Source organism: Antechinus flavipes, chromosome 2 (genome assembly GCF_016432865.1).
Source record: "Antechinus flavipes isolate AdamAnt ecotype Samford, QLD, Australia chromosome 2, AdamAnt_v2, whole genome shotgun sequence".
Lineage (NCBI taxonomy): Eukaryota > Metazoa > Chordata > Mammalia > Dasyuromorphia > Dasyuridae > Antechinus > Antechinus flavipes.
The window spans coordinates 90,090,854-90,162,942 of record NC_067399.1 but is presented as its reverse complement, the minus strand read 5'-3'; the positions used below and the strand labels follow the sequence as shown (position 1 = coordinate 90,162,942).

The following is a 72,089-nucleotide window of genomic DNA, read 5'->3' as shown; positions in this document are numbered from 1 at the left end:
CCTCTGGGGAGGTCATCCAATCAGAAATCCAAGTTATATCAAATCCCTGAGTTCCACCTTCTGTAGGAGTCTTGGTCAACCTCCCCTTGCTATGTCCTATCAGAAACCCCAGTCATGTCCCTGAGGTTAAATTATCTCATTCCATGGTAACTGCCCTCCTTTGGGAGAGTCAGCCATTGTCACTCTGCCTCATAGTGTCTTTCTCCTTACTCCTTTCCCATGCCATGTGGTCTCCTAACTCTACTATGCTTCTCAACCCCACTTCTCCTTAAAGCTAACTAACTCATTTAGGGATTTAGCCTGCCAGCTAAGGATATGCCCCAACTTCATGGGGTGCTGCCTTTCCACTGAGTCAGTGTGAGTTCCTCTGAGAAACTTGTCTTTCATATGCTCTCCCAACTCTATTTCATATTTATCTTTTCTAGTGTCTATAGTATCCCTCCATTTTTGTCTGTAACATATTTCATTAAATAAATCTACCTTCTGCCAAAGAGAATAGCCATTGTGAATTCTTCACATGACTGAATCCCAACTTTTGGATGCCGACCATCATCTGGTGTCTACATCAGCCACATCATTTTGGTGCTTGAAATCCATAGCCTTCTTCTTGACAAAAGGTAAGCAATATATAATACCCCAAATTTTTTCCTGCTTTTCAATTCCTACACTTCAACCTAAGGTGGGAAGTTACCAGAAGTTTTTTGCTCAGCAAACATCTGGTGCTTTAAAACCCACTAGCCTTCTCCTTCACCTAAATGTGAAGCCCCCCCTAATTTTAAGTCCCATTTTGGGGGGAATACCCAGTGTTTTTTTTTTCTCTAAAGCTCATTGATCACTTATTAAACTGGCGGCTAATGATTAGGCTTATTCGGGGGATGTCCTGAATCAAGTTGTTTTGCCATTTCTGGTGTGGACCCCAAACACTGAAAAGGGGAACTCTGGCCATCAGTGTCTCTCTAGGTTTTTTTGTCTTCTCTATCAGCTACAATTATTATAATTTAGAAAGGCAGTTTTCAGCCATCTTAAAATTTGGGGACTAAACCTAAAACTGATATAACTACTGTGTATAGACAGTGAAACACTTTATCTGGATTACAGTTAGCTCTTCTTCCTTACCCCCACCCCTCACAATGGTTGGGGAAGTGGAAACAAAAAACTCACAAATCCATTCTTGCTACTTTCATTCAGGCCTTAAGAAATGACCTTGATATGGAATATGAAATTCCCCTACAAGAAAGAAAAAAACAGGTGACAATTTAGCTATCATTTAAAAAAATTTCTTAAGGATTTTTGGTTGTAATTTGAAATTTAGGATTGAAAACTGTATAGTCCACTCTTCTCTCACGGAGTGTAACTGCTCCTTAGCCTGATCCCCATTTCACTGATTATTAGGGGAGGTGAAAAGAATCTACTCATGTTCAGCCCTTCTCTGGGCCCCTCTGCTGATTAAATGAAATTTCTTCAACTTTAGACATTTCCCCAACAGGACAAGTGTTCATTCCTCCATCCATTTTGTGGAAATTAGTACTAGCCTTTCATCAAGCTACCCAGCTGGGAAAAAGAGCCCTTGGCACACTGTTAAAACCCCTTCTTTAGCCTATGTTTACAAGGAATTAATAACCTTTTTAAAAAAAATTTTCAACTCTGTGGTGGTTGTTTTAAAAGCAAAATCATTTCTGTAATGCTAAAGATTGCTGAGATAAGATGCTGTATTAAGGTTCTACTGCTCAGTAATGCAAGGAACTTCTAAGAGAAGTTTGTTAGATATCTGATTAACTGTAAATTCTCTGAAAGTGGTTATTTCAAAACTTATTCAGGAAATTATTTTAGCATTTATTTAGTGTATCTTAGTCTTGTTGTTTAAACAATATGATCCACAGCTTTCTTAAAATACGTAAAGCAGGATTTTCAAAACCTGTAATTTTCCTGCACTTAATTGTAGTTGAGTCCTGCAGCTCTGCCTCTGTATAAATCCATCTGCATGTGAAAGAGAAGCATAGTATGAGAGTATCTACCCCCATCTTATCTCACCTCCAGTATCAGCCCTGAGATAGTTTTAGGCACAGTGATTTGTAAGCTTTTTTTCTTTTTGGATTTAAAGCTTCCATAAGTGATTTAGTTACTTGAGAGAAAATTGGTGGGAGGAGAGGTAGGAGCGGGGAAGGCATAACTAATGCTATTTCTCGAGTTTGAATCCAGGTATGGATGAGGAGCAATAAATCAGAAAATCCAGCATCCCAGAGAAATGCCACAGAACCTCAGAAAGTGGAGGTTTGTTCATCTGGTCAAAAAGAAGTTTGAGAGCGCTCTTCTTGAGGTCAGCCCCTGCTAACTTGATAGCCAAAATCATGTTCCCTTTCTATAGGAACAATTCCCATCTATTCCTGAATCTGGCGAGGTAGTAGAATTCATTCATGATTTTCATATCTGAAATCAAACAGCTAAGGTGCTTTGTCTTGTCCCTGCTTTTTTCCCCCTTCTATAGCAAATCTCTATATTCAAAAGCTATAAGCAAAATGCAAGTATAAAATCTTCCTGTTTTTTATCTGAAAATGTGTGGTCACTAGGTAAATGATTGTTTTCCATCATTGGGTAGATGAATATTTGACCTAGTCATCTGCCTTTTACTAGAGATATATCCTATTAGAAATATGTTTGTATAAGGTCTTTAAATCTTTCAAAATGTAAGAACATTTAGCAACTGATGCAACTGTTTATGAGACCCAGCTACTATTTAGAGAATTTTAGTGCAAATATTTTTTTAAAGAAATGTAACTTAGAGGTTTTTGTTTCATTCAAAAAATCAATTTTCTTTAAGCTAATTAGAAACAACATCTGTTTATCTTGTGTGTCTGTGGCACAAGCGTGTTTTCCTATAAATAACTTATTTGATATACACAGACCAAGCCATAGGAAATGGCTTGCTGATACAGCCACAAAAGAGGCTGCTATTACATTGGCTTTCTTACTCCCCCAGTTCTCCAAGTAGTGGATTTTTTTTAAATTAAAATTCCATCCTATACTGCAACATATCTAACATATATAGGACTGCTTGCCATCTAGGGGAGGGGGTGGAGGGAGGGAGGGGAAAAATCAGAACAGAAGCGAGTGCAAGGGATAATGTTGTAAAAAAATTTACCCTGGCATGGATTCTGTCAATATAAAGTTATTATTAAATTAAAAAAAAATAAATGAGAACACTTAAAAAAAATCTCACCAAAAAAAAAGCTATTATGACAACAGAGATGCTCAAGAAATAAATATAGAAGAAGAAAATGTCTCCAAAATAATAGAAGGAAAGTTTCAAAGAACACCACTTGGACTCAAGTTCAACTAGAATTACTAGAATAGAATTATAAAAATGCTAGCTATTATTATTTTTATCATATTAACATGATCATCCTAGTCTAAAAAACCTAATATAATCTATGTTATCAATAAGCCTGAAACAAACAAACAATAATAATAAAAATCTTGACTCTACCACTTATTATCCATGTGTCTGTGGGCAAGTCATACAACCTCTCTAAAACTATGAGGTCACATTTAGATTATTAGCTTACCAGGAAAGATGATGGTGGTATAACTGACTTTATCCTGAGGCCCTTCCACTGCCATCTACAGATCAGATTTGAATCCAAGTTTGCAATAATATTAATAATGAAGACTCTTGTCATCAGAATGACAAAGTGCCTGGATTAAGACATTAGTCAGCCTAGATCATACACCTCTCTACTTTCTGATTGGCAGTGGAGTAGGTCAAGAGGAGAAGGGAAACCTTCCCAGTGTTTGTGAAATTATAATACACAGGTTGTCAGGAACTCTACTTATGAATAAAGGCAGAGTGACTTGATGGCAAGGCAGATTCAAGTTCCCTGGAATATATGCACCACATATGAATGCAGAAGACAAATTGGAGGAAACTGAGGCTAGACTAGAGAAAAGCTTGTCTGTATCACTGGCGAGGAGGCAGCCAGGGAGGAGGTATTCCATTACCAAGGCTGAGCTTGTACCATTTCAGCCTGCACAGATGGAAATATAGTTCAATGTTTCAACATCATTTGACTTTCACATGCTAAAATATTGATAAGTGCTGTGCAGGCTAATGCCCCCATGGTTCGGAGAAGTAACTAGAGCGTGCTGTGTATTGAAGTGAGACGCAGTAAAGCCTTTAACGAGTGTTTAAAATTCTGGGAATAATGTTCAACACAAGCATAGCTCATTCCTCTCCTGAAAACCCTTCCTGACTGCCTTGCAGTCCACAAGAGAAGTGCTAACGTACCTCCCACTGCTGTCAATGAGTGCAGTGTCTTGGGGAGGAGGAGACAGATAATGCAGGAAATATTTGCAGCCCAACTGGCAAAGTGGCAGACTCAGTGCTGGAAAGGAGATGAGCACATTCAGGAGAAGAGGGGGAAAGAAGTCCCTAAATATACAAGAACCTTTTATAGTAAATGTGCTAGCCAAGACAGCTTGAAGAGGGTTGATGGGCTGGCTTATTGTAGAAAAGCAACTATAGAAAGAAGATTAATAATGACTTACATTTACACAGTGTTATCTTTGAGTCTCACCTCAACTTTGGGAGGGAGCTACTACAGGTATTATTATACCTAGTTTACATATGCAGATACTGAGGCATGGATAAGGGAAGTGATTTGCCTTGAGTCATTGCTTTTGAATATCAAGGATCTTTCAGACTAGAAAATAAAAAGGAGGAAGAGGATGTGATGAGGACCTAGAATAGAAGGAGAAGCAGAAGGTGGGGAATGAAGAAGAAAAGAAGGAAAAGGAGGAGAAAGAGAAAGAGAGGTGAAAGGAGAGGGGGGGGGGAAGAAGAAAGCTTATTCTGATTCCCAAATACTACTCTTAGAAACTATACAAAACTATGCAGAAGAATGCTCTGAAAGAAATAGGACCACAAAACATCTACACTTATTTTTGAAAGTAATCAAAATATCCATGGGGGGGAAAAAAAAAAACAGGAAATGGTTTAGAAAGCTTTAAGAGTGCACATGAGTTTTTAAAATTAGGATTCCCCAGACATCACAAGCTAATCATTTAAAATTTTTAATAGGTAGGATAGTATAGTGGATAGAACATTTAATTTGCCAGAGTTCAGATTTTACTTCAGATACTCGCTGACTATGAAGTCCTGGGAAAGTGACTTCACCTACAATATCTTTTTTTATGAAATGAAAGAATTGGATCTGACGGTCAGTCACATCATTTCAGTATTTCAATCTATGACCCCATAGATGGAATGAGTTAAAAAGGCAAGACCTTGCAATTCCTCAATTCCCCCTCTCCCACTGAGGAAGAAGTATGAGTTCTTTGGAGAAATAGAGAGCACATGGGAGATGATCAATTTTTTTTTAGTCATTATTCATACAGGAGGAAGTCAAGAGGGTGAAAGGGCTGAAGAAATGCTGGAGTGTCCAGAAAAATTAGCCTTGTTACCTCAAAATCATGTATAAGAGAGACCCAGTTGTCCTAGGGCTTTAGAAAGGAAGAAATTAGATTTTCTTTCTTTTGCCCTCCCTTGTTCCAGGGATTTTTCTTTGCCCGTATCATATTTTCATCTCTTCACTCAACCTATTGACCCCTTATCCCTTGGTCCAGTCTTACCCCCAGTTACTTTTAAATTCACACAGTTCACCATAGCTGGAACAAGCCTAGTCACACTACACCAAATCTCTGTGTGATCCTCTATGAAATTCATTTGTGAAGTTAATTTTTGTTTAAGCCTGACAATGACCTATTGAATATCATTGTATTTAGATTGGAAACCTCTACATAGAATGTTTACTAGACTTTTGGGGCTAGAGTCAGGAAGATTAAAGTTCAAATCTGGCCATAGACACTTATTAGCTGGATGTCCCCGAGTAAGTCATTTTGCCTCTATCTGTCTGTTTCCTGATCTGTAAAATGGAAATAATAATAGAACCTTCCTCTCAAATGAGGTAATATTTGTAAAGTACTTAGCACAACACCTGGCACATAGTAAACATCCTACTCCCAATTCCCAAAAATTAGACTTTGTGTGCCATTATGTACTACTTGTATGCAAACAGTTCTCTCCACCTTCCTTTTTGGTAAAGGACAACAAACACCTGGTATCACTAATTGGGAATAGAAGAAAGAAGCTGGAGGGGAAATGGGCACAATAATAATCAGCCAATTGATGACCATTTTCTTTTTTAATTTATATAAAAGAAATCTGTATCAAGAGTGGGTTGTTAATTCCTATGAAGAGAGTCGTGGGATGGAGTAGAAGAAATTTAAGCCAAGTAAGAATTTAAAACTAATAATAATAGCAACCTATATTTGTATGTCACCACCAATGGTTGCTATGGGTATTGACTAAACTAACTTCTCTTAGTTAATGTGCTAAGGGCAGCTGGTTGTTATTCAATGATATCATCTGTTCAATTAAGTTAGATATTCACATATCAAATATCATAGGTTTACTTTCACAGCACTTAATCAAATATTCTTACACTAGCATCCTTACCATAAACAGTTTAATTAAATTAGATAAGATACAACAAAAGCAAAAGCATTATTTGCATACAGCAGCAATACATTCCTTTTCAACCCAGGAACAATCCTCCAAGCAAGCAAAACACTTCATATTGGTATTTATTTCCATCCCTCTCTCACCTCCCACCTCTAAGCCCCTAAGCCACAACTTCCCATTCCAAAATTGAGTATTTGTAATAAACATCCTGGCTCCCAGTAAAGCTGAACCTGAACACAGAAAGTTAATTCATGACCCATTGTCCTGTGATTTGGGAATGCTGTGGCAATTTTTGTTGGTTCCTATGGTTGCTGCTATGTAAGCAAATGGGATGGTAGGGTATCAACACTCATGCTTGCACATAAGATGATTAAATAGAAATACTCTCATTCAGGATGACCAAAATTGTTCAGGATTCATCTCAAATCCAGAATTTTACTAAACACAGCAAGAGACTAGATATAGCACTGGAGGACCTTAAAAGAACTTTCCTATTATCTTTATAGCATTCCTTTCAGAGACCAGATCAGAGGTCTGGAAGCTAGAGCTGTTTTCTCTATTCTTATTGTTTTGGGAAAAATTATTCAATCCTCCCCATCTTCCCCAATCCCACAACCAAAGAAAAAGGGGAGATTTCGACATTGAGGACAATATACAGTGAGGGAATATACCTGGAGTTCTCTGTTGAACTTTCTCAGTATAAATTGAGTTTAGGTTCGGGAATGAATGGAGCAAAAGAACACTAGTATTTGGTTACAACAGAGAAACAGCTGGCCCTCTGCTAGCATTCCAGACAAACAGGAATGGATATGTCTATTGGTGAGATATTTATAATGCCTGAGGCTCCCCAGAGAAGATCCAAAGATTCCTTTTAGTTACCTTCATTGACTTCCTGCTTCTTTTAAAAGTGAGATGAGGACAAAGGGGAAGCCAGGAAAAAAAGTTGGTTGGCTGGTAGTTTTCCTCCACTCTGGCTGCTGATAGAACTGCTGTCCCTTAAAGAATTGTTATGTAAGTGGTATTTTTAAGATTTTCTTATTATGTGTATGTAGCATTCCCTGTCAGCCATGCTCCTCACTTGGATTCAAAATCTTTCATGTCATCCCTACAGAGTTCACTAATTCCACAAATCTAGAGATAACCCTGTGGGAGTATAACTTCTGACACTATCGCTCATTAACCCTTCTTTCTATCACCACCCATTAACAGCCATGACAGTAGGTACAGGCTTTTAGCAAAGACATTTATTAAGATGATACAGTATGAATAGATATTATAAATCTTTTGTCTTATAAACGTGAGTATACTCCCCTACAAATCTATATGTCATCCATGAGGAGAAAAAATTTAAACTTAGGATACAATGTTAGTGAGGCACACATAGCTTATTTGTATGACAAAGATTATTGACAACTTAAAGACCTGGAGGTTCTAACTCTCTTTTTAATCTCTATGCAGGTTTCCTTGGCTCCAGATGGGCAGAGTGTCTAGGATTTGCTCCTATCACTGACTAGAGGAAAACATCCTCCCTTGATATACACATTGTCTCTGTCTGTCTCTGTCTCTCTGTTTCTCTCTGTTTCTGTCTCTCTGTCTCTGTCTCTTTCTGTCTCTCTTCCTGTCTCTCTGTCTGTCTCTCTCTGTCTCTTTCTACTCTTTGTCTGTCTCTTTCTGGATCTGTCTGTCTGTCTCTGTCTTCCTCTGTCTGTCTGTCTTTTTTTGTCTCTGTCTCTCTCTGTCTCTCTGTCTCTGTCTCTTTCTGTCTCTATGTCTCTGTCTCTGTCTCTGTCTTTCTGTCTCTCTCTTTCATCTTGTGCATTCTGAAGTCTTTTTCTATCTGTGTGTTGTCTCATTTGTTCCCAGCTGATTTCTTAGTTCTCCCTGAGCAATGGGTTAAATTCCTTCCCCTTTCAGTAATATGTGCCAGTAGCTCCTGGCTTACTATCTCTATTACTCTCAAACTAGAACTCTAAATAACGAAATTCATTCAGGACTTAGCTATTTAAAGCCCACAGAAGCTTGGCTAGTTTGTTTGCTCTCTCAATTATGCTGTTATTTCCTTGACTCAATCCAAAAAACATTTGTACCTCATAAAGGTTCCAAGATATAAATGGATTCTTAAAGGGAGTTTAACATCCCATTAATAACTTGTGATTTCATTTTAGGCCTTCTGTGATTATATCAAATTAGTTGTTGAGGGGAAACGCCTTCCCTATACATGTAACCCTTTTTTAAAGTCAGATGTTACAAAGCTCCTTTTTTAAATACAAAAGGAGAAATTAAGAAGGAAGCAAAATTAAGAAGAAAAAAAGGAGGACACAGAATTAAAAGGAGTTTTAAAAAATACTCTCTGTCTCTCTCCATTTTTGGTTTCTCTCTTTTAACTTTATTTTTATTCAGGATTTTTTATTAGGGTTGGAGATCTATGTTTTCTTTCACAACAAGACTTTTATGGAAATATTTTGCATTTAAAAAAACAGATCAGACCAGCCAGGAACAACTGGCTAGGGGTTCAAGAACTATACATTTAATAGAAATGAAAATTTATTTGTATGAGGGAGGGGAGAAGAGAGACAGAGACAAAGGGACATATAGAAAGGATAGTCTTCAAGACCACATACTACTCCTAAGCAAGAGCTGGTTGTCCCAGAGGTAAAAAGAGAATCGCATAGCAATCATTCACATTTTTCTTTTGCTCTAAGTGACAGTTTAGAAGACTGGTGGGGGGGTGGGGTGAAGAAAGTCTTGCTTCTAGGAAGAGAAAGTGAGTAAATTCCTAGGAAAGAAAAGTCAGGATTCTCTTCAGGGAGGAGAGAATGAGTTTCCTGAAGCCTTAGTGTCAAAGAAACCCCTCAGATTTGGGGGTATTTTTTTAAAGTTTGTCCTCTTGAACTCACTCTCACTACTTTGTGGATTAGACTATAACAGACCTCTGTGTTCTAATAGTTCTATTTTTATGGGACATATAGAGAAATTGTAGGAATCTGTGTTGTTCAGGTCTGTCATGAAAAAATTCAATGCATGAAAAAGGGGGAAAAGAATGAAAAAGGGAGGAAGAAAAGAAGGGAGGAAGACAGGAAGGGAAGGAGGGAGAGAGAAAAGAAAGAAAGAAGGAAGGGAGGGAAGGAAGAAGGGAAGGAGAGAGTGAAGGAGAAAGGAAGGGAAGGAAGGAAGGAGGGAAAGAAGAAAGAGAAAGAAAAAAGGAGGGAAGGAAAAGACAAAGAGAAAGAAAGAAAGAAGAGGAGGGAGGAAAGAAGGAAGGAAGGAAAGAAGGAAAGAAGGAAGAAAGGAAGGTAGAACATATAAAGAAAGAAAGATATAATATACCACATCTGGGCTTTTCAGTATTTTTGTTTGTTGGTTTCTTTAAATAGAACCAAATGAGGGGCAGCTAGGTGATACAGTGGATAGAGCACCAGACCTGAAGTCAAGAGGACCTGAATTTAAATCTGGCCTCAGACACTTAACACTTCCTAGCTGTGTGACCCTGAGCAAGTCACTTAACCACAAATGCTTTAGCAAAAAAATAAAAGCACACACACACACACACACACACACACACACACACACACACACACTAGAACCAGATGACTGAAACAGGTAAGGCCTAATTCTAAAATGGTTAACGAAGTGAAGCCAGGACCAAGTCTGCCTGTTGTCTATAAACAACTGTCTAAAATGCTACAGATGTTTCAGCTCAATATTCCCTTTGATCCTTCTATCTGTATAGGGGAAAGGAAGCTAAAATACTTGAGGAGGTTGTTGGGAAGGGAGCACAGACAGAAAAGGAAAGGATTGACAGCAAATAAGGGGGGGGGGGCTGTAATAGGTTAAGTCTAAGAAGTAAATAAGCCCAAGCCTAGGAGTAAAACAAAATATCAGGGGGAGAAATGGGCCACAGTTTACAACTTACACCTTACAGCTTACAGCCAGACTCCATTTCTCCATTTTTCCTTGACCAGATCTCTCTAATATCTGAGCTAAATCACATCATACCTGGCTCCTGAGGCCCTGCCCCTTGATACTCCAAAGTGACTGGCTTATTGTTTTGACATACCCCAAAAGGGTTGGATTATGTAAAAGGACAAGTGAGGACATTAAGAAATTAAAGTAAATAAAATAAAGTAGTAAGGGAAAGGATTCTTAATTGATTATATTCGGGCTACATTAAAATTCACTAACTCCTAATCTGTGATAAATGAAGGTTTATTGCTTTCAGAACTTTTAGAAACCTTTGTTCCTTCCAGAAACTGTTTCTGCATTGTCTCTGTATCTGAAGGCCCAAAGACTGTTTACCCTTTCATTCCAAGATACACTTCCTTCCCTGGTCTCAACCCTAGAGGATGCAGGGATTTTTATGTCCCCACAATTTCTTCATTTAGTTTTGAATATTTTGGAATGATTAACTATCAACTTGGTAGATTATTTTCCTATTCCTCTGCTCAAAGTTTCTGCATTAACTATCCTAGAAAATTCTGCCCCTATTGCTACTCATTTTCTGTATTTCCTTTTCTTTCTCTGAAACATTCACTGAATCTTTCCTGAAATGGGATCAGAAACCTAGAAATAAAGGGGACTTTAGAGACTATGTGATAGATTGTCCACAAGCTAGACCCAAAGACTAAATCCTGTCTGTTTTTATATTGTCAGTGAGCTTAAAAAATTTTTTTTAACATTTTTATTTCATCATATTTCAAAATGAACTATTAGTCCAACTTCATCATTTGATAGTTGCAAAAACTGCAGCCAGAGTATATAAGTGACCCCTGGTCACATAAGTAGTAAATGGAAACACCAAGATTCAAATCTAGATCTCATGATTCCACCTTTCAATGAAGATCAGGTTCCTTGCTGCCTAACACATTTGATGAGTATATACCATAGACATACACAAGAGTGTGCCAGGAATTCCCGGGGAACACCTTAATGTCCCGACTTTTTTTTTTTTAATATATTTTGCTTCTGCTTATAAAATTTGTATTTTGTACAACAAAGTTTAGTTATTAATTTTTGAAAATAAAATTATACATGCTAGCTTCTTAGTTGAATTAAATGATGCTTTTAATTCAATAAATGCTAATCTTTAATATATATATATATTCCTCTAAATGAACAAAAACATGCTATGCACACTGATGATGTGTACAATGTTCTAGACATTATAGGAGACACAAATGGGACAACTCAGGAGAAATGGAAAAAAATTGGGATAACAAAGTTCTGTCCATGTGGGCTTTCATGTAAATGTTAATGATATGGACAGATTCAGAATACACATTGAGACCCTTTTTTGATGGAGGGGGTACTAACAATATGGGGTCTTGTTACAAGTTTGTCACAGAGGTTTTGCTTTTCTTGCTTTCTCAATTGGGACTTCAAGAGAAAAAGAAAAGACCAATCTTCATAACAATAAAATTCAATTTAATTTTTTAAAAATTAGCATTTAGCAATATCACTACTATAGTCTATATTCTCAAGAGATCACAAAAAATGGGAAAAGGACACATAAATTTAAAAAAATACAACAGCTCTTTTTGTGCTGGCAAAGAATTGGTAATTGAGAGGATACCCATCAATTAGAGAATTGACTAAATATCTTGTGGTATATGAATGAAATGGAATACTGCTATTCTGTAAAAAATGATGAGCAAATTCATTTCAGAAAAACCTGTACATGAAAGGATGTTAAGTGAAATTAGCAGAACCAAGACAATGGTCCATAGTAACACCAACATTGTGCAATGATCAACTACGATAGACTTAGTTCTTCTCAGCAAAGGTAATTCCAAGCAACTCGTAATGGAGAACATTGACTTCATCCAAAGAAAGAATTATGAAGAGTGAATGCAAGCATACTATTTTTACTTTTTTCCCTTTCTTTTCTTTCATGTGTTTCCCCCCTTTTGTTCTGAGTCTTCTTTTATAACATGACTAATGTAGAGACATATTTAACATGATTATACATGTGTAACCCAAAAAAAATCACTTTGCAAACTTTTTTTTTAAGTTAGTGGTCCCACTGGCTTGTACTCCCAACTTTCCAGGCCTCAGTGGAGGACCAAGTCTTCAGAGGACAATGGACCAATTCTCTCTTTAGTGCTCTATCATTGGATAACCCTGAGGATCTAGGGTTTCTAATTCACTCAAGGGATTTTATCTGGTGTGGCCCTCCTCCACACTGATTAATCAGTTGACCTCAGGGAGCTTTTACAAAGAGATATTTATTAAGAAAGTATAGTAGGGGCAGCTAGTTAATGTAGTAGATAGAGCACCAATCCTGAAGTCAGGAAGACCTGAGCTCAAATCTGGCTTCAGACACTTAACACTTCCTGGCTGTGGGACCCTAGGCAAGTCACTTAGCCTCAATTGCCTCAGAAGGGGAAAAAAAAGTTACAGCAAGGACAGATTTTTTTTTAAGCATTTATAAATCCAGGGGGTACTCCCTTTCAATTCCTTGAGTGAATAAACTTAAACTTAAAGAATAAAATGACTAAGGCATATATGTAGGAAATACATACAGCCAAAGAAAATCTCTTCACTCCTTTGTGGAGTCCATCAATCAATAAGCCTCAATTAAATGCTCATATATGTCAGACACTATGCTGAGTATTAGGAATACAAATAGAAGCAAAAAGAAAGGTAGTTCTTGACCTTAATGAGCTTACCATATAAAAAGAATCTGAAGTAAGGTAACCGTACATCTATAGGAATATGATGGGGGGAAAAGATCCACAAGGGCAAGAGAGAACCCCAGAGAGCAATGAAGGAGGGATCATGTCTGGCCTTTGCCCTTTCCTTCAAATGAAGGTTACATGGATGGGGTCTTACAGTTAGGGTGAAAAGACTGCTATAGCTTGATGAAGAATATCTTGAGAATCAGAAACAGAGCCTGGAGAGGAATGAAGAAGTGAAACCCACAAAGTTCAGCTCTCAGAAGGACATTGGTCATGAGACTATCACTTTCCTTGTTCTTTCTTTTTGGTTCTTTATGAGCTAAGATGCCTAAAACCAACCTCTCAAGACTGGCTCCTCACTGGACTTTTCTCAATGTCACTGGCTCCTGTAGCCAAGGAGCCTTCTCATGCATCTTCTGACCCTTTAAAATTCTCTAAGCGGAAACCTGCACTTATTCATTCACCTATAATCAGGAAAGAACAAGAAACAAAAGGAACAGGGGTGCCATGAAGCCATGGGTATACTTTGACTGAATGAAGAATACCTGCTGCCTCATGGCAATCTTCCAAATTACCAAGAGAGAGATCAAGAAATTGTTAGCTTGGACTTTTTGATGTGTATTCATTTACTATGGATATCATGGATATCCATGTCATGGATATCACTATCCTTCTGCCTCTAAAGCTAATCAGAAAACTCATTACCTCATAGCATCAATCCACTCATAGCTAGAAGAATGATCACTAACCCTTCCCATCTTGGCAGCAGTCAAAAAACACTACCCATGGGTCTCAGGATTAAAACCTCACAAGCCAGTTACATTAAAGGGGTACAGTATATATCTAGTGTCTTTAACCCCACCCACTTTCTAAGGTTGACACTTTCACATCATTTGGCTTTAAAGAAGAGTAATGGATGTTAAGGAGATGAGATCTGTGAAGATCTGGCCACATTCTAGCTGACCTAGGAAATTATTTTCATAATACCATTATTCTCTTGGAGAATCCCGTTTTCACTATTCCCTTTACCCACCCATATACACCTTTTATTAAGGTATATATCAGAATTCAGGTGATCCAAGTTAACAGGAGGGCAGATTTCATTTCAGAAATAGTTCCTGCCTTCAAGGGGCTTACCATATAAAAAGAATCTGAAAAATGGGGATAAGGTGATAGTACCTCTAAGAGGACTTGAAGTAAAACATTCTTGAAACTATGTTTTAGTAAAGCAAATTATGGTAACTGGCCTTGTCATGGGAAACTGTTAAGATCAAATCTAACAGCCAAAATCAAGAAGCCAAATGGAGCTATATTATTTTCCCTAACTATTCCTTACCCTGGAAAGGAATCAAAGTGGTCATTGCATGTCATTTTTGCTTCCAACACTCTAATGTATAAAAAATTCTTCACTAAGGCCCCCATCTAGGGGTCTCCTCAGGAATTGGGGATTGCTCTGGTATGTGAAAGCTTATGCTATCAAAGCTGGCCTCTCATTATGGATTATATCAGAGAATAACAGCATTGGAGAGGACCTCCATGAACTTATATAGCTCATCCCTAGTGCTGCACCATCTCTGACAAGTTGTCATCCAGTTTGCATATGAAAAGTTCCACAGTTGGCAAATTGATCATTTATGAGGATAATCTACTTTGGGACAACTAAAATGAGTAGAAATATGTCCAAATATCAAGTGAAAGATCTGTCTTTTTGCACCTTCTATCCATAATATTCCTAGTACTATCTCCTACAAGCAAAATAAATCAATTCATCATAATAAGACAGTCCTTCAGGTACTTGAATGTTACTATCATGCCCACCTCCACATCTCCACACACCCATAAATCGTCTGATATCTTCAGAGTAAAATCATCAGTTGCTTCAAACAGTCGCTATATAGAATGATTTCAGTTCCTTCTCCATTCTGGTTGATACCCTCAGAATCATTTCCAACTGGATCATGGAATTGCTTAACTATAGTGCTCAGAATTGAACACAATACTGCTTTATGCATCTAACCAGGGCTGAATAACCATCACCTCTCTGATTCTGGGCATTATGCTTCTATCAATGCAAGCTAATATTAAATTAGTTGGGTGGCTTCCATGTCACAGAGTTTATTTGTATTGAACTTGAAGTCACCTTTAAATACCCTCATTTTTCATTGGAACTCTTATATACTCAACCCATGTCTGTTCAGTAGATTTATTGAGCCCAAGGGGCACTTTTCTGAAAAGAGAAATGTATAGAAAATTTGGGTTCAAATTCCAGCTCTGTTGTTCTCTGTGCTCAATTAATCTCTCCAGAACCCAAAAAATCAGTCAGTACTTCAACAATTTATTAAGTGCCTACTATGGGCCAAACACTAGGGAAACAAAGACAAAATTGAAACAATCCTTGCCCTCAAGGAGCTTACATTTTGTTGGAGGAAATCACATGTACACATATAAGTATATAAAACATATACAGATAAAATTCAAGAAAACCTTAGATGAAAAAGCTCCTGCAGTTAGGGAAGAAGGAATTGGGAAAAGCCTCCCAAGAAGGTGGCACTTGGTTCGAATCCTGAAGGAAACCAGGGATTCGAAAAGATAGAAGTGAGCAAAGAATGCACTCCAGGGATGAGAGAGCAAAGATTTGAAGATAAAAGGTAGTGCATCACATCTGAGGAACAGAAAGGAAGCCAGCATTGGCTTGACCATCAAAAGCATGGAGGAAATAATGCTGGAAAGGTAGAAAGCGTCCAGAGAGTGAAAAACCTTAAAAGCCAAGCAAAGGAGTTTTTTATTTGGTCTAAGAGGTAATAAGGGGCCACTTATTGAGGAGGGATGTAATATGGTCAGACCTGTGTAATACATTTTTATTGACTCTGATTCTGTGCATTAGGAAAAGCACTTTCAAGTGTTTGTATGAAAAGCAGGAAATGAAATGAAAAGAAGGAAATGAAATAGGAGGCCATTTGTGATAGACCAAGTCTAAGAGCTTTAACTAGGGTGATAGCTTTGAGAGTGGAAAGAAAGGGAAGTACGTAAGATATATTGAAGAAACCAAAAAGACCAGATTTGGCAAAGACATATATGGACTGAGTGAGATGGGGAAGTCAGGGATGGCTTCAAGGCTTCAAAACTGGGTGATATGAAAGATTGTGGCACCCTCAATAGCAACCAGGAAATTTGGAAAAGGGTATGAGTTTTAGGGGGAGGATAAAGAGTTCTATTTTCAGGATGTTGAGTTTGTTTGGAGGATATCTAGTTCAAAATATCAAATAGACATTTTTATGGACAGAGGGAGTTGAGAGTAGAGGGAACCACTGACCCTGATAATTCTACTATACTGTGTCCAGTGGGAAGTTGGGCTTAATATATGGGGTAACTTTCTTTAAAGACAGGTATCAGGAATCTTAGGGACAAATGGATACAGTGGAAGTGGAAGTTTTGCCAGAATATCGATCAAGGTGAGGTAGAAAACAGAATTAATGATTTCAATGATGATAGCTATGATCATAGAGCACCCAATTATTTAAGGACCTTTCTACCTTGTTCCTTATCCCCCAGCAATGATGAGCATAGTCACGTATATAGCATCTCCTAGGACAACGAATTCACTACTTAGAGTATCTACTGTGTGGAAGACCAGAAGTACATTTTTTAAAATCCTGGACTACTTTCCTTCTTCCTCCCTAGCAAGCTTCCTTGAGCTGCCCCCATGTTCAGTCTGTGTGTATTCTGAGATGAAAAACTCACCTTCTGATCTAGTCTGAGTGAGTAATCTAAATATGGAAAACAAAAGCAGGTCCTCCAATGCATTATAAAATTGAGAAAGACTTGTTACAACTTTGGATATAAGTTAAGTGTCTGCTGTCCACCATTTTGGATTAATATAGAATGATGCTCATCTAACTATTTATACTACCTTTGGTAATTCGTTCTCCTTCTCTGGGCCTCTGTTTCCTTAGCTGTAATACATGAGATGATTTCTAAAGTCCTTCCTACTACTAATATCTGATGCTGCAGACTATCAGCAATTGTCCATGTATTTTGAAGGTGGGCTCATTTCTCTCCTCTCTGAGAAAAAGGATCTCCTTGAAGCAGTAGATAATTCCTTTAGAGGGGACATATCTGCCCCGTAAGGAACTGAAAGCTCTCCAAGAAAAAGCTCTCCATTCTTTCATTCTCCATGAACTTAATCATTTGCTCTAAGCACACGAGATGCTTACTATTAAGACTTATTTTGCCTCCCTGTAGTCCAATCCCAATCCAAAGCAAAGTCTAATTATCTCCCAGAAGCACACTCAACAGCCTAGAATGTGCCAGTGAATATAAGAAAAAGGACCTTGATTCCTTCTAGTCTTTCTGGACTTTCCACCCCCAATCTTGTCTCCATTCAATTCAAGGAAAATGAGTTTTGTCCACATGAAGACAAAAAGAACCAAGGGAATCACAGCACCCCCTAGAGACCAGATGTAGAGGTGACAATAACAATGACAGTGGCACTGGAAGTCCATAGAAACGATCTGGAGTATTAGGCCCATCAGAGAGGTGAAAACCTAGAAGGGAAAATGAGTAGGATTAGGCAATATTTAGGAGACAACATCTCAGTCAATTTCCTTCTGACCTGCCTGCATTTCCACCTTACCAGTGTTGGTCTTCGAGGTTCTGTTTGTTTGGTCCTTCATCCATTCTCTGTTTTCTCTGCCTCCCTGCCTTGTCAAAGGGTCAGTGACCTCACAGGTCATTGGCTGGAAAAATAACACGAGGCAGATGGAGATTATTATCAAAGAACTAAAAAAATGAGCAATTATAATAATAACTTACATTTATGGTTTACAGGACATTTTTTTTGCTCATTACTTTATTTGATCCTTAAAATAACAGAATAAGATAAGTAATATGAGTATTATTATCATCTCCCTTTTTCAAATTAGCAAACTAAGGCCCAGCGAGTGATTTGCCCCAAGTTTTATGGGTTGGTAAGTGGCAGTGTCAAAAATGGGACTCCTCCTCCAAATTCAGGTCTCTTTCCATTATACCACCCAGGGACTGAGTGAGAGGGATGTCCAAATGAAGATCTTCAGGGGAAAATTAAAAAAGAGTGTAGGACATCCAACCTCCAAGGTCCTCAGGTTAAGAAAGAAAGAGGAAATGGTTAGAAATAAGATATGTTCCAATACATTAGAGGCTCTTGGACAGAACCCTTCAGAGTAGGAGAAAGACATTGGTATTAGTATGCCCTAGTCCATCTAGAAATACAATGACCTTTATGTTATTGCCCTGGAGGGTTTGAGCCTTTGCTTTTATAAAGGCAACTTGATTTATTTCCAAATCAAAAGTCTACTTGGAATGGTGAATGGATTTTTTGCATTAAAAATGTGTTGTGTTCCTTATTGTCCCCAATCAGGGGAAGTCTCCCCAGGGGATTCTCCCACCTATATAGGGAGATAGCAAAAGCATTCCTCAAATGAAGTGAACAAAGTTTGCAACTTTCCAGGCATTTCGTAAAGCAGAGGGAAGAAAAGTGAAAGGGGGGGCCCAATTATCATTGCTCAGAGAGAGGGATGGAGAGAGAGAAGGCTGGAGGGAGAAAAGTAGAGAGAGTGAGCCCTTCTGTTCTCAGGGAAGCCACATTTCATTCAGTTCAAGGTAAGGGAATCAGGGAGAGAATGAGAAAGCATGTTTCAAAAAGGAGAAAGCAGGATAGGTAGAGTGGGTCGCAGCAGGGAAGGAGATGGCTGGAGAGGGAAGATGAGGGACAGCAAGAAGAAGAGAAAAGAGGATGTGGTTATGAGATAGATGAGCAAATATAGGGAGTGTAATGCAGGATGGGACCACGAGGTGGCAGCAGAATCCAATCAATAGAGTTCAGAACTGGCTCTTGCCTCCAGCCTTCGATTCACTATATGGTAGGGGAGATGGGGGGGAGATACCTGAAAGGGAGGGAGAGAAGTTTGTTGTGCTCTATCCCACAGTGTGAACTCTAGTGTTTGAGGCCTATTCCAACAGAAACTCCAGGGGATGAGTGCACTCTCCCAGGACCCCTATTCTTGATTGTTAGATTGAGTACTCCTCTTTTTCTATCATTCCTCCTCCTTCAAAATAGCAGAAATCCTACAGCATGACTTTGTGATACCATAATCTCTCATCCTTTTCCTCTTACCCCAGTACCTTTTTTCCCTAGTTAAGTGTTCCATGGGAAGACTCCAGAGATCATACTTCGGTTCCTTTCCCAGCATCCCTATCTGCCCTCTGAAAAATAGGAACCTACTAATATAGTCATTCTCCTTTTATCTGAGCCAGCTGGATGCTGTCCAGGCTCCCTGAATCATCATCTAGGGAACGGGGAACACCTTTTTATCTCTTTTCTCCTTGTGTCAGAAATCTTGATTTGAATCATGCCTAAGTAACTCATCAGTCAATAAACATTTATTAAGCATCTACTATGTTTCAGGCCCTGCACAAAGACAGAAGATACAAAGAAAGATAAAATACAGTCCTTGCACTTAAGAAACTCATAATCTAATAGAGAATACACCAGGCAAATAACTGTACAAACAAGATACATACACTATAAACGGGAAAACAGGAAAGCACTAGCATTATGGAGAAATTGGGAAAGACTTCCTGTAGAAGGTGAACCTTTATCCAGGATTTAAAAGGCAGTCAGGAAAAGGAAGATCTGAGGATGAGGAAGGCGAGCATTCCAAACCAGGGAAAAGTCAGTGAAAATGCCAGCATCAGGAGATGAAATGTCTTATTGGAAGAATAGAAGGAGGCCAGTACCCTGGATCGCAAACTGGAGGCAGTAAGGGAGAAAGAAAGGTGTAAAAAGATTGGCAAAGTAATGGAGGTCAGCTCATAAAGAATTTTATGTGTGATACTAGAGATGATGGGGAACCATGGAGTTTATTGAATGGAGGTAGGGTTGGACATGATCAGAACTGTACTTTGAGATCATTTTGGCTGCTGAGTGAAGAACAAACTAGAGAGAAGAGAGACTTAGAACAGAAAGAACAACAGCAGACTATTGCAGTAGTCTAAGCATGAGATGATGAAGGCCTGCCACCAGATGGTCACAATTGTCAGAGGAAAGAAGGGGGCACATAGGAGAGAGGTTACCATTTTACAATAGGCACTGGCATTGGCAACAGATTGGATATAGGGATTTGAAAGAATGAGGAGTCACAGAGAACACTTAAGTTTCAAACCTGGTGCCTGAGAGGATAATGATGTTCTTCACAGTAACAGGAAGGTTTAGAGAGGTGAAAATTTGAGGTGGGGAAGGATAATGCAGTTAGTTAGGAACATAGAGAATTTAAGATGTCCAGAGGACATCCAGTTTCAATTGTCCACTAAGAAATTGGAGATGTAAGACTGGATGTCAACTGATACTTAGGCCTAAAAAAATTAGATTTGAGAATCATCAGCAGAGAGATGATCATTGAATTGATAGAAGCTAATATGATTATCAAGTGAAATAGTACAGGAGAAAAAGAAGACAATCTAGGATGGAGTCTAGAAGGACCTTCACAGCATCACAATCTGTATGAATATCCAGGAGATTGAGGAGTACATAGCTAAGTAGGAGAAGACATCTACTGAGTGATTAAACCTTTTGTTTTTAGCCCCATTTCCCTAGTCCATGTGATGGAGGATGATAATTCCCAAGGCTTGTTTTAGCAGGTGCTAGAAAAGCTCAAGTGACATGAGCCAGATGAGGGGATTAATTTATAGGCACAAATCTTAAACAACTGTTTCTCTGTACCTCTTACCCCAGCAGAGTGATCATGTTCTTCATTTCTTCCCTTTTCCCCCCTCATACTCTGCTATCATCAGTTTATGTATAGGATATATATATATATATATATATATATATATAGAGAGAGAGAGAGAGAGAGAGAGAGAGAGAGAGAGAGAGAGAGACAGAGAGACAGAGAGAGAGACAGAGAGAGAGAGAAAGAGAGAGACAGAGACAGAGATTGCAGAATGAGATATTATAGGAATATAGATATGAAGTTTGAAGATACCTCAAAGGTCTCCTTCTCTTTACAGAGAAGAAAAACAGAAGCCTAGGGATGCAAAATGACTTGGTCTTGGTCCACCATTAACAAGTAACTGAGGCAAGATTTGGCCAGAGATTTATCCTGATTTTAAGCCTAGGGCTCTTAGAGAACAAGTATGTATGGGGTAGTGGAAGGTGACAGTACATGGAAGGATAATTTTAACATTTTTTGTATTGATACATTTTGTTCATATCATCTTCTTCAGTAATCAGATAGGTGAAAGGGTAAGAGTCTCAGACTTGAAGTTAGGAAGAACTTCTCAAATCTCAACTCTTATACTTTTATAAGTTGTATGATCTTGTGTTTCTTAATCTCTTTCAGTCTCAATGTATTCTTCAGTAAAATGGAAGTAATAATAGCACCTACCTCATAAGTTTTGGGTTTTTTTGGTGAGTATCAGATATTTTGAAATTTTAAGGAATTGCATATGTATAATGTGTGTGTGTGTGTGTATGTGTGTGTGTATACATACATATGTGTAAATGTTAGCTATTATTTTCAGTTACATCACCATTCACTGTTTACTTTTTATAAGTGGAAATATTTTTACTTCTGGAAAAATCTACTCTCTATATTATTTAGATTATTATTTATTTTTTCTGTGAGCCTCCTTTTTTATAGTAAAGACTCAAAGATTAGTTACAGCTAAGTAGTACAATGGCTAGAGTGCTAAACTCTATGGAGTCAGGCAGACCTGAGTTCAAAACCAGCCTCAGCCTAGATCAGACTTACTAGCTATGTAATTCCATAGAAGTTATTGAAGCTCTGTCCATTTTCTTCACCTATAAAATGTGAATAACAGCACCTATCTTGCAAAGATAAAACAATATGATATTTGTAAAATGCTTTGCAAAATTTAAGGGGCTACACAAATGTTAGTGTTCTATTATTCTTGTTATACTTGGGGGCTCCCTCTCTCTATAAAACAGGCTAGATTTTTTCTCTCTGGTTCTTAGAAAGTTCCAGACCATTGTGTTCTCACCTGCTCCCTGAGACTAGGGGCATTGTAGATCAATCTCTCCCATCCCTCTCTAGACTTGGGGTTATACTGATTTTGACTGGACCAAGGATGTGGAACAGAAGGTCAGTGAGCCTCACCTTTGGTTTGCTTTTCTATAGAAGCCTCAACCTGTCCCCCTTTTCCTGCCCAAGACACACACTAAGCCAGAGAGCCAAGCTTCTTCTCTCCTCCCAAGCCCTGCCCACAAGGCCTAAGAGAAAAAGGAAGAAATCAATTCAGTAATCATATCTTAAGATCTTATTGGGTGCTAAACACTAGGAATACAAAAACCAAATGGTAAACTATTTCTCCAGGAATTTATATTCTACTAGAAAATTCAGTAAAAAGCCATAGGAATAGTGTATGCTCACTCCCACCCCTCTAGATACAGGAACTCCACAAACAAGAGGATATTCTATCGAGGGATTCCAGTAGTGACACTGTGTAGGGAGAAAAGGCTTTGGCCCTAATGAACTTCCAGAAGTCTTTGACTTTGTTGAAGGAGTCAGGGTACAAAGGCAAGGTCAGGAGACTGGACACAGATCCCACAAAAAGGAGTATCCATGAGAACCCACATAGACTCTTAATGATATTGTCAAGATGTTCCAGATATCTATACACATAGGGCTTACACACTTGCCATAGCCCCACATAGGTAGGAACCACAACAATTTTGTCACCCCCCCCTCCTGCCCTTCCTTCCTCTCTTGATGCCTTTGTCTCTCCTTCCTCTCTTTCTTTCCCTTTCTCTCTCTGTCTCTCTCTCCTCTCTATTGTTTTTTCCTCTCCCTCCCTCCTCCATCTCTTCTCTCTCTCTCTTGTCTCTCTATCTCTCTACTTATCTCTGTCTCTGACTCTCTGTCTCTCACTGTCTCTCTTTGTCTCTGTCTCTGTGTGTGTCTCTCTCTGTTTTCTGTCTCTGTCTCTGTCTTTGTCTCTGTCTCTCACTGTCTCTCTTTATCTTTGTCTCTGTGTCTCTCTCTATGTGTTTCTGTCTCTGTGTCTCTGTCTTTGTCTCTCTCTGTCTCTCTGTCTCTCTCTACCTCTCTTTTTCTCATCTTTTTAGAAGTACAGTGTCAGAGAGAATAGCACCAGCATGGTCCCAGAGGGAGGCCTCTGCTATTCACAAGAATTTCACTTGGAAAACCCCCACTCTCAACTGCCTGTGGACTGCATCTCTCCCTAGTCCTACCCCAGTGCCTATAGGCTCAGGTGATAACAGGCAGCTAGAAACTATCAGTTGGTGTGAAGGGATGAGGGATGACAAAAGGGGTACTGTATAGTGATACTGTCAGTATGGCCAAAGGATCCAGATTTCCTTCCTTTTCCCCCTTCCTCTTTCTGTAGCTTTGGGCATACAACTAAACTTAGTGGACCCTGGATTCCTCAGCTATACAGACTGGCCCAAAGGTTTAGTGAAGTTTTAAGCTAAGATGATCTAAGCCTTTGGAATATCTCAAGTGTGAGGTGGGGAGGAGGACATGGACTACACAACCTGTATAACCCTTTCTGGTTCTAAATCCAAGGGATGAAAAAGCATAGCTGCTAGAGCAATAACGAGGTGGTGATAAAAGCTATGGGTGGATGCTTGGTCTTTCCTGGTGTCCTCACTAGAACGAGCTCAACAAATGGAGGCATGGGGAGAGTTAGAGTGAGAAAGTGACATTGATTCAAGAAAGGAGGAAATTAGACTAAGGCTGACCTTAAAGATCCATCTGCTCTAATATTCTAGTATCCCAGATGTATTTGTTTGTCAGTGTCTTTGTTTAAACAGGACTATCTGAAGATTGAGGTAGAATCTGCAGCCTGAGCTCTGCAAGATTGGATTGGGTTGAGTTTGTCCGTTAAGTGCCGAGGTACAGTCTGGACCAGCCAGCATTGGAAACCTTCAGTTCCTCGGTGCCCCGATTGTGATGTTCACAGGCTGTTTCTGAAGCTTTCCCGGCTTTGCAGGCAGCACGCAATTCCCATCCCTCCAGGCTGCTTAGCCAAAACCGCCAGTAAACTCTGTAATTAGTAGCGTGTTCCATCATTAAGGAGCCCTGCTGAGAATTTCTATTTAATAATGGTCGGAAATTAGTTATGATGGTAAATACTCATCTGAAAATCCAACATCTAAAGCCATCTCCAGTCTGGAAGGGCTCCAGGCCTTCCCTCAGCTCTAGGCCTGACCTGGCCCTGGCCTGGGGCTTGGGGACCCGGGCCCAGACCAGCTCAGAAGACAGGTCCAGAACAGGGATGCATTTGGAAACTACTCTTCTCAGACAGAAATTTAATTTCAGGGTGGTCAAGATGGAAGGGAGGGGAAAGAGAAATTCATTGAGACAGAGAATGCAATGACAGGCAGAGCAACCAAAACCCAATGGATAAAGGGAGAGACTGAGAACAGAGACATGAATTGTCTGCCTCTTGCTATAAATGCCAAACTCAACCCAGCAGAAAGATTCCTGGGGTGCAAGAAACAAGCCTGAGGACGTCAGACTCTTCAGATATTTTTGCTGGGAAAAGACCTGGCTCTCTAAATGGCAATTTGATGCTTCCAAGGGAAGAGGTATATGTGTCTGTCTGTCTGTCTGGGTATGTCTATGTGAGTCTGTGTCTGTGTCTTTCTAATGTGCATATTATTGAAGAGGAGGAGAAAAAAAAAGGTATGTGTGTATGTTTGTGTGTGTCTGTGTGAATGTGTGAGTCTGTGTCTGTGTCTTTCCAGGGCACATATCTTGGAGGAGGAGGATGTGTGTGTGTGTGTGTGTGTGTGTACAGAACGGGGGCAGGGGAGCACTACACAACTGGAACAGAGTTAGAACAGCCACATAAGTTCCCCAAATACTCACAAATCTACATCCAGGGATAATACACCTGAGACAATGGTGGGGTTGCACAGTGTGTCTTCTTGCTCTTCTCTCAGACCTCGATGTTGAGCAAGCACTCATTGATGTAGACCCTGGGATTCAATAGTCTATTCTGAGTTTACTTCTACCCTAGCCCCCCTCAGTGAAGGGACCTGCAGAGGCATTCACATTCAAGCCCTGAGCCCTCTATAATTCAGATGGGGTTAAGCATCATCAGACCCTGAGAGATACCTAGCCTCCATTCTTTCTCCTTTTACTATATCCATTCTTTCCCTTGTCTCTTCTCTGCCTTCACTTTTTCCCTTTCTTCTCTCCTCACTTACTTATTCCTCTTTGATTCTTTTCTTCTAATCATTCACCTTTCTTTTCCTTCTTAATTTTTTCATACTAGATATCCTTTCCCCTTGTCATTTTTCTTCTTTTCAGTCCTTGTCATCCTTCCTTTTGTATCTCTTCTATTCTTCCTGCCCTAAATTCTCTCCTTAATCTCCCTTCACCTCTCACCTTCCCTTTCCTTTCCCCTTTTCTTTTTCTTCATTTCTCTTCTCCTTTTCTCCCCTTCCCACTTTCTACTCCTCTTTTTTAACCAACACAACCTAGAGTCACTGGGAGGTAGCCAACCTATTTCAAACACAGGCCATAGGACAGGGGCCTTTGCTCTCTTAGATCTGACCTTGTTTGTTCACTAAAGTTCTTCTCTGGGTGCCTCAACGTGTGTATGTGTGGCCGATGAGGGTGTACTGTCTCTCTCCTTTGCTCTCTTGATGTTGAGCATATCCCCATGGCATTTCTGTGTGGTATTTGTGTTCCTATATTCACGTATACATTAATGTGAGGAATTGCCATGTGTGACCCTGTCCTTTTGTGGGAATCTCTTGTGTGGTCCTGTGCCTCTCTCTATTCCACGTCTGTATATCCACACAAAGAAAGGACTCAATAATGTTTGTTGACAATGATATTGCTTGATGATCTATTTGTGTTATTTCTTTGTACACATCAGTGTTTGTGGCTATCCAAGGTGTGTTCCTAAGTGCCTCTTTGTGTTGCAGTATATTTAAAGAAAGGAATATATTTTATCCATGCATCTGTGATCCAAACACATTTACCACCACATATCTGTGAGGATATAAATGCTTAAAACTGGAGAGAAGAAATATATATGATCCCAAGTTCATATGTGAAGGGAAAAGGTTGTATCTGTTCATTGTGGAAGGTAGCTTATGGGGGGTATTTATAGAAGTAAATATATGATTGTGTCTTTGGGAAAGAAAGAGAGAGAGAGAGAGAGAGAGAGAGAGAGAGAGAGAGAGAGAGAGAGAGAGAGAGAGAGAGAGAGAGAGAGAGAGAATGTGTGTGTGTGTGTGGTATGAGCTTTTGCATATGTATATACAAAGATAGATGGGAAGAAAGGTTAATGTGTATCAGAGAGAGAGGGAAGAAGGACATATGTGTATGTGCATATGTATGTGTTTATGTATGTATATATACTCTCTATCTCAACCCTAGTTTATCCAACCTCACTCCCCACAGAATCCCGCCAGGCTCAGTGTGCTTCAATCAGCCCCTGCATGAATACACACGAATAGAAAGTTGTGTTCAGCTGACCGGAGAAATCGGAGCCCCAGTAGGGCAGCTTGATCCCTCCCTCCAACCAGTAGGCCAGCCGGGGCTCCTTTTTACTTTGGGTCGAGGCTCAAGCCCAACTAGGCCAGAAAGGAATCAGCTGCCCAAGAGATGAGGGAATTGGAAACTGTAAGAGCTTCTGCTAGCTCGAGCCTAGGGAAATCCCACTGATCACAGGCAGGGGTGGGGGGCCTTTGGGACAGTTGGATGTTTAATAGCCAGGCTCTAAGTGACAGTCACACAAAGATCCAGGCAGATAAACAGACAATCAGAGACAGAGATCATAGCTCTTAGCAATGCCCAAAACTGTCAGGAAAGAGGGCACATCAAATATATTGTAAATCATGTTAGAAGTGAATGGTGCAATAATGAAATTATTTTCTAGATATTCATATTTTTAAAAGCTAATTGAAGGTACCCTTAAGAGGACATGTAGATGTCACATATATATACAGCTCTTCTGTATCCATTATTTTGGGGATGCTCCAAGAACTAGAAAAATGAAGCAACTGAGAGAGCGCCCTCATAGAAAGCTTCAGTCGTTCCCACACAAACATTCATGTTCTAATCTATTGGGTCTGTTAGTCCAACTGAACCCAGCAGAGATGCAGTCCCAATGTGGCCTAACCAGTCCTGTCCCTCTTCCTCCTATTGTTTGCCTCACTATTGCTCTCACCCTCAGATCCCACCCCCTAAAACATGAGATTGCCTTTCATTCAACTTTTGAGTCTTTTTAATCAAAAGTCCATGGGTAGATTGCCATGGATAATCAGCTTGGTCCGGTGCTTGGTCAGTCAAAGGTGTGCTGAGAGCATGAGAAGGAAAGAGAAATGAGGGTAGGCTGAGGAGAGGACAGCCAAGATGGGTTAGGAACTAAGGGGATAAAGAGAAGGGGAAAAGATGCAGAAGTAAGCTTGCTCATGTAGGGATAGATAAGACTATCTTGCTCGGGTCAGGTGGTTTCACAGGTGAGGGCTTAGACACAGATTTCCCTAGATTTACACCTCAATCCTCCAGCCAGGTTTCCAATGCAAATCCCCAAACACTATTGTTTTTCTAATAGGGTGGCAGATTAAAATTGCTTGTCATTAGTTACCTCTGTTCTCATCTAACTCTAGGAACGCTCATTGCTGATACTTTATACTTCCCGTCCGTGGACACACACGAGCAGACCGTCACAGCCACGTGATCACACTCTGACGAACTTTAGTCACATTTACACACCGTCCCCCCCACCCCCACCCCACAAATAGAGAGATATGGAAACAGAGAAAGTCATCCAGGCACACATCTGTGACTTTCTTGGTATCTGTAGCAGAATAATCAGCCAGGTGCTTGGCACATTTGAACACCTGCAAATATTGATAGGTGAATTTAAAAGCATTAACCTGTCTGCCCAACCCCCATCCCCTTTTAGCTCAGCCACAATAGAGAAAAGCATATCATAGACAAATTCACAGAGACCACCAACCATAACCAGTGTTTAAAACTTGGATACATGTGCACACGTGATTAAGTCAAATGAACACCTGGCCCAAAGAAAATCCTGGTCATAAGTGGTTTTTAGAAATGAAATCCCTCACTTTCCCCAGATTGTTGGCTCTACCTGGAGGGAGGGAAGGAGAGATTGAAGATCCTGACCAAATCCCTCTTTCTTTAGCCTCTCAGCATTGGCTGCTTAGCTAGCTTCCTGGATCCATGGACTTGGCTGCTTCTTTGAGGAAAGAACCAGAGATAAGTGGCTGCTGTTTCTTTTCCAGGTCTGTTGAGGGAGCCAGGGGATTGGAATTTTAGGCAAAAGAAAAGACCCATACTTTGTTCTCAACCCCTGTTCCGGGTTCTAAGTGTGCTGAGGGTGGGAGGTCAAATATATTGGGAAATAAGAAATGGGGGTGGATAGAGCTGATGGAACTTTGTTTCGGATTTCTTTCTGGTCTTGTATATTTGTGCATATTCATGATATGTGTACTCCCCCCTGTCCTTTTCATCCCTCCCTTTCTATGGTCCATCCATACACCTCAACTGGCCCCTAATTTGCCATCTAAGAAAGAAGACTATAATGAGGGGAAAGAGGGTTGATTACCCACCATCATTCCAGGTCCTGAGGGTGGGAAAGGGAATCAGAATGAAATAGAAATTAATGCTGTTCATATTCGTTTTTGTGACTAGAAGTGAGGATCTGTGCCCACTACCACCACCATACAGCCGATAACACACAGCCAAACTACGGGCATACGTGCTTTTCACACATTTACACTAGACATACCAAACTTGATGTACACAAGCCACACTCTACATGAATGAGATTACATACCAACAGATCTCTCTCTCTCTCTCTCTCTCTCTCTCTCTCTCTCTCTCTCTCTCTCTCTCTCTCACACACACACACACACACACACACACACACAGATGGATATCTTTGAGCTAGCTAGGCACGCTCTCATACATTCAATTATGCCATAAGACACAAATATAGCATTCACATATTCATATGGCAGGCAAATTTATACTGCCCACAGAATCATCACATGGACACATAAATACATTGTATGCTTTCTTATATTACATAGGCAGGTATATTCTCCAAGGGCACATATTCCTATCTATATACTTCCCACAGGACAATGTTCACCAAAGAATATATGTAGGCAAGATTCATACTGTTCATATGTTTCATATACTCACAGATTCCCTCTATCTTTAAAGTAAAACAAGGCATAAAAAAAAAAAAAGAAAACAGGTAGGGCATCAAGTGATACCTAGACAGAGGAGAGATTGGTTGATTGATAGACAAGATGGACAGACAGGCAGGCATGCAAACAGACACACACACACACACACACACACACACACACACAGCATAGACTAAGAAATTATATGTAAAGTTCCTTAGCCTGGCATGTATAAACTTGTTTGTTCTGGTTTGTTTGTTTGTTTGTTTTTTTATTTTGATCATTGTGTTTCAATATAAGTGATTTCCAATGTAATTATATGTATTTGAAAAGTGTTTTCTTCGGCTTCTCCATTCTGCTAATGTGGTTCATGACACAAAAAGCCCAAGAATCTCCATTTTAGAGTGTAAAATAATCCAGTGTGCTTTATTTCTATGCTGGGAAAAGGTTCTGGGACTTGGACTGGGCAACCCAGGCTTTCTTAAAAGCAGTCCTTTTGGTTGTTAGGAGAAAAGAGGTATTTTGACTTCTCCATTTGGTTGTTTACTGCAACAGAAGGGAATCTATGTGTCTCAGACTTAATCTATTCTGACCCCAATGGCCATCACTTTTCCAGAGCTATTGACAACTTCCATAGTTCTAGGCTAACCAGAGAAAAGGCTCCCCAAAATATCCTCTCTTCTGTTTTTCCCCAGACTCATTTTAAACTTAAATTGATCTAGGGTTTTGTGCGATAAAGGTCTGAATGTGCGATAAAATGCTATATAGAAATATGAATCATAGTATATTACATTACTCCTAAAGTCCAGATTTGAGATGCCAAGTAATAAAACTAGTGTTAGATAATAGATAATATACCAAGATGCACAATATTATGTTTGAACAAATGTTAGATGATATAGAATATGCACATGGGCAAATACTACAAATTCACTTCTAGGGAGATAAACTCTCTCTGTTAAATTACATCCTGGAAATTTTTTCCCCCTGGGGAGGCAGGCAGTGGACACAAATGCAGACTTAATATGCCACAGTAACAGCCAAACATTGGGGATATACTGTCCTACCTAGCGACACGGCATTGTGAGAAGGGAGTCACATAACGATCCCTGTTTTTCCAGGGCATTTTCCAGAAGAATAATCCTAAAGTTTCTAGGCCTTCGCCCCTGTGTTGCCCTGCCCGGTCAGACCCTTTGCTGCGGGGTAAGCAGAGCCGATGATGTCACGCCCCAAATGACTATTGAAACCTAAGGGAATCGGAAGTCGAAATTAGTTTGGGAGCCGATAAGAAATTCCAGGCACGACTCTCCCTAATCCTCCTAGCTCTGAGAATTGTATTTTCAAGTAAGAACAAGTTTTGACTGTGTCTCCAGAGTGGCTTCTGGCTCCGCCTCATACAGAGCCCAACTTATTTTTTGCGTGTAAGGAGCTACACTAAAAGGCAAAGGAGACTCAAGCAGGATGGCAGGGACCAAAGCAAAAGGGACCTGTGCAAAGGCGTTAAGGGGCGGCCCCTGGTTGTGATGAAGGGTGAAAGGAAGGTTATTTTGCTTTGTTTTCTTTTTCACCTCCAAACAAATAGCAGAACTCCTTAAATGTTTTCTAAAGGAGAACACTAAACCAAATAGATGAGATTGGGTCAACCTTTGGGTTCTGAGTTTTAGAAAGAAATATACACTCATGCTTGGGGAAGTGGGATGAGCAGTCAGTCCAAAGCTAGGACAGTGCTGGAATGGAGTGTATCTTTTTTTGTTTTTTTCAATTTCGAGTTACATAAGCTACCTTCCAGCTTCCTGTTCCCTTCCCCCAGTGCCTGACCTTCACCCCACAGCCACCCACCCAGTTATCGCAGATCTGCTCTGGGGGATCGCTCTGCGGCTTTGTCAGTATCTTTGTGCATTTTCCCACTCAAGAACAACCACAATCGGACAGTTGCAAAAAAATTTAGAACGAACAGGAAAGGTCTTCTTCCCCAATAATCACCTCCCCGAACACACACACACACACACACACACACACACACACACACACACACACACACAACTGCAGTCTCTGGTAGACATAAATGGATCGCTCTGACTTAGTCCCAATTCAACCCAGTTATTCCGTTTCCCAAAGACGGGGATCAGGAAAAATCGAAGCTTCTACTAGGGGTTTATTACTCACTTTCCCTCTCCTCATCCTTCTGTTACACACACACACACACACACACACACACACACACACACACACACACACCCTTTGCATCATCTCCAAAGTTGGATTAGGGTCTTAGGGGTTGTTACAGTTCTCCCGTTTTGCTTCTCTCTTTCTGGAGGGTCTAGATTTGGTCTTAAGAAAGTTGCGATCTGATTTTAAAACCCTTGTCCCTCAAGGAAAAGGGAAAAATATTGGAGGAGGTAGGGAAGTGGGGAATTGACCTGGTGATGGACAAAAACACCAATCTTCGTGAGTAGATAAGAAAATGAAGAATACTGTATTTGATTTAGAAAGTTTTTACATATAGATAAACACGCAGTTAAGGAAACAGTATAAGCGCCCTACGGGGAGTTGAGAGAAAACCCCCAAAGCAGCTAAGAAATACTCAAAATAGCTTTTGCATAAGAATACTACAGTCTCACTCTCCGGTTTCGCTGATGCTGGGGTCCCTTTCTCTAAACTAGCCGCTCAGATCAGAACAGCTAAGTCTATGCAAGGAACGCCAAGTCTTGGAAAATTGAAGGAAAAATAAAAGGAAAAAAGAAAGATAAGGGACAAGGATTGAAGGGTTAGGAAGGTGGGAGAGAGAGAGACAGAGAGAGACGGAGAGAGAGGACACAGAATGGCAAAAAGGGAGAAGAGAAAAAAAGCAATAGCATATACAGGCAATTTCTACACATATATTACAAACTGGGAAAAATGACCGCATCATTAAGATATACATAATTCATATAAAATTTTGAAATAAAAATAAAAATCTTTTACAGTCATAACTATCCTTTTTCCACATTTATAACCAGTACCCACACAGGCAGTGACAGGAGTGTAGAAAAAAAGGTGCTTACGAATAAAATGATTGTCTGCTGAACAAAAAAACAGAAGATTGCATCTTGGCTGACCATTACTTGGACTTAAAAACAGAGAGGGAGAAGAAGAGGGAGAAAGAGAGAAAGAAGGAGAGAAAGAGGGAGAGGGAGAGAAAGAGGGAGAGAGGAAGAGAGAGAGAGAGAGAGAGAGAGAGAGAGAGAGAGAGAGAGAGAGAGAGAGAGAGAGAGAGAGAAGAAAAAGAAGAGAGATTGAGAGACCAAAAAAAAAAAAAAAAAGAAAAGAAAAGAAAAGAAAAGAAACATTTGCTATTTCCCTCTTCACAAGAAGTTCTCTTTTTTTCTTTCTTTTTTTTGTACAAATTCAGAACGGAGATGGCGTTGGTGGGTTCATTTTTTGTTGTAGTTGTTGCTGTTTTTGTCATTTTTGGTCTTTGTCGCCCGTTGTTGCCTCGGTGGTGATTGTGTATTCGATTCTTTTTAAATCGTTTTAAGCTATAGAGAATATTTTCCCAGATACAAATAAACCGTCATGCAGGTGGGGTGCCTCGTCCATGGGAAGCGAAAGGAGAAGTCGTGCTTGTCCTAGAAAGTATACAATTGTCACCTCTTTTAATTGTTCCCCCCGCAACATCAGCATTTGTGAATGTCTGTTGGCGTCCGGGTCCGTTGTGTGGCGGTGGTGGCTGAAGGTGGTTGGGTTTTGCTGACAGTTTTTGATTAGTTTCTAATGTTTCTTGCTTTTTAAAATTTTGGCTTTGTGTGTGCGTGTGTGGTTGTGTGTATGTGTGTGTATGTGTGTCCTGATTTGGGTTTGCTCTAGGGTGGGAGAGATAGGAATTGGGGGAGGGGGGAGGAAAAGGAGGAAGAGGAGGAGGGAGAGTAGGGAGAGGTGGAGGAGGACCGTCTTTCCGCTATCATACATCACATTCCGAGTCGCTGGAGGTTACCGAGAGGATGGAGGTGCCGGTGTCCGCTCGTTCTGTCAGGCTGGACACACTGGTTGTGGGACTGGCTGCCGTGGATGGCGACTCTGCCGAGCCGTGCGTCGGGCAGCCGGGCTCAGCCAGCGAGCGCATGCCGCTCTGTCCGATCGACTGATGCTGCAGCCTGCGGGGCAAAAAAGACAACACGGAGCGAAGCCCCCCTGACATAACCAGACTGACCCGCAGACCGACCGCCCTCTCCTTTACCCTTCCATCTCTAGCACCGACCAACAGTCTCACAGTCCCTACATCCCCCAGACCAGGTCATCGCCTGCTTAAAGATGCCCCCTGGGACTCCCGAATCCCCCAGATAAACAAACCCGGAGCCCGGGTTTCGTCTGCAACCTCCCTGGACTGCAGTCACACGGATACTCACGAACCCACAAGCACAGACTCAGGCACTTTGATACCCATGTGTGCAGATAATTACCGCTGCAATTCAACCCGACCCCTTATCTGATCCCACACATTTTCTGGGAAACAGCTTTCCCTCTCCAATGCCCTACACCTTCCTAAGCCACTTCCATCACCAGTCTGGCCTGGGTTTGTTTTAAACCCCTAACTTGCAGTTGAGGAAGGATTTGAGTCCTGTAGCTGATTAAATTCATTTGAGCCCCAGAAGCTGGGAGCAACTCTACCCTTTCTATTTTGGGAGTCTTCTGTCTTCTGTCTCTCTTCTTTCTCTTCTTGATGCTTTCCTCTTTCTTTGTGATTATTTCACACTTCCCTTTGCTTCTTTTTTCCCCTCATTTTTTTTTTTGGTTTCTCCTTGGCTCTCCCTTCTCCATTGGGCTTCCCCCCAATTGCCCTGCTTTCATATGTCCAGTCTTCAATGTTCGCTAATGTGCTCTAGCTCCTCTTTATTCCTACCAATATTCTCCTCCTTGCCCCTCAGATTGTGCTCTGTGAGCACCCGGATCTCACTAGAGGTTTTTCTGTAGTCACCAAGAATTTGGGGAAACCAGAGGAGAAGAGAAAGGAAATGAGAGGAAGGAGAGGGGATTGGGACCAGGCCTAGACCCTAAAGGAAGGAAACTGAGGTCCCGTGCCTGGAAAGGCCTAAGATCAGGCTGGCTCTAGGGGAAGGACTGGGAATAGGAAGTATTTATTTTGGCCTCTTAGATATAATGGGTAGTGGAGAAAAAGAGAGGTGCCTAATAAGAGACCCCAGTTTCCCGACTGGCATCACCATCAGCCCCTTAGTCTGTTCTCAGCATTGCAGCTAGCTCCAATTGGATAGGTTATAAGAGAAGAAACAATTCCCCTCTTAGGGCCTTGTTTCCAAGACCCCTTCTTCTAAGGATGTTTTGAAACTGGGCATAAGTAGGCTTTATATAGGACAGTGGAAGCGTTTAAATTTTTTTTTATAACAAACTAAATGAAGATGACAGGAAGAAATGAGAAGAAAGAAAAAGAAACTAGAAGGGAAAGGGAGAAAAAAAGAGAAAGGGGCAATAAAGAAAAGAAGTAAGTCAGAGGAGTGTTGACGATCTTCATGTATCCATCTTTTCCTTTTCCGAGAGCTAAGTCTCTGCTCTAGGTTGAGGTAAAGAGGTTATGAAAGAAGGCCTGGCCACGGCTTTGAGTCTTCCCCCCATCGGGCGAAAAGCGGCTCCACAAGAGATAGCTTGGTGGATTTGAAGCTAAAAAAAAAACAAGCTACAAGATTCCCGAACTCAAGCATAAACTCATGTAGTTTTATCTGTCCCACTGTCAGCAGCACAGGGCTAGTTCCTGATACTATCACAGCAGGGTTGGATATGAAGACTAGTTAGAGTCCCAGAAGAAGTAGGGAAAAGGTTCTGCCCCCAATTTAAATTTTTTCTTTCTTTCTTTCTCTCTTTCTCCCATTCTTTCTGTCTTTTTCTTTCTTTCCTTCCTTCCTTTCTCTCTATCTCTTTCTTCTTTCCTTTGTCTCTCTTTCCTTCCTCCTTTCTTTCTCTTTTGCTTCTTTCCTTCTTCCTTCTACTTGTTTTTATTTGTCCCTGTCTCTCTCCGTTTCATATAGGTCTGCAACTCAGCTAACCCAATCAAGCCCTCAAACAATCTGATACCCAACTGGTCTGTGGGACTGGGGACTGATTTCTCAGTTTATAGTGACCTCAACTTTCCAAACTGGAAAGATACACCGAACTCCCATGGATCAGCCTGATTCAAGCTGAAAGTAGACACACATCACTAAATACACATTACCCTCTCCAACACTCATACCTATGTAATACTAAATTCAAACATACACATACACAATCGGAGGGGTCGTTTTTGTCAGGAGTCTCTTTCTACCCGGCTCTCTCTCATGCCTGTCAACGTGGTAAGTAGGTCAGGAATTTGAAATAGCAGAAGCTTCTCCATGAATATTCTGTCCTCTCTTTGTGTTAATTAGAATTCTTTCCTTTCCAGCCTCCATACATATTTATACATAAAATATGTATGTGTGCATACATACATATTTCTGCGCACATATTATACATACACACACACATATATAAACATATTTACTTAATGGTACTATTACAATGTTAAAATGGATCGAATTTTTGTTGGACAGCCGAGAATTGAGGATAAAGAATTCTGTGTTCTCCATCGTATTTCCACTGAGCAGAAAGCCATGAACTAAGGACAAGAGAGTGAGAGAAAGAGGCGAAGGCACGGAGCTCTGCTTCTGGTGTTCTGGGGCCACTCCGAGCCCCAGCCAGGTCCCGCTTCAGACAACTTTTGGGCATGGGGGGCGGGAGAGAGAGCCGAGGACTTCGGAGCAAGGCCCGGGCGGCTCCCAGGATACCTCACACTTACCAAGAAGGCACACAGCACGAGCTTGGAGGGATGGCTACCTGCTCCCCGACCCCCACTTCCATCCCAGGACAAATAAGTTAATAAGACCAGCTCCCCTTCCCCGCGCCCTGCGGGAGATGCAAACTTTCCCAGATTGGCCCGGGGCTTGCCTCTTTTCCTCCCGGACTCCACTCCCCGCCCTCCCAGGGTTGGTCCCCTTCTGCAGGCCCGATACCTCCGACCCGGGCGACTGGAAAGTCGGGAACCGCTCGGGGCTGGGGGCTGGGGGCCGGCGGGGGCCTGGCACTGACCTGTTCTTGGCCGCAGCCGCCCGGTCGCGCTGCCGCCGGTTCTTAAACCAGTTGCCTACTTGTGTGGGAGTGAGGCCCGTGGCCTGAGCCAGTTCGCGTTTCTTGCTGGGGTTGGGGTAGGGGTCCTGAAGGTACCACTCCCTGAGCAGGCTCCGAGTCCGCTCCTTGAAGCAATGAGTCTTCTGCTCGCCGTCCCAGATGGTCCGGGGCAACGGGAACTTCTTCCTCACTCGGTACTTGTCCACTGGGCCGAGAGGACGGCCGCGTAGCTTCTCCGCCTCCTGGTAGTGCGCCTCCAGCCACATGGCTTGAAGCTTGCCGTGCGACTCTTTGGTGAACTTGTGGTTCTCCAGGATGTGGTAGAGGTCGCGAAAGTTGCCCGTGTGGAAGGCGACCACGGCTCGGGCGCGCAGGATGGACTCGTGCTTGTTGATGGCCTCGCACGCCCCCGGGGCCACGGGCAAGGACCAGAGGAAGCGTCCCAACCGCTCGATGTCCCCAGTCTCCTCCAGCGTCTCGCAGACGCTGGCCACCTGCTCCGGAGAGAAGTTGAGGGTGGGCAGCTGGAACATGGACAACTCTTCCGGGGGGGCCCTGGAGCCGCCGCCGCTGCCGCCGCCTCCTCCGCCACCGCCGCCGCCTCCTCCCGCGCCGCCTCCTCCCGCGCCGCCGCCGCCGCCGCCTCCTCCCGCACTGCTCCCGCCGCCGCCGCCGCCGCTGCTACTAGCCAGAAGTAGGGAGCGGTGGTGAGGATCCGCGAAGTTTGGCAAGAAGAAGTGGGAGGGATAGAGCTCTAGAGGGGAGCGGAATACCATGGAATGACCTGAGAGGAGAGGAGAAAATTCAGGGAAAGGAAGAGAGAGGAGAGGAAGAGGAGGAGGAGGAGGAGAGGGGGGAGGAGGAGAGGGAGGAGGAGGAAAAGAGAGAGAGGAGGGAGAGGAGAGGGGAGGAGGAGGAAGAGGAGGAGGAGGAAGACAGGAGTAAAGGACACCCACACCGCACACACATCCACATACACACACACCCGCGCAGCCACATAGAGAGAAGGGAAGGAGAGTGGCCGGGCGCGCGCGCGCTCACACACAACACACACACACGCGCGCGCGCGTGCACAGAGAGAGAGAGAGAGAGAGAGAGAGAGAGAGAGAGAGCCAACCACCACCGAGTCAAGATTCAGCGATTCAACAGCAATCGCCCTAATGACAACAGCCTCATAATATCTCCCCTAAATCCACAGTGAGTGCAGCATTGAAACATTTTGTTTCGCTTTTCTATTGGTCTTCTGAGTGTCGTTGTGGCGTTGCCACGGCAACCCCTGCCAATCACTGTCAGCACTGCCAATCAATAATGAGTACGTAAGGAAGGTTTTTACCACTTAGACCAAATGCGCAGGGGGGGAGGAGGAGGAGAAGGAGGAGGGGGAGGGGGAGGGAGAGAGAGAGGAAGGGAGGGAATACTCGGGGAGAAAGAATTTTTTTTAATCTTTGCAACTCTTAATCTCGCCACTTCCCCCCTCTTTCTCCATTTACCCCCTCTTCCCTCTCCGTCCTCCCCCCTCCCCTAAATAAGGGTTCAAATAATGTGAAAAACAGTGTGCTCGTATTTGTTGAATGGGATGAGCAATTAGAGGGTGGAATATTATCGTGATTTTTTTTTTTTAACGAGCCTCGTTAAAACTAAAGATCTGGGGGAGAAGGGACACGGCTTGGCCTAGAATCCGCACCCGTTCGTACGATGGACTCCGAACTGAGACAATTTGCACATGATTTGCACGTAGGTCCTCTTCATTCTGCCTATCTGAGCACTAATAGTGCCGGCGAAGAAAGGAAAGATGAGATCATGAGACTCATCGCGCTGGTGACCCCGTCAGGCGCCTCAGCCCAGAGAAGCGGAGAGGGCATTTCCCCCTCTCTTCCCCTCCTCCGAGGCCTAGGCTGCGGGTCCCAGGGCCCAGCGGAACTCGGGAAGTAGGGCACGACTCCTCGTAGGCTTTGGCTACTTCTAACTCTCCGATTATGCCAGGACTGTTTTCAGACATTAAATTCTCTAGGGATTTAGTCCAAATTACTCCCTCCCTTCCACCATGCAAATATCTATTGCCCCCACTCTATAAATTTACCATTTAAATTTAACAGTAACTAAAATAAACAGGCATGACAATATTCCATTACTCTGTTTTTTAGAACATTTACTTCTCTTTGTTATACCCCATCGGCGAACTCTTCAAGGGGTATTTATTTCAGAGTTCAGAGAAGCCAGGACCCCCATTTTAACTAGACCCTGGGGCATCTTTCACAGCCTTCTTCAGCCGACTAAAACAGGAGTTGAGGAACACGAAAAATCAAAGGCCTGCACATTTTTCATTGACGAACTTTATGGGAAAAAAACAAAATCTTAATCATATTCCCCCCCTCCAAAAAACAAAAAATTACGCTAACTCCAAATCAGGCTTTAAAAAAAAAAGAAAGAAAGAAAGAAAGAAAGAAAAATTTCCCAGATTCTCGAGAAGCGGGGAGACGAAACCTTTTTCAACCCACCTCCGGGGCTGACTGGCTGGTCTCTGCGCCAGCTCAGACTCCTACTCTGGGGCAAGGATATTTATTCTTAGGTATGTTGCCTTTAAGAAGATTTAATCAGCATCTTGGGCCAGGCCTTCCTTGCTTTGTGGGGTTTCTGTGGCCGTGGAAGTGTGATTTACCGAGATTTGTCCGGGTCAGAGGCTGCCTTCCCCCCGCTCTGTGTATATTTAGACAGGACTTGGTTTGGTGTTAAAAAGTGTATATTTTGAATAGGTTCACACAGTTGCAAACAATACCGACATTGTCGGCCCCATGTACAACGCGTATTGAAACGCAGCTTCCAGACTTCAACTAATCTGCCCTCAATAAAGCTGAAATAATTATCCTAAGCCGCCTTTCCAGAAGAAAAATCATTGAGGAATTCAAAACTTTTTTTTAAGATCTTTTCTGCATTCCGATGCAGATCTGGGGGTGAGGCGTAGAGTCCACAGTACTTTGGAGACATCAATGGTGGTATTGGGGGGGGGGGAGATTACAATTAAAATGGGAAAACATAACGTGACTTGGCCTGCGGAACTACCAACCTTCCTAATCCTAGATCTTGGGGATACAGGGGATACCCTGGATTGCCAGCCTTCCCCCTGGAGCTTCCTGCTGTGTCCAACCCTAGACCTCCAAGGCCCTTGCTGCCGCAGGCTCTCGGTCCCCCAGAAGCCTGCAGGGTCTAGAGTTTGAAAGATGGAAACGCCTCCATACCTAACCGCACCCCGAAGAGGACAGAGGAGTAGGGAACTCCCAACCACTCTCCTGGCCTCCAAAAGGTTAATAACAAAGACAAAAGAAAAAAGCAAATGGGGAAACCCCACTTTGTAGACATATTTTCTTTCTTTCCCTGCTCCTCCCTCCTCTTCTCACCCCCCCCCCCCATTGATTTCTGTTTCCGCTCGGCTGGGGAGACCCAGCGCGGTTGACATCGGTCAGCGAGTCCGAAGAAGGAACCCAAAGGTTGGGACACAAAAAGGAAAAAATCTTTTCTTTGTAATCCCTTTTTCTTTTAGGGGAAGGATTATAGGCTAGGGGGTGGGGAGAGGGGAGAAGGGAGGCTGGAGAAGGAAGTGGGGAGGGAAGAAGAAAAGGGGAGGGGAGTGTTTGCTGTGGGGGGGGGGAGTGCTGGAGGTGGAAGGGAAAATTCCTGCGGGTGGGTTTCCCAATATTTTATCCAACTTTTTGAAAGCTGCTCGTGACCCCAAAACTGTCAGCAAGAGACCCAGACTCTGGGCTCAGTAGATTGAACCTGGCTTGATCAGTTCCCTTTCTACCCACCTCCGGGGAACCTCAGGCCGGAAAGGGGGCGTCTCCCCTTCCCCCCTCCCTTCCAAGCTATCGCCTTCAGCGCCCCTACACGCTCGGAAGATTTCTCAAATTCATTCATTTGTAAAGTACAATAAAATCGAAAATCTCCAAGAAGCTTGATAAAAAGCAGCCTAATTACCGCAAAGCAGCACCTAGACGCACGCCGGGACTCCCGGGAGCCCACCCTGCTGTCTCCCTCCCGGAGCGAGCGGGAAGTTGGGCTCAGTCTTGTTCGTGCCCCCGCCCAGGGCCTTGGCGCCTGGCGCTTTAAGCCTGTTAGGGACAGAATTCCTGTCCTTAAATATACAAGCAGATAATTGTTGGCGCGCTAGCTTTGTGTGAGGAGGCTGGGGGTGTAAATGGCTTTTAATGACTGCAGCTGTGGGTTGCGAACTGTCAGTGCAAGTGGGTTAGTGCGGAGCCCCAGAGTCAGGCGGGGAGCGGGGCGCTGAGCCGCACGGAGCCTTCCCCTCGCCACACAGTTCCTCAGCAACAGATCCTGGAGACCCCGGCGAAGACCGACTACCTAGGCTAGAGAGCCAGGTCCAGGGCGCTAGGTCCAGGGCTAGGACCAGAATTAAACCGCACGCACGCAAGGCACAGCATCCCGGGAAAGAAGAGAAAAAGAAATTACGTAGATTCCCAAAGCTGCTGGGCCCCGTTTCTCACGGCCCACAGGCGCTGCCGGCGGCCCTTCTCGCCTAGAAGATCCGTCTTGGAACTTGTAAGTTTAGGACCAGGGACTGGGAGGGCAGAGGCCGGGCTGGGGCCCAGGGTAGATTAGCTGCGGGATTTCTCTTGAGGTGTGCGTGGGTAGAGGTTCGGCAGTTTGGAGCCGTCACTCTGGGCCTGGGGGGGGGAGGGACAAGGGGGCGCTGTGAGCCTAGAGGTTTATTAGAGGGAGTTTCTGGGTGTAGGGTACAAGTGTGGGCGTCAGAGCCTAGGAAGTATCACCTCCTTGCGCTCACACACTTTTTTTTTTCCGTCACTGTCCTCCCCATCTCCACCCCTCCCATCTCCCCGACACACACACACACACACACACATACACACACACACACACGACTCCAGGATTATAATTTCGGACGCAGGGAGCAATGGCAAAGTTGGCTCTCTGTCCTTATACGTTATCTCCTTATTCAGACCAGAAGTCTAAACTTCAGCTCAAGGGGTCCAACTCACCGCTGGGACAAGGTGGGGCAGGGAGCTATTGGAAAGGGACGCTTTTTAGACAGAAGAAGGATCAGAGGACAGAATAAGGGCCCAGAAAAGGAAAAGAGAATAAGCACGGATCATCCACCTGACGCCAGCCACCTCCAGCCTGGGAGGACTACAGAAGCTAGAGCCAGATCCTGGGCGCTTTTAGCCCCACTAGGGGCCTCCCTCTCAGCGCTCTAGTGCCCGGTAGGGCCGACTCAGATTCTGAAGGCTTGACTAAGGCCTGTTCTGTGGCTAGAGTAGGGCCGTCTCTGGGGCACTTTTTCCAGAGACATGACATATACAACCGGGTAGGAGTCTTGGCTCAAGTTATCCAGAGGAGAAAGAGTTAAGATACAGCTAGGAGAAAGAGGACGAAAGCAATAGGGAAGATATTTTTGGAAGTATTGGGCCCAGGTGCAATATTTTGCAAGATCAGACCATTTATTTTTAGATAGTAGTACACACACACACACACACACACACACACACACACACACACCTTTCCCATCAGCTCGCTCTCCATCCGTAGCTCCTCTTAGGAATCCCATATCACTGGAATAACTTCAATTCTTTTAGTATAGGTTCCCCATTTCAGCCCCAAACCTCCAGCTTTCTGGACCAGTAGGCAAGGGGAAGGAGTCCGAACTCTGGGCAAAGAAAAGCAGATTTGGTTTCTCACTCTCTCGCCAGGCCACCACCCAGTTTGTCACCCAGTTTGGCTCCGACTGAGTGAGGAAATCCTTGGGTCGTATAGCTGTCAGCTCCCTCACTTTCATCCCCACGCCCAACCTTTGCCCCCTTTTACAGTCAGAAAACTTGGGATCCCACAGATATTATCTGCGGAGAGGGGAAACACTTTTCTCTTCCTAGTCAACTTTTCTCTGTGAAACTCCCTCGAAAGGCTAGAAAAAGAAGGAGGGAGGAGGGAAACACCAAGAGAAGCCCTTAAAGGGCCCCATTACTTTCCTTTGAATTACAAACAACAACAATTCTCCCCTCCTCCTACAGTCTCTCGCCCCCCCACATCCAACCACCGGGGGTCAGGCGGCGGCGGCCCGGGGGCCTCGAGCTTGGAGCAATTGTGCCCCCGTGAGTAAACACTACTCAGTTGCCTCAACTTTCTCCCCTCATAAAAGTTCCTGGTGCGCGGGGAAATTTGAATATTTGATCAGCCCCTTTTAGTGACCCTCATTAGCCCGGCGCCCTGCTAAGGCCCCGGCGTTGCAAGAAAGCTGCCCAGTCTCTGCATTTGCACGCCTTGTTAGCGCCGATTAATGAAGCCTCCCCGACTGCTGAAAGGAAGGCCTCCCGGTGTATACACGCACCTTACGGCAACTGGTTACTTCTAATGAGCCGCAGCAATATGCTGAATGGAGCTGGGGCACCCGGAGCTCCCGGCTCCAGGATTCGCCCCACCCCTCACTCCCTCCCTCCCCAGCCACCACTGTCACCACCGGCAGCCTGACTTTCACTTTCTTTAAAAAAAAAAAAAAAAAAAAAAAAAAAGGAAAGAAAAGTTTAGAAATTGCTCGGTCGGGGCCCAGAAGAAGGGAGAGAAAATTGTTCTTGAAGAGGAAAGTTCAGGGAAAGGAAACAGATCCTGTCCCACTGCTCTGAGACGCCCATGCTGAGGAAGAGAGGCAAAGAAAGAAGAGATGAGCTAGGAGAGGGAGGGGAAGGAAAGAAGAGAAGAAATTGAGAGGGAAGGGGTGGAGAGAGAAGGCATTGAAGAGATGGAAAGAGAGAGAAGGCATTGAAGAGATGGAAAGAGAGAACGGGTAAAGAAGGGGCTAAGCAAGGGAAGAGAGCTGTGTGGGGCAGAGAGACTCCTTAAGGGGTGGCCTCCGGTTTTCTAGGGGAGGGGGAGCTCGCTGCCTGCTTGCTCAGACGCAGACAATTAAAAATCAATTCATTCTTTCAATTCCCCAAGGAAGGGATGGGGACTAATGTAAGGGTCCACGGAAGCCCCCACATTGTGATCTAAGGGATGATTAGCTTTCACTTCTCTCCCAACCCCCCCTCCTCCTCTTTCCTCCCTTCATTCTTCTTCTCCTTCCTTTTTTTTTCATACTCATCTTTCTTCTCCCCTCCCGTCTTCCTATCCTCTCGGGTCCCTTCATTCTCATCTTAGGCCTTTAAATTATCAGGGGCGGGGAGGAAGTCTTCTTGCCCGCACAAGTTGGACCAATTAATAGGATGGCCTCAATTGTCTCTCCGATTCTAGACTGGGCCTTGAGAGTTGGTGGGGCAATTGCATGTATGACGATGGGAGCAGAAAAAGATAAGGGAAGCCACTGGCTTAAAAAGAAAAAAAAAATCAAAGGATAAACTTGAACCACAGTATAAAAAATTAAAAAAAAAAAAAAAGGCATCTCCTCTTTTCCTCCACTACCAAACCCTCCAGTCTTGTTGAAGCTGACAGCTCCACCTGTCCCCTCTCTTGCCTCCACCAGAAGAGGATGGTTAGCTTCCCTGGTGTCTCACCCTTCCTCAACGGTCCTCAAGGAGTGCAGAGCCAAGGCCTCCCGCAGTCGGCAGTGCCTGGAATCTGCTTCCTCTGCCCCCAGTGCCTTCAGCGCGGGTTGCAGCAGAGGCCGCAGAAAGAACGGAAAGACTGGTTCAGCTAAACCAGCACCATCTCTGAAGAGGGCTGCGGGTCTCTTTTGGAAGAAATTCTAAGGCTCAGATTAGAAATTAGGTTTACAAGAAGACCCTTAGAGGAGGGAAGCGAGGCTTTCTTTTTCGTCCCTGGGGCTGAGCTGAGTTCTTTCTTGCCCTTGCGTTTCCGGACCCAGTGGAAGTTCCAAGCACAAGGACCCAGAAGCCCTGGGACTCCGAGCACTCTCTGGGGGTGGGGACTCCATTTCCCCCCACTATATTCTCCAGCCCTCGGTGCCCGCCCGATTTCGAAGGACCTTGGGGACGTCACTGTACCCAGTCCCTTGATCCTCCAAACTCTTAGAAGCCGGCTGAGCTGCTGAACTTGAGGACAGCGGCTCACGTGGGCCTCCGCCCTTCGGATTCAAAGATGATCAGAGGAACGGGCTTCCTTGTTTTTTTTTTTTTAGGGACTCATAGAAAGTTCGCATCCGGGCTCTCTCTTGCAGGGCAAGACAATTGATCCATCATCTTAACAAGCCCCTCCCTGACCTCTGCTTCTTTCTCTTGACGGTCCTTCCTATTTCTGAGGTTTTCTCTTCTCTGTTAATCCCGAACTTTCTCCTCACTCCCTCACAAGCGGCCTGCAACCAACCATTCCACTTCCACTATTCCAAATCAAGCCATAACTGGATAACATTTTTAGAATCGCTGTCTGCTGTTCCCACCAAAACTCTATGGGCAAGAACTCAAAGCGCAGAAAACATAAAGATCAGATAGGATGATCAGAGGTGGAGGTAGATGAGAATAGGGAAGAGAATCCCCACAAAATTACACTCGAAGTGGAGAGCTTATCTGCTCCCTCTAGCTGGGAACAGAAGATGAGTTAAGAGACAGATAACCCCGAAAGTTGATGCATAGTACAAACTGGGACCGAAGCAGTGAGGGCCCAAGTTGCAGAGATATGATGGGGAGGAAGGGGGACACTTAGACCCTGTAAGTCAGAGACATTGGGGGAGGGGATGGAAAGAGAGGAAAGGGGAGGGGACGTAGGGGTCTGAGAGAGAGAAGAGAGGGGTCGGGAGGTGGGGGGGGGATCCAGAGCTTTAAGAGAGGGAGTAAACGAGAGGCCAGCAAATCGCAGGCCTGCAGCTCACTGACCCCGAAGGGGATTTAGAGTCGAAGAGAGAGGGGCAGCTCCCCGGGCTTTGTCCCTGTCCTGCCCGTGGCCGGACGCTGAGCTGGGACAAAGTGTCAGAAGAATAACAAACGGAGTGGGCTTGAAAGGCAGTGGGGAGAAAGAGAGCGAAGCTGCTCTTGACTTCTTAGCTATCGCTTAGAAAGACTCTCCAGGCTTAAGATAAGCGGCCTGCCGGGCCAGGCAGAGAGGCAGCATCTGGGCGCACAGTGCCAGTCAGGCCTGGTCCTCAGGAGCCCGATTGCCAGATAGGAGAGGAACGGGAGGGAAGGTGAAAGGAAGGGAAAGAAGAGGAGAGAAAAGAAGGAGGTGGAGTAAAGAGGGAGGAAAGCAAAGAGAGGCGGATGGAGAAAGGGGCCAGAGAGAAAAAAGTTACTCCCCATATATGGAGCGGTGGGTCAGGAATAAGGATGGGGGCCAGGAAGGTCAGATTGAGGTGCAGTTGGAGGGAACGGAAACAATTTCTCTTCTCCAACTTTCCCCCCAACCACAATAACTCCCAGATCCACTGGCCCCAAAGGGACTCTCAACAGGTGACGGGGTAAGTTCGCTTTTACAGTCTTTATGTTCTTATATGTCAGGGCAACTCTTCTCTCCCGCTCTCCATCTCTTCACTTCTCCTTTCCTGTCACTTGTATATTTCGATCCCTTTGACATAAATAAAAACAATCTATTTCGTAAGGGAAGGGTGGACTTAAGTTTGTGTCGAGTTAGGCAGAGTTCCATGAGCCAGCCCTGGTCTAGCCTCTTTTAAAGGAAACAACAGCCCCTGACTCCGGACCCTAAATCGCCATTACTTCTAAGCCTCCCCGCCCCCCCACCCCCTCACTCCCCAGCAACTGCTGGCGCAGGTGTCCCTTGGCCAGGGGGGAGCGCTGGGATCTAGTCTCTGGCTGGAGGCCCCGAAGAAAGGGGGAAAAACAACAAAGAGAAGACGAGGGGACCCCTTTTATAAAAGAAGCCAGCTTTGTGTCAAATTTTTAGGCGGAAACCGAACTATTCTCTTTCTTTGAAGTGAGAACGATCATCGGGCACCGGTGGGGAGGGGGGAGGTCGCAGAAGCCACACAATAGGCAACAAAATAGCAACTCAGGAGAAAAAAGTAGTGATAGAAGTGAGGTGAAGGACGGTGAAGGGGGTGGGGGAAGAGGAAGCGGAAAAAGGGTAAGAAAAAAGTGTACAGAAAGCCAGTGCAACCGGAGGTAAAAGTCTGAAAATGTCTCCAGAGAGCTTGCAGCATACACACGCACACACACACACAAATTCACTCAAGTAGACCATCCACACTCCAAATCCATATAAGTACTGCATTATGGGCCCCATACTATATAAATATATGCATATATGTATGTTTTATATGCATATATATTTATACATACATACATACACATCTAGCAGAACGCCTGCGACGGACGGGACGTATACTCACATTTCCACATCCACTTAGGGCTAGGGGGACCCACTCTCTTGCTAACCTGACTGCCCTCCACCACCCAGAGATGACAGCCCAGAACTGGTCCGCCACCTAGCAGGGCTACGGGACTGGAGACCAGAGAGTCCGGCACAAGGCTCGGGACGCGGCACCAGGAACCAGGAAGGATCTTACCTGCTGTAAGGTAAGGGAAGCCGGGCGCTGGCAGGAGCGGAGAATAAATATTCATTAGGAAGTAAAAGTGCCTCCTTTAAAAACCCGCTGGCGCGCTCTCTCGCGCTTTCACTCTCCTACTCTCTCCCTCTCTCTCCCTCCCTCTCCTTGTCTCTCTCCCCCTCTTTCTCTGTCTGTCTGTCTCCTTCCCCCCTCCCCCTTTTCCTGCGGAATGCCGGCTCACCCGTCTAACTAACCTGTTAGTCAGCTGAGAGCTGGGGGCTGAGGTTACACATATGTTTTCCTTCACTTCTCAGAGCGCCTTCCCTTCGAGGTTTCCCTCCCCCATCTCCTCCCCAGCCTCCCCTCTTTTTTCTAGCCCACTCACCCCCTAAATAAATAAATCATTAGTCGTATTTGTTCTCTTTTGGGGTGCTAAGGAGTCAGAACATAATGTAACATTGGGTGGTACATCTGGGAAGTAGGGATATAAATAATCTCTCTGCCCTGATCCTATCCCCCATCCCGAACCCTTACATTTCCCTAGCTCACTACGGTCTACATCCTCACCTTCTCCCCAGCCTATTTCCATTCTTACCTACATTCCTACCCTAGCTCATCTCAATCCCTATTCCCACAGCGTCGTCTTCCCCGCCCCTCCCTACCTCCATTCCCACCCTATCCCTTCCTCATCGCCATTCCCCCTTCTATCCTGACGTCCACCCCACTTTCATCGTCCACCCTCCGTTTCCATTCTACTCACACACACCCCCACTTGCCAAACATCTCCAACCCACCTCTATTCGTATTCTCAGCTTAACTTCTAGCCCTGTTCCTACACTGCTGTTTTATGTAATGCTGCTAAATCAAAGGTGCACAGGTTAGTGTTCTCCCTGATCTCCGTTCCTTCCGCATCCCATCCCCTAAAGAAATGACTTTAAAAGAAAGGCGTGTTGCTATTCCTGACCCTGCAAAAGTAACAACTCTGTGGCTTTGTTTTGAAGAGCTGGGGCCTCCTTCTGGGGGCCTTCCTCTGCCCAATCTCGGGCATGGGCAGCTTGAGACCTTCAATTCCTTTTTTGTTTTAGTGTAGAAGGGGGAATCGGGATGGAGACTTGGGATCAGAGAATATGAGAGAAGCTTTCTTTAGGAACTCAACTCTTTCTTGACATATTCGTGGGGGGAGGAGGGAGGGAAGGAAAAAAAGGTGTTTATTTTCTATCAAGCTCGTATATAAGCAGCGACAAACAAGGCACCCAAATTCCATAAACATATGAACAAGTCACAGGTAACAGCCAGCCTAGATGTCTACATAGCTCACAATGCATGAGGAGCATTTATATTCATAAGGAGTTGCAAAGACATACATATCTATGGACACGAGAACATAGGAATGCCCACCTACCATACACAAAGTCTTGTGCACACACTCCTACACAATCTTAGTCATAAGCATACAATTTCATTCTTATATATTCCCAGCTCTTGGAGAAAGAGGTAAAAGCCTATCTTGGGGACAAGTGTTTTTAGCCCTCCTTAGAATTCCCTGAATAGAGAAGGGAAGAGGATCTAGAAAAAAGAAAGAAAAGCATAGCTAGGGATCCCTCTCTAACCAGCTCTCTAGAGACCTTCTTTCTTGTTTCATTCCCAGTGGCTTCACCTCTACTCTCATTTCACCCTTTTTAGACCATCCCCAGGCCTAATGCAGGACTAGGCTCATCCCCGGGGGGACAAGATCCAAGTTCCACCCTCCCTGTCCCCAGAGACTTTCCTACCATGTGGTCCTAATACCCCAGCAGTACTCTTCCCAACTTACCTAGAGGATGTGGTAGTTACTAGAAGATATGGAAGGTATTGGGGGGGGAGAGAGGTTGGAGGCTGGGTTGGTAAGGAGGGATCTGGATAAGGGGGGTGGGTCTTGATCCATTACAAATTACAAATTCCGGCACTCTCCAGAGACTGGAAAATTCCCTTCACATGCTCTCTCACTTACCTCACCCTTCTTTACAACCCCAAAAAACTTGTTTAGGGAGCAGAAAAACTTAGTGGGAGCCTGTCGTTGTAATCACTCCCGTCAGTCCAAGATGAAGGTCAGATGAGGAGGTCATGATTTATTTCTCCCAACACTTCTCCCTACCTAAACTCTTTAGAAAAACTTAGATAAATGGACCCCCCCCAAAAAAAAAGATGTTTAGTGCTAATTTAGAAGATAATAGACACAACCCGCATGGACTAAACATGATGCACCAGAGAACTCATCCCATTTTGTCCCATGGCATTCTTGTCTACTTGTCCTTTTGGGTTTTCTCAATCAATGTGTTTGTGGAGATGAGTAAAAGGGAGAGAGGAAAAGTGGATTCCATAGAGGAGTGGGGAAAACAGGGAAAAAGATGGATTTCTTCAGAGAGGGAACAGTGCCCTAGCTAGACACAAGTAGGTAGGGGAAAGGAAGTTAGCTAGAGACTTGGCAGGCTCTCTGGAGGAGGCAATGGAGGGAACAGAGCTGAATAGCAACCTCCTCACCATTGTATCGAGGCCTGGAAGCAGTCGGAACAGAATGGATTCTGGAACAGAATCCTAGTCATTTCTGGTTTGAGGTCTCTGTAACTTAGTCATAGGAATCATAGATCTTGTTCTGCTGAGGTTTGGTTTTTAGAAGAAACTGGGGGAAAGTTCGCTTCAGAGCTTTCCGATCACTTATAGACTGAAAACCCCATTTAAAACCAGACACAGGTGCACTTTTCTACACATTCAGTTCCCCTTCCTCATGTCAATGAATACACACAGGGGAATATACATATGAAAATGTATTTTATTATGCAATACAAGGGAATTGTCTGAGGAAATGTGCACAAATGCCAGTTAAAGTACAAGTGTATATACACCTAATTCACCTGAGTATACAAACACACGCGGACTCCCTGACACACACGCAATTATTTTTAACCACACACCTCAGTGCACACATTGACACAAGGAAAATGGTTTGCTTTTGAGTGGAGGGGGGAAAATCAGACTTCTATGACAGAAAGAAAGAGAATGAGCTTCAGGAAGATCCTGGTAACCCGGCAAGTCGTACACTGCTTTCGTCCAATGCCAATCCTTGTGTGGTATGGGTGGAATGGAAAAGCCGAGACGTCCCCAACCCAGCCCTCAGTTGGGGGCATGTTTCAAAATAAAAATCTGTTTGTACTGGGAGAAACATTTCAGACCTACGTTTGGGCGGACCAACTTTCTGGAGTATCCTTTTAAATAAAACCCTAGCTAGTTTCCCAGTGAAAACATTCAGCCCAGATCAGAATATAATCCGGAAATGGATGTCTTCGCCTCTCTCCTGTTCCATTTCTTTTCATTCTTCCTTCCTCTAAATTGGCAGGTTTAATTGGTCCTATAGTCCGAACTCCCAAAACCCCCTTTCTTCCCCTGTCAGCTCCAAGTCCAAAGAACAGTTAGAAGACATGACTTCTTTGATGATGATTATGATATGGTTGCTATTATTGTTGTTGTTATTGTTACCCTTTTAGTTTTATTCCTGCCTCTCGCGTTTTGGGGCTCTCTCAGCCGTGATCATTCGGAGCTGCTTGACTACATAGCTGGAGATCTTTGCGGTAGGAGCCCAGAGGTTGGGAGTGGGTAAAGAATGTGTATAAATGTCACAGGATGGCATCTCTTTCCACTTAGTGCTAGGCGAGGATGGAAAGGACAGTGATTTTCCGAATTAACCTACAGGCTTGTTTTCTTTGTTGCCTCACATGGATCAAGTCAACTCCATTCGTGGCGCAACCGCTGCCTTCCCCCACCCCACTTCTCGGTCAGTTAATTTGGCGTTCTTTTGTGCAGAACCTTTATCCACGGTGAGAACCCCGACTAGGCCTCCCCCTCCCCAACCTCACCCTTCCGGCTTCTCTCCCTCCTCACCTTTAGTTCTTCCGGGAGGAACTGGAATCTCTCCCTCCCTTCAAGAACGTTGGAAAGTCGAAGGCAAGCCTGGGAAAGGTTAATTTTAAAAAAAGAAAGACTTTAGCAGAAGGCTTGAGAAAATGTCGGTTCCCTTTACAGCAAAGGAGAGCTCCAGGCTGCTGCAGAGAGTTTATAACACCTCTCCCCGCTTCCCACTCTGCAAAAAGGCACTAGTCAAGAAGTTTTTGGTGAGGTAAATGCCCTGAAGATCGGAGAGGGAACTTTTCTATCCTATATTCCTTTTCAGAGATAAACTTTTTTAAAAATTTTTTTCGAGGTGCCCGCAACTCCTAGAAATTTTAATAAGTTATTCTTAACAGATTGGTTGTTGTTGTTATTTGTATTTTTTTTTTTAAATAAAAGAACAAACTAATTCATTTAAACCAACTAACGGTCGCTGGACTTCTACCCCTTGTTTTCAGTAAATCCCTGAGATAGTCGACGAATGAAACTTAATTTAGAAAAAAAAAATAGGAAGAGAAAGTGGCATTAAGGGAGAGCTATAGAGCCAGAAAGAGATTCAAGGAGAAATGTGAAAACGAATAGAAAAGCTTCCCTCTGAGATACTTTATCTTCTCCTCTCTACAGATTTAGAGCTTTATCTCTGCAAACTCGTTTTGTTTATTTATCCCTTAAATAGGAAAAAAAAAAACTTTAATAATTACAAGATCCTCCTCTGCCCTGAGAAGTAAATAAGCTCTTTATAACGGGAGTTTATTTTTGAAACAATAAAAAACAATTCACTTAACTTCAGATTTATTTGCTCTGAAGATTTAAACACGTATACAAGTGTATATATGGCTTTAAATATATGCGTGTAAATATATGAATGAACGCTCCTGTGAATGTAAGTCTGTGAATATCTATATGAGCATGTATATCTGTGAATAGATCTTCGTGTATGTACTTGTTTATGCATTTTCCACCGAAACAGAAATGTGATTAGTCCCGGTCTCCCCCACTCCCTAATGAGCTATAATATCGTGATGGAAGCCACTGAACAGAGATTATTTTCTTCCGTGATTTTGGAGCTGTGGTAGTTTAGTTTGGGCCAGGAAATCAAGATTGGGACCATTTGTAGTGATGCGCTGTTTTCCTTCCTTTTTCTGTTGCCAGAGAAAGTATTTGTTCTTCTGTCCGTCTGTCTTCCCGACCAGCAACTTCAGAGCTAGCAGAGACCTACAACCCTGCGCCAGGACTAAAAGTTTTTCAGGCTGCACTCTGCCCTGAAATTGAAAATTATTGTATCTTGTAGCATCAAGAAGCAAAAACTCACAGATACAATAAAATGATGAAAATGTACTTTTAATTCCTTTTGCCAACAGAGCGCCGATGCGCCCGGAAGACTATCCCAACTGGGAGAGGTACATTCACACGCGTGTGTCCTGCGTTTACACAGCCCTGCCCGCAAAGCGAAGTGGAGGTGCCTTACGGCAAAAATCCCATACATTTTTAACTACAGTGATTACTAAATTAATAGCAGGCACCAAGACAGATGTCAAAACGTCTTGAAAATGTTTATCTGTGAATAATTGAGAAGGTGGTGGGACGCATTATCTGATTGTATAATGAAATATGTATGAGGAACAGCTGTTTGCAAGAGTCCCCTCCCGTCGTTTCCTTAGCCTGGGCCCTTTTCCTCGCCAGAGGCGAGAGGACGACAAAGTTGGGCACCTACTTCTTAACTAGGGAGAAAACTCTTTTTCACGACAGCCTCCCCACCCCTTCCTCCAGCCCCTAGTTCCTCAAATAAAGGTTGGAAAGGAAGAAAGGAGGTTTCTCAGAGCTTGCCAAGATCGAGCCAAGGAGGCTGGGAGGGTAGGCCATTCTCTCTCTCTCTCTCTCTCTCTCTCTCTCTCTCTCTCTCTCTCTCTCTCTCTCTCTCTCTCTCTCTCTCTCTCTCTCTCTCTCTCTCTCTCTCTCTCTCTCTCTTTCCTTACACACACACACACACACGCACGCACTCCCCAACAGCTGACCAAGGATTGTGCATTGCCTAGAAACAGGAGCAAACGACTCTCTGGTTTTCCATATTGGAAATGTTGGCCGCTGAGCTTGAGGGAACCAGAATGGATTCCCGGGCCAAGCCTGGCCCCGCCCGCTTGTCCCCGGCTCAGCAGTGCACCTGGGAGCTTGGCTGCCAGTAGCTTGCTGAGTGGTTGGAAGGCGGAGGCTCACCCCGACGCCCAGAGGTTCAGCTGTCTCCCGGGTCACCGCGGGGTGACCCGGCCAAGGAGAGGTCTTTGTTTTGCGTTCAATCCGCACTGCGCACTTCCTGAGATCGGGCCCCAACCCCAACCCCTGTTTGTTTTTCCAGTCCTTCTCCCTCCGTTTCAGCAGGAAAACACCCCGGCGCGGTGCGTCAGTAGGCCCAGGGCCTGTCCCAGAGTTGGCCCCAAGGGGATGAGACAGACCGGGTCGGGGCATGGTAGGCTAATTTGGGTTGCAGGTTGGCTGTCAGAAAAGACTGGAATGTCTGGGGCGGGGGTAGTGGAATAAACCGTTTCTCGCTAGTACCTAGGGGGAAATGGTGAGGCCCAGACTTGCAGCAAACATTGCAGGGACGGGTGGCCCAAGAAAGTCGCATGGCCGTGGCTAAAACAGCACCAGCACTATGGGGAACAGAGGGTACAGTCAGGGCTGGCTCTTCCTTTACTTTCTCTTGTCGCTGTATTGAGCCTGCAATCCCTTGCTTCGAACTCCAATTCGCTTGGCCTGAACTCCAGATCCCGATACTCCCAAAGGCCTCGGAGCCTTTTGCCCTTTGGGGAACGCTGTAAGAACCCTCCCTTCCTTCCTACACCTTCAGGTCTGCCCATGGGAGGCTACACGCAAATCCATGACTTTCGCCCGCCTCATTCCCTCTCCGAAAAGGCAGCGGAGGGAACGAGAGGGTTCAGTGGGGCGTGCTATGAGGACGGAGAGAGACGCAGCCAGGGGGCGAGAAAAGCAGAGGCTCGGCCTCGATTGCACCGCGCGGACGCTCTCTATCTCAATGCGATGCTATCAATAGGGATAAACACGGCGAGTCTCTTTTTGTGCGTGTTGCCCAACATCCATCATTATGAGCAGCTTTTCATGTCAACTGGATCATTTACCCAGAGCAGAGACTATCCTACGAACCCTTTCAGCACCAGCGGTCCCCCCCCCCTTTCTCTTTCCCTCACCCTCCCTCCACCACTTCCCGCCCTCTCCTTATCCTTGTACTTCCCACGTCGCCAATAAGTCCTTGCTCTCTCTTCCCTACTCTTGGCTCCCAGACTGGGCCTCAGGGAAAACAAGAACCCGGGACAGCTTCGCAGAACCCCACTGATGATCCCGAACTATCCCACCATGGCCGTAGTCGCCGCCGCCCACAGCCCACGGCGCGCTCATTCCTTCCTTCTTTTCCCCAAATACCCATGGTCATCACAACCTTCCCGGGGAAGGAATCCTATTTTAGAGCTCAACATTTCCCGGGCACATTTCGTCAAAGCGTTATCCCCCGGCTGGAGCCTGCGAGTCAAGATGCGTGTGTTATTTCGAGCCCCCCACCCCACCCCCTTTACATAATCCCTTATGCCTTTTATTCTAATCCTACACATTACAGTTAATCTGTAATGATACTGCTTCAGAGGAACCTGTTGCATGCGAGGCACGGCAATTTGTAACCTTGGTAACAGTTTTAAATAAAGATTATAACAATGATGTCAACTGTGTTTATTCCTAGTGCTGGAGGTGGGGTTGAAGGATTAAATCCCCTCGGCGAAAGACCAAGGTAAAGGGACTAGTACCAAGCGGGAGGAGCAGAGGGCAGCGAGTGGGGGTTCAAAGGCGAAAACTTCAGGCCCCCTTCGGGCGTCCGCCTGGGGACCTTCCAGGAGCCTCAAATATATCTCCCCCCCCCCTCTTTTTTAAGAGAAAAAGCCTAGTATTCCATCCGGAGATTGGGCGAAGGTGAGGAGTGTTCTTGTGTGTGTGAGAGAGTGTTTGTGCTCGGGCGTGTAAGTTTAGGTTTATAAAACTGCTGAAAACTCCGTGAACTTGAGCCGTAGATTGCTCTAAATTACTATTCATTTGGCACCTGCTCCCCGACAACGCTCCCCAGTCAGAAAGCTAGAACCTGAAGCGGAGTTGCAGTCCCAGCAGAGCCGGGTAAAGTCCGCCCCGGTGCGATTACGCAAAGGTAAAAAAGGCTTCTGTGTCCCAAGCAGCCTTAGCTCTCTCACCGAGTTTTCTCCTCGTCTATTCAATCCAGCAGCAACGACAGCCGCTCACATGCCGAACGCAAAATTAAACGTAATTGCTTTTGTTTATCTATTGCTTTTATGGCTTTAAAATATTTTTAGTTACATTGTATCAAATAACATCCACTCTGATTATTACCTGCCATATCTGTTGATCCTCTCCTTGCATGTTCAGCACGGCAACATTAACAATTAAGGGGGGAAAGCCCATCTTATACATTGTATCTGTCAAGATAGGTTACAATTCCCATTAACAACAACAACAATAAAAAAAAAAAACTCCACTGTATTCTTGTTGAAGACTCTATGAAGCATCTCTCTCACGAGCACTTTATTAATAATCACAGTTGTCAAAAAGAAATAGATAGGCAAAGATTGTAGATGCAAAGGAAATATTAGATGCAAAATGAAATATAGAGTGGGGGTTGAGACAAAACTATTTTCCCCCTTTAAAATGAATTTTTTACAGAGTGAAAAAACTGAGCTTTTAAGCTTACTTAAAAGATGGCTTTGTTGGTTTAATTATACTGTAGTTATTTTATAAATATGTTTCAAAGGAAGCTTGCCATATTGCATGCCAATGAGGTCTCTGAAGAAAAGCCTTCCAAACGCTAATGCATACCAAATACCAAATTTGAGTCATTAGCATTCCTATTTATTACAAACTAAAGGCACCTATTAACAGACAAGAATTTCTATTTAGCTACCATTACAATGTTTAGCCATTAAGAAAAAAGGGCAAAGTATATACGGATTTTCCCCCTTGGAACTATACGGTTCTTTTGACATGGAACCTTAAGTACAGAGCAAGGGAAATCTTTGGAAAGAAAAGCACTGTTCTTCAGCTTAGGTGGGTAAGATGACCATGGGTACGGATTTTGAGCAATAGGGTTTAATGCCATCTATTTGGAGGAGAGCACAGAATCGGGGTCAAAGACTAGGCTCTGTTGGAGTTTGAGGGCTGCCTGGTAACCAGAGCCTTTCAAAAGAGCACTTTGTTTTTAATTTATGCCATAAGCAATGCAAATTGAGAATTATTTTTCATTCCAAGAGGAAGCATCGCCACCTTAATACATGTTCTGTTTGTTTATTAGCATTTCCTTAAATACATAAATGTAGCGAATCTATCTCATAAGACTTAACACCTCTACCAATTTAAGACTTGCACCAACCTTAAATCCCAGGCATGCGGAGAAGAGTCTTGATACAGCTATAGCTATCCATATGCACAGATTTCTAATATTTTGAAAACTTTGGAGTTGAAACTTTGTCAGATTGGCTTCATATCACCTCACCCCGGTCCATTTGAGGAAAACTCATTTTAACTTTCATTTCATTTGAAAGGTCCTCATCCTTAAATTGTGCTTTTTCCTCCACTGACCAGGAGCAAATCAGTTACTTGGAAAGAGGTGAAGTGAAGCATTTCAAAGAGTTTAGAAAGTGATCTTGGATTATAATGGATGGGAGATTTGGGGGGGAAACTCAATGGGTGCCCCTAAGAGCTATTTTGAAACATGCTCCCAAAATTTTCAGGATTGGGGGACAGTCTAAAGAAATGTACTTTGGCTCTGCTCTTGTACCAGTTTACTTGCACAATTAGCTGGCTTGGGGGACTATTTGTATGAAAAAGATGAAGAATGATTCTGTGGAGCAAATATACATTTCTAAGAACATAGCTGAACAGAAGAGTGCAGAGGATTTTGTAAGCACAGAGGGGGAAATTTTGGTGGCACTTTAAAAAAAAAAATTAACTCTTTAAATATCACCTTTAGTTTCAATAATTATCTGCAAAATGGGAGTTTTCACTTGCAAACATTGTTATTTAGTAGGTAGGTAGGTAGGTAGGGGTGTGTGTGTGTGTGTGTGTGTGTGTGTGTGTGTGTGTGTGTGTATGTGTGTGATAATGAGGTCCACAGTTCTCTGCTTTTCATCCATCCAGAAGCAGGGCTGGTTCCAACTCAGCAGGCAGCCCTTAGGAAGATGAGAGCTTTCTCCATTTCCTTCTCCCCATTAGACCGGCATTAGGGGTTTACTCTCAAGTCTCCTCCCCCCCATATTTGAATGACTAGATGGCTTTAAATTTGTAACAGCACCAATGACATATGCATTTTCAAACAAAAGGTTCAGACTACATAGGCCCAGTCACTTAAATAATTCAACCTAGTCTACCCCACTGAACTTCCTGCACTCCTCTCCACCTCTTCAGCTTGCAGTATTTATTTTTTGCTTCAAATGGTCAAAATTTGCTCAGATCATCTGTCTGGGTCTCCAAACCCAACCATCAATTGTCCTCTTTTATGAGATACTCTTTAATTCTAGTTACACTCAGAATACTTACATGACTTTTTTTTTTCCTACACATGATTTGGGAATGTGCACGGTCTCAAAATAGAACAAGGTAAATCAACTTCTAGTATGCTTTAATGCCAGAAACTAGATTCTCTAAGCAAGTGAGAGTCCCCTACCTACCCTTGTCTGATACTGAAACACTAGAGTCCCAGGCTCAACGAAAATTTTTTTCTACTTTCCCAGCTTGACATGTTTCCCTAAAGGGAATATGGCATTTTTTTATAAGTCTCATTACTACTTTCTCTCCTTCGTAATATCCAGTTCTCTGTTTTAAGGCCAATATTCTTATTGAGTATTTGAGAAAGCCTTACAGTGACAAGTTTGTTTTGGAGATGTACTTTTCCCATTGAGGTACTGGATATTGTTTAGTCTTTCAAGATATTCCAAATCATGTATTCAAAATAGAGACTAACTCTTACTAGGAGATACTTTGCATTTTTATGTATCCTCTTCTTATTTTATAAAAAATGAACATATTTCCATAATAACATAGGATTTTCAGAGGGCTCAATACACAAAAGCTCAATAAACAGCTGTGTGAAGAAGATGGAAAATGTGTTATCCTCATTTCATAGATGGGGAAATTGAGGCACAATAGTAAAAACAATTTGTTCTGAGTCACTTGGTTTGGAAGTGTAGGGTCTTCTACCTGTAAGACTATGTAATTATATAAGAGAATGTGAGTATGATTTGTACTACAACATATTGTCTCTGGAGTGTTTTTCAAACACTGGGCCAGTATGGGGAATGGGATGGATTGGGGGTACGGAAGGATCACTGAAAAAGGAAGTCAGAAATGTAAAATGAAAAGAATCAGAGGAACTGGATTCAAATCCTGATTTTTATTCTTACCTGGGTGATCTTGATCAATCTATTTAATGCTCCTTGAGCTTTAATTTCCTCACCTATTAGTGTGAGGGGAAATAAACATTTATATAAAATCTATCATGTGCCCAACTAGACATTTTTGTAAATGTCTCATTTAATCTTCTCAACAATACTGTAAAAGTTGTTTATTATCTCCATTTTACATTTAAAGAAACTGAGGAAAACAGAAGTTAAATAACTTGCCCAGGATTGAACAGTTTAGTAAGTATGTAAGACCAAGTTTCAGCTCAGGTCTTCCTGACTCCAGGACAAACATTCCATTCATTAAGCCATCAGCAACCCCCTTATAAAACATACAAAATGAGTTTATTTTCAATAGCCTCAGATCTCTTCCCATTCTAGACCAAGGCTTGTTATACACTTATACTCTGTATTGACACATGACTAAAATGGCTGATCTAATCAGTATGTTTGAGTCTCCACCACTCATTGACAGATAGATGTATTTCTGGAACTTGTCTGTCCTTCATTTTCCTCAGTTATGAAATGGAGAGAATATAGTTTGCCTGTTCGTAGTCACAGAGATACAAAGCAACACCAATATTAGATTCTCAACTCTTTCTTTTGCTTTGCACTTTCTGTTCATAAGAATAACTTGGATGTATTTGGTAACTCCTATAGTTTTTCTTTGGAATTGGTGTGAATATTCATATATGAATTTAAATTTGTTGACCAAACAAATGAACAAAAACCACTAACAAGAGAAAATCCACAATCAAGGAGTTTTTGTTGTTGTTGTTCTTTTAATGTTGTTGGGTTTTAGCAGTTCTTTGAGCCCAGGCCATAATTACTACTGTGGGAGATACCCTCCATAAATGCCTCTAAACTCTGTGGTCTAAGGAGACTGCTTAAGGCATGTCATGTGGTAACAAGGCATCGATGGACATTCTAAAGGGATCAGAACATTTTTGGTGTTCTGGTATTTTTTGCTATTCTGGTACTACTCCTCCCTTCCTCTCCCACCTCTACTTGCACCTCCCAGAGAGTGAGGGTGTGTGTGGGGAAATCTTATTTTTCTCTTCAAATACCCACTGCTATTTCCTAAACCAAGCAGTAAAGTCAATACTATGGGGCAACGTGGTTCAATTTAAATCATAAACAAATGTCTTTTGATTTCCTAAGACCAGGGCAAAGGATCTTACTCAGGAAGCACCTTATTCAAGAAAATAAAATACTTATTATGCAAGTCTTGTAAATAAACTTTGTTGAAAAGGAGCATGTCTCCTATGCCTCCCACCTCTTCCCCTCCGCTGAATCTCCCTTTCCCCTTCAAGTTCATCTAAGGGAGATCTATTTTCCCAAGAGTCCATATTTCTCAGGTTGTAAAACATATTCTGTTCAAATTCATGAAAGGTAAACATATGGTGGAAGAGTGAGAGAAGGAAGTTTGTCCATTAGCACATTTGGTGACAGAATCTAGGATGTGTACTCAACAAAAGGCTCCTTGTATGGTCCTATGGATGGTGTGCTGGAACTGAAGTGACCTTAATTTGTCTGGGCAGTGTGTGTGTGTGTGTGTGTGTGTGTGTGTGTGTGTGTGTGTGTGTGTGTGTCTGAGAGGGAGAGGAAGAGAGAGAGACAGAGAGAGGGGGAGAGGGAGGGAGAGACAAAGAGGGAGAGAGACAGACAGATAGGAAGGAGACAGGAGAGAAGGCGGAAAAGGGGCAGACAGAGACCGGCAGAGAGACAATGAGAGACAAACAGACATGACAGAGACAGAAAAAGGCAGAGAGACAGATTGCAGGCTTTTTTTAATCCCTGAAAAGGAGGTGGAAAAGTATTGAGTAACTGTGTGTATTGGAGAGGAAGGCGGGGCATGGAGATTAGAAAATCAGTAGAGGTTGGGATTTTATTTTAATTAGTCTCATATTTCCTTGGAGAGCTTTTCTGAGAATATGATCTTCACTTTTCCACTGTGAAGCACAGATATTGGTGAAGCTAGAGAGGAATACGAGAACATATCAGAATAAGGTGAATTCCAAAGAAACTTTGAGAAAGTTCTTAACAATCTTTCATCTCTATTTAAATAACAATTATGATAGAAACAAGGGATTTCATAAATGATTTTCAATTATCCAGACATTACAATTTTGAGAAAAAAAGCTCAACTGAGAGGGGGGAGGTTAGAGTTCTAGTCTTGATTCTGGAACTGCCTGGCTGTGTGTTCTTGGGAAAGTCATTTTGCTTCAAGAGTAGTCAGGTTTCTAAGCCTAAAACAAAGAGGTTGCTCTAGATCATTTCTAGTAACTCTTCCAGCCACAATCGCCAATCATCCATGCACTTGAATGAATACCTTATCCCAAGAGACTTGGCTCAAGGAGTGGGGAATATTGGGGAGGGGAGTTATTTTGTTTTTTGTTTTTGTTTTAAATAGTGGGCTTTTAATGGAGCCTTCTGCCTATTATACCCAACAGCCACTGCTGGATTCAAGCCTGAATTGGTGATGTTCAGGAGGGATAGCCAGGGACAGAGAACGGAAAGACAACGTGATCAGCTAAGCAAGCAGTGGGAACAAGAAGCATCCCTCTCAGAGGAGAGTTATTGTCCTGGCATAAAAATGAAAGGTGCCCACCTGAGCCAAAAGGGGCTATTAAACCTTGCCAGGCGCCGCCGCCCGCCGCCATGACGTCTACGCACCACCCCCGGTCCTTTGTAGCAATCTGGAGTACGTGTCAGCATGGTTGAAAGAAGCTTCCTCTATCAAGTTTAACAACTTTCTGGTGTAACTTCTGAGAGCGCTGATTGCTTATTCATGTGGAAGCGAATACGCCCAGTTCATTTTGCCTGTTTTTGCTACTCTTTGTTGGGTTGTGAGGCTGTTATGGTAGCTGTAAATGGCTTCTCCAGTGACATTTGCTGACATTCAGTGAAGTACATTTATCAGTATTCATCATTTCACCTCTATACATGCAATCCATTTTATTTGTTCTTCATAGCAAGCTCTTCTCCGACATTCATGCCCTGAAAATGGTAAATGGCAAGGTGGCATATTTCCCGAGCTGCACTCAAATGTCACTGTGAAAAATCCTTAATGGACTAAGTGTAGCTTTTCAGGTTGTAACTTGTCAGGTCCTGAGAAATTCTAGAGTTTCTCCTTAATCCACAAGTCTTTGGAACCACACATCTGCAAGGAGAGACTAATTATAAGCTATACCAGTCAGACCTGGACAAGCAGAAACCAAGGAGAAAATATTCGATCTCAGCTAATCCTTTTCTGCATTCTCTCTTCCCATTTTGCTACTTTATTTCCTATACTGTGGAAAATATGGGTTATGTGCAGTGTGTTTTAATTGAGGGTTGAAGAGGCCCATAGTTTACATGATTCTTGATCACAGTCCTCACATCTAGTCTGGGAGCATCTTTTTTTTTTTTTTTCTCCAGAGAGTTTGGAGTGAACACTCAATCTACTGTCTTGCTTTTTTTCCTTTCTGACCCAAACTGACCTGCTGTAGGAAGATTACCAGTCCTTGAATCAACACAAAGTGTCAAATATTATTAGTAGTTTTACAAGCTGACATTTTCAGAGCATTTTGTGGTTTGCAAAATGCTTTCTATATGTTCTCATTAGAAACTCATAGCAATCTTGTGAGGTGCATGCTATCATTACCCCGATTTGTTTACATACTCCCCTGTTTCCCAGGATTCCCCTACCTGCCAGTGCCTGGATTTTTCTCCTTCCTTATTTCTGCCTTTGATAATCTCTGACTTGCTTTGAAGCAACTCAGTCTCAACTCAGATTCCATCTCTTGCAGAAGGTTTTACTTATTATGTGCATGTTGTCCCTCCCATTATACTATAAGATTCCTGAGGGGAGAGGCTGTTTTTGCTTTTTTTCTTTGGGTTTTCATTGCTTAGCACAATTTCTAGGACACAGTATCAAGAAATAAATGCTTTTGGATCTGTTTGATAGATTCAGAGGTAGAAGAGACATCAGAGGCCATGTAGTGACCCAACTACCTTATTTTACAGATTAGCAAATTGAGGCCAAGGAGGTTAAATAATTGCTTGTGGTCACACAGGTACTGAGCACTGGAGTCAGAATTTGAATCCAAATCCTGACTCCAGGATCAATGCAGTTTCTATGTACAGTATAAGTTTAATCACTAATTTACTGACTTTTCTTATGGCAAGATGACTTCCCTAAGAACCATGATTATATTAATTCTTTGAGTTGGATGGAAAGTCTCACATGGATGTCTAAAATACGTGTCATGTATCACACAAGTCCTTCATTAACTGGGAATTAAATATCTTCGATTTCATTTGCATCTCATAGCCTGTCCACTAGGGGGAACCAGAGGGGGAAGGACAGCACATCATGCAAAAGAGCTTCACAATTCACCACTGCCCATGGATACCATAAAACTGCTCACAACTTACCTCAAGACATCCCTGTTTTGGATGTCCAGGGCTGATGATTTGGTCTGGTCCTTCCTTCTTGTTTTCTCTTTCCCCACTTTGGGTTATTCTCTACCTATGAATGGAAAAGGACAGAGGAAAAAAAAAAGGGAAACTCAAATCGCTCTTTCATGGTGTTAATAGTTCTAGAGAAATGAGTAGAGAAGTTTGGAACTTTCAACTAAAAAAGAATGGATTCTAATTATCTCTGGCTACCTTAGTACAGGCTCCTGTCACCAAGTGACTGGTCTGTTGCATTGATTTCCTAATTGATCTCCTTGCTCTTCATACCTCATCGTTTCAAACATATCTCTTACTTTCTTCATGGAATAGTTCCCTCTTACCAGACTTGGTAAGATTGTGTTCCAACATTGCCCCGCAGATGGTTATCTCCTTGTTTTTCTTTCTGCTTGAATGCCTGCTTTAGGGAAATTATGTGGCTCTTACTGAAAGAACTAGATAACATAAATTCAAATCCCAGCTTTGCTACTTACTACAAGTTTGACCTTGGGCAAATCAGTCAACAAGCACTCCCATCTCTCCTCGACCCCCTTTTTAAAGTACTAACTATGTGTTAGGTGCTGTGCTAAGCACTGAAGATAAAGAAAAGCCAAAAAAAAGTCCCTATCTGAAGAATCATTCCTACAGTAGAAGAAGAGAATATACAAATAACTAGACATATACAAGATATATGCTTTGTAGATGGAAAATAATATCAAAGGGGAAGCATTAACAGCTTGAGGGGGGAGTCAATTCTAGGAAAGACCTTAATAAAGAATTCTTTCAGCTCCCTGGAAGGAATTAAGAACAACAGCAGAGGTGAAGAAATAGAACATTTCTAGACACAGGGCACAATTTATATAAAAGGATAAAGATGAGAGGAGTGTCGTATTCAAGGAATTGAAAGTATCAAACAGGACTGAGGGAGGTAAAGTTTAAGAAGGCTGAGAAGGTAGGAAGAGGCCAAGTTATGAAGAGCTTTAAATGCCAAAGAGAAGAGCTTTTATTTTATTTTAGGGGTAATAGGGAATTGTTAGGCATGTTGAGCAGAGTGATGACAAGATCAAACCTTAGAAAAATCATCTGGACCTCTAAGTGAAAGGTAAGTTGAATGAGTAGAGACTTGAGGGAAGGAGACCATTTAGAAGGCTCTTGTAGTAGTCCAAGTGATAGGAGGGTAGTGCTGTAGCTATTTGAGAGCTGAGTTGATATGTTGGAGAGTTGTGGTATGAGTAAGAATGAAGCCTAGGACACAAAGGTGATGGAACTGAGTAACTAGGAGGATGGTAGTGCTCTTTATAATTACAGCACAGTTTGGAGGGTTGGGGAGGAAGTCATTTCTGTCTAGGTCTTACTTTCATTATCTATAAAATGAAAGGTTGGTACAAAACATCTCTTCTAACTACAAATCCTATGATCTTATGATAGTGTTCCTTTTCAAAAGAGTAGGGGAAAGAACGGTTTCCTGGGCTCTCTGAATTTGATTCTTTAAGAATGAGCTTTGAATTGAAATACTAGTTACTAAAACTAGTATTTGAAAATCTAGTTACTAAAAAGACACAGCCCCCCCCATACACACACACTCCCTTGCCCCACTAACATCAAGATTGGCTTAACCCACTACTTACTGAATCCATTATTCTTATCTCCCTATTTGAGGAGGGGATCTTAACTCAGCATCTTGCCATAACTCTTCCCCAATGATTGAAGAACAGTTTTAAGGAAAATTTAGGAAAGGGGATTGTTGGTATAAAGGAAAGGAGTTAGATTTTAAATCAGAAAATCATTGTTTGAATTCTGCCTCTGAATTCATACTGTTGTGTTGCCTTAGGCAAGCCATTTAACCTCTCTCGGTCTCAGTTTCCTTATTTGTGAAAAGAGGAGGTAAGACCAGATGACCTCTTAAGGTTCTTCCAGCTCTAAATCTATATTAGAAGCCTAAAATTACATATAAATTTGAGGTAGAACTTCACAAACAGGAAAAGTAGTAGTTTGTGCACCCAAGAAGCAGTATCATTAAAGCAGATATTTGGCTAGTTATTTTTAAAGTGCAGATAGAAACTGTATGTACTATAAACTTTCTCTCTCTCTCTCTCTCTCTCTCCTCTCTCTCTCTCTCTCTCTCTCTCACACACACACACACACACACACACACACACACACACACACATTCTTAGAATAATGTTATTTTCAATAATTCTAGTTTAGTTTAGTACTCCACTGGCCAGGCATGGCCAGGCACAACCAGGCTGAGGGCACAGGAGCTGATGACCTTGACAGTTTTTGTCCTATAGCTACCCTCCTGATTTTCCCAGGGTTCATTGCTATAAAATTGCCTGTCTCCTCAATAGCGGAACGAGTTATTGGTGCTCCAATTCCACTCTCCCCTCTGATTTCTGAGGAACAGTCTTATTTTGGGCTTTACCAAAAAAGGCTCTACTAGCAAGAAGGAGAGAGAGGAATTAAGAAGAAAAAAAAGTATTCAGAGTACAAATATGAATCAAGTACAGGACAGGCAGTTTTTATTCCATACAAAAAGAGAACACTAAGCAATTGAAATCATAATATGATTGCAATCTGTTTTAGAAGCTAATATACAAGCCTGATTGGGATATTTGAAATCGGGCTGCCCATTAGCTATTTTACCTTTCACCTCCACTTAGTACAATCTGATAAATGTCAAGTGCCCCCCTTTTTCTGTATTTTCTTCTCTATGAGGAACTCTTTCTCTCTTGGCCAATTTGCTATGGTTTCTGACACTATCACCGTTGCTATTGCCAACAAAATTGCTTGAGTAGTCAGTTGGGTAGCTGATACCCTGCTACTCGGGTGTCTGGAAAAAGGAAGATACCAACTGCTTTTCCAGATCTCACAAAGCTCTATGCCAAAGGAAGAAAGACACAAATTGGAGGTGCCTCATTCCAGACACAGGCCAGTCTAGCGAAGCCATGTGGGCTTAAGGATACTCCTTGATATGGCCTGGTATGGTAGGAGATTTCCCTTTTTAATATATCTATGGAGTTCCTTCTTAGTCTAATTAAAAAGTCTTCATAGCATATAGGAAAGAGTAAGAGAATCTTCACTTTCTCGAAAGTGGAAAGGAGACTGACTATCCATCATATATTTCCAAGGCAGCACTATACCATCTTCTCTATTGAAGTACACAGGTATTTTCATAGATTTCATAGACTTCATATTCAGTCTATGAATATATCTCCGTGGGGATGGAAGAAGTGTACCTCTAGTAGTCCAATGTTAGAATGATATATCAAGGCTCTAGAAATTGGCTTCATTGCTAGGCATAAGCATAAAGGAATAACTAACAATTGTTATACCAGAATAAGAGACACAAAATCTTCCCTCAAATAAACTTTTAAAGTTAATTTTTTTAAGAATAGGGATATTGGAGCACTTTGAAATTACTATGAAGAGAGAAACTTGTTTGAGGGTAGATCAGGGACTATCTCTGAAGTTTCATAACTTCTTCCGGTGAGGGTGGGTGGGTGAGGCAATTGGTGTTAAGTGACTTGTCTAGGGTCACGCATCTAGTAAGTGTTAAGTATTTGATTTGAATTCAGGTCCTCATGACTTTAGGACTATCCACTAAGACATCTAGCTGTCCCATAACTTCTTATTTAAATTAAATATTCTTATTAACTAGGTAGAAGAGTCAATTATTTCTAACTGCTGAAAAGCAAAAACTTACTCCTCTAAATTTGGTGCCCTTCAATAAAACCCTGGGTGTCTCATTCTATTTATGCTGCTTTTGTTGGGGGAAGATTAGGAATATTGAACTTAGAAGGGAAAGGTTTGTGACAGCTGTGAATATTGAAGATTTCCTGCCTGGGTGATTCTATCATTACCCCCCATGCACTGAATCTTTTCCTGCAGAGATCCAGTGCAAGTCTTAGCTCCTCTATGAAGTCTTCCTTGACTACCACAATCCAATCTGATTTTCTCTCCCACCCTTCTTCCCTCCTTCCCTCTTTTTTTCTCTCTCCCTTCCTCCCTTCCTCCCCCTTCCTCTCTCTCTCTTTCTCTCTCCTCCCTCCCGCCCTGCCCCCTTCTCTCCTTAGGTAGTCATATACCTCCTTAAAAATAGCATGATAATCTCATGCCTATCAGATTGGCTAATATGACAGAAAAGGAAAATGATAAATATTGGACAAAATATGGGGAAATTGGGACATTAATATGCTATTTGTAGAGTTGTGAACTAATCCAACCATTCTGGAGAACAGTTTGGAATTGTGACTAGAGAGCTATATAACTGTGCATACTCTTTGATCCAGCAATACTACTATTAGGCCTGTATCCCAAAGAGATAATAAAAAGGGAAAAGACCTACATGCACAAAAAAATTTTATAGCAGTTCTTTTTGTGGTGGCAAAGAATTGGAAACTGAAAAGGAAAATGGAAGAAATTGAAATTGCTCTTGGGAAATGCTGAACAAACTATGGTATATGAATGGAATAGAATACTATTGTGCCACAAGAAATGACAAGCATACAAATTTCAGAAAACCTGGAAAGATTTACATGATCTGATACAAAGTGAAGTGAGAAGAAACAAGAGAACACTACATGGTAATGGCAATATGGTATGATGATCAACTATAAATAACTTAGCTCTTCTCAGAATTACTATTATCTAAGACAATTCCCAATTAGATGGAAATGCTTAGATGGAAAATGCTATCTACATTCTGAGAAAGAATAGATAAGAGTCTGAATACAAACTGAAACATGATATTTTCACTTTCTTTATCTTTTTCATGTTTTTTTTTCTTTTTGGTGTGTTTCTCTTTTAACAACATGACTAATATAGAAATATGTTTTATCTGATTGCACATAGAAAACCTGTTTAATTTCAATTTAATTAATATTACCTTTTTAGGGAGGGTAGGAGAAAATATGGACCTCTTTTTTTTTTAAATGAGTCATTAAAATTGTCTTTATGTATAATTGGAAAAATGAAATACTATTCAAAGTAAAGCAAAACAAAAAAAAGTCATGTTTTCTCTTGTATCCCCTGGAGTACCCAGTCTATATGATATAATATGATATGGCATGATATGATATAATATAATGATACATAGTAAATGTATGTTGATTGATTAATTCAAGCTCTCAATCTTTAGGACCATGAATAATATACTATTGTCTTTATCTGAGAAGTGTAGATAGATCCACCACTAAATAGAAAAAGAAAATCAAATAGAAAGTCAGCTAAGTTTATCTTTGGCAATGATGTCACCTCCCTTTTCATGACTTCTTTTCTCTTTCTGAGTGATCCCACTCCAAAGACCCAGTGCTCTTGTGTAAATATTTGTAGATTTTAAGAAGTCTTTATTACACTACCCCTCCCAAGCACATCAGCACTCTCTCCCAGCCATCCTTTGTGTTGTACATCTCTGATTTTCCCTTCTCCCATTAAAATGTAATGGTCCCATTTCCCTTTTCTCAGCATCCTTCTTTAATGAGATCTAGAGTGTTAATAACTTCCACATATCTGTGCTTTAAAAAGGGTTGTCAATGTATTAGTCACTTAACAGAATGATTCTACTAAGTGGGGATATCAAGCATTAGTAGAAGTTTATAGGGGAGATACTTTAGATATGGAGAATCTTGTGCCCTCTCAATCCTGTCATGTGGCCATTTGCTCACTTTTTCTATCGGTCTGCATGACTAACCCTTGTTACCTAGTTATCTAGACTAGGAAATGCCTTATTTCAAAGCCAGTAAAGAAAAGTCAATTTACATCTTAATGTTCTGGATGATGGACTAACCAGTCTGATTGTCTTCTTGTTTTGACTTATGGTTGAACCAGATTCAATTAACAGCAATAGCAATGGGCCATAGAGGGGGGAGGTGATGATTATAAGAGTAATGGTGATGCAGATAAGGTTGGAGATGCTGGTGATGATACTGATAAGAATGGTGAAAGTGATAGTGAAGGTGAAGCTGAGACTGACAAAGGAGGTCCTATTGATGCTGATGACACTAGTAATGGGGGTGCTTATAAAGTTGAAAAGAGTAATTCTTATACTATAGATTTTTATTATTATTATGCTGAGATCTAGTTTTTTATTCTTCAGCACCACCATTTTACTGGACATCCCTCTATAATGTCAACACTGTTCTTCCACTGATGAATTCCTACAGGGGGGTTCATTTTGGGAATGGGCCCAAGCTATCCATGCTTCATTCCATTCCTCATTTTTCTTTTCTTTACTTTTTTAGCTGAGGCAATTTGAAGTTAAGTGACTTACCCAGGGTCACATAATTAGGAAGTGTCTGAGGTCCGATTTGAACTCAGGTCCTCCTGACTTCAGGGCTGGTGCTCTATCTATTGCACCAACTAACTGCCCCAACTCCTGACTTTTCTTAAGACTCGAGAATTTCTCCACCTTTCCCCCTTTTCCTCTTTTGATGTTGTTGTCTTTTTTCATTGGAAAAAAACTCCTTGAGGACAGGACTTTTAATTGCCAGTGCAAATCGTAGGTGTTCATATGCTTCTCAGTTCTCTAGGTTTCCCAACAACTCATAAAATTAGACTGAGGAAATATTGGATCCTGAGTCTTTGTAGTGCTAAGTGGTCGTTTGAGAGAGACATAGTTTACTTAATTCTTGTCAAGAGCAGTAAACTAGTCAGATCAGATCTGAAACATCTTTCTATTTTGCCAACTTTCCATTTCTCTTTATGCAGTAAGTGTTTCTTTGCTTTCAGAGTTGTTTTATGCCTTGGATTAAAGAGCCACCCAGAGGGGCCTTTCCTCTTCTTATGTTCCTCAGGGTCTCTGGGATCCATATGGCTTAGTTAAATCTGAATCTAGATGGATACAATATCTGGCTCAGGTCCAGATAGAATGAATGTTACAGAAGTCCAACGTTGTCTACACATAATAGAGGAAGATAGAGATTTGGAAAGTATCATGTTTACTTAACCAGTGTAGACAGTTAAACTAGATGCTTCAGACTGAAGGAAAAAAATCCCAATAATACTACAATCCTAAATTCATTATGGTTTTGTCTCTACTAGGGCAGGAAATTAGATTGAGTAGATTTCAAGGAGATATCTTCCTTCTTATTTACCAAATTTAGCTGTATATTGTTTGAAGTCTGAAATATATCATATAAATATCATGTTTTCATTCAAATTTTGTATCATCTTTTAAATGTTCTATTATTTTTTATTTAAAAGTTTTTTTAATTAAAGCTTTTAATTTTCTTTCTTTTTTCCTGAGGCAATGGGGTTAAGTACCTTGCCCACGGTCACACAACCAGAAAGTGTAGTGTCTGAGGCCAAATTTGAATTCAGGTCCACCTGACTTCAGGGCTGGTGCTCTATCCACTTCACCATTTAGTTGCCCATAAAGCTTTTAATTTTCAAAACATGTATAGATAATTTTCAATATTCATCCTTGCAAAACCTTGTGTTCCAAGCAAAATGTTCTATTCTTAGTCTTGATTTGTTTTAAAATTTTTTATTTTGATAACTCCCTTTCACTATTATTTGCTTCTTTTGTAATCCTGTTTATTTCATTTGAAGGCACAGCTAGGTGGTAGAATGGACAGAGCATTGGACTTGGAATTTTCATAAGTTCAACTCTGACTTCAGACATTTGCTAGCTGTGTGACCTATAGCAATTTGCCTCAATTTCCTCATCTGTAAAATGAGCTGGAGAAGGAAATATAAAACCACTCCAGTATCATTACCAAGAAAATCCTAAAATGGGATCACAAAGAGTTGAACACAATTGAACAACAATAACAAAAATTAATTTTATGGTTTTACACTAAAAAGGATCCATAGACTTCACTAGACTCACAAAAGAGGTTTATGACATAACAAAAGATTAAGAACACTTTCTCTAGTAGTGTTTTCTAAAAGCAATCCAAAGTCTACCTACTCTCTTTAGAATAAAGGAACATCCCTTTAGCATAGATTTTGGACTGAGAAAGGGAATGAATACATCCTCAGCGTCTGACTCAGAGCATATGTGCACATTGAGTGTAAGTCAATGAGGAATGGGGCTGAGGAAGAAGAGGAGCTGCTGGGGTCTCTGTTTCTAATGTAGTTGGAAGTGGAGATGAGGGCAAGTGGGGGTGGAGGGAGTCTTCCAGACACTAAGGAATTGCAGTGATGCTTGGCATTCAGTTTTCTCATCTGTGACAAATAAAACAGCCTTCATTTAAATCTGTAATTACAGTCTGCATGTAATAATTAATGCAAGCTTGCTTTTTTAGTCACTCTCATAAATTCAACATATTCTTCCATTTATTTAACTGTTTCAGAGCTCAGATGTAGGAGATATGGGAAGAAGACTTCTGAGAAAACTCCTTATTTAAGAGTATTTTAGGTTTGGGAGTGAGTTGGTAGTAGACACCCTAGTTGGAAAAGAGAGCTTCATGACTCAGTTGACAACACTTAAGATTTATTTTCTAGAGTTATGGCTATAAGAACAAAGCTTACCCCACAGACTCACAGAATTGAAAGGCACCTCAAAACCCATCTAGTTCAACTCAACTCTGTAGAATACATTCTACAACTTGTTACACTAGGGTAAATCCAGCCATTGTACCAAAAAACTCTCCATTGAAAGGAATCCACTAACCTCAGAGGTAGAGCATGCAACTTTTGATAGCTCTAATTGTTAATAATCTTTCCTGACATGTAGCTTAATTTTTTTTCTAGTTTTCATTCATTGTTCTTAATTTTGCCCTCTGAGACCAAGGAAAACTTAATTTCTCTTCTCCATAACAATATTTTAAATACTTGACAAATAAACTTTCCTGAATTTTTTCCACATTAAACATTCCCAGTTCCTCCAATTAAACTTCATATGATGTTACTTGAAGGAACTTCATTATTCTGGACATTCATCTCCTCTAGATATCCTAGATGCTCAATGGCTCCCTTAAGTTCAAAGATCATATTAGCTTTTTTTATGGCAATATCAACTGTTGATTGATATTGATGAAACAGTCTATAACCAACTCTCTTTCAAACTGATGTTTAGCCAGGTCTCCTGCATGCTGGACTTGAGACATTTATGTATTTTTATCTAAGTACAAAACTTTCTATTCTTCCCTACTTAATTTCATCTTATGTTTGATACAATCTGCTAGTTTATTGAGATGTTTTATCCTCTATCAACCTCAGAACCCATTCTCTCATTGCATACTGTAGAAAGATAATGAATCACAAATGGGGAAAGCGTGTGCAACAAAGGGGCTCCTTCTGACTCTGGAATCTCCTCTTTTTCTGGAGTCCTTGTGAAATCCATTATTCTTCTCTTAGCTCCCTACTGGTCTCCAAAAGTTGATGT

At 42.3% G+C, this 72,089-nt stretch overlaps 1 protein-coding gene and 1 long non-coding RNA gene across 3 annotated transcripts; one reads left to right on the top strand and one right to left on the bottom strand.

Annotated features, from left to right (window-relative positions):
* Positions 1-32,719: 32,719 nt before the first annotated feature.
* Positions 32,720-47,902, bottom strand: SIX3 (SIX homeobox 3). The gene is made up of 3 exons (XM_051975197.1): positions 46,959-47,902; positions 36,485-37,307; positions 32,720-33,525 (listed from the first exon to the last, which is right to left on the bottom strand). The coding sequence occupies exons 1-3, from the start codon at positions 47,011-47,013 to the stop codon at positions 33,333-33,335; spliced, it is 1,071 nt and encodes a 356-aa protein (XP_051831157.1). The 5' UTR covers positions 47,014-47,902; the 3' UTR covers positions 32,720-33,332.
* Positions 40,297-52,715, top strand: LOC127548042 (uncharacterized). 2 transcript variants are annotated; one of them, XR_007950311.1, is made up of 4 exons: positions 40,297-41,080; positions 46,800-46,968; positions 50,462-50,545; positions 52,014-52,715. It is a non-coding gene; the product is annotated as an uncharacterized LOC127548042 (long non-coding RNA). The 2 variants fall into 2 exon arrangements; XR_007950310.1 differs by having other exon boundaries at positions 40,303-41,080; positions 46,850-46,968.
* The last annotated feature ends 19,374 nt before the right edge of the window (positions 52,716-72,089 follow it).

Coding starts and splice junctions, on each gene's coding strand:
- SIX3 (XM_051975197.1), bottom strand. CDS start 47,013: ATGAATATTTATTCTCCGCTCCTGCCAGCGCCCGGCTTCCCTTACCTT. Junction 37,308..46,958: donor CTTCCCTTACCTTACAGCAG/GTAAGATCCTTC, acceptor CTCTCCTCTCAG/GTCATTCCATGGTATTCCGC. Junction 33,526..36,484: donor GCGGCTGCGGCCAAGAACAG/GTCAGTGCCAGG, acceptor TTTGCCCCGCAG/GCTGCAGCATCAGTCGATCG.